This window comes from Barbus barbus, assembly GCF_936440315.1.
Source record: "Barbus barbus genome assembly, chromosome: 37".
Taxonomy (NCBI): domain Eukaryota; kingdom Metazoa; phylum Chordata; class Actinopteri; order Cypriniformes; family Cyprinidae; genus Barbus; species Barbus barbus.
The window spans coordinates 13,472,955-13,537,801 of NC_136715.1; the positions used below are offsets into that span (position 1 = coordinate 13,472,955).

At 37.7% G+C, this 64,847-nt stretch overlaps 2 protein-coding genes across 2 annotated transcripts; both read left to right on the top strand.

The window, feature by feature from the left end:
• Positions 1 to 363: 363 nt before the first annotated feature.
• LOC306856881 (phosphatidylinositol 4-phosphate 3-kinase C2 domain-containing subunit beta-like) lies at positions 364 to 43,506 on the top strand. The gene is made up of 33 exons (XM_079396418.1): positions 364 to 606; positions 7,571 to 8,418; positions 8,614 to 8,714; positions 8,889 to 9,049; positions 11,463 to 11,583; positions 13,102 to 13,213; positions 13,842 to 13,921; positions 14,025 to 14,088; positions 14,679 to 14,825; positions 15,165 to 15,198; positions 16,024 to 16,219; positions 19,142 to 19,264; positions 19,727 to 19,894; positions 22,262 to 22,373; positions 26,293 to 26,435; positions 31,608 to 31,796; positions 32,640 to 32,733; positions 32,896 to 32,990; positions 33,816 to 33,996; positions 35,379 to 35,486; positions 35,588 to 35,680; positions 35,771 to 35,900; positions 36,094 to 36,230; positions 36,482 to 36,651; positions 36,862 to 37,018; positions 37,187 to 37,296; positions 37,519 to 37,720; positions 37,805 to 37,929; positions 38,530 to 38,647; positions 39,572 to 39,668; positions 40,354 to 40,460; positions 40,554 to 40,682; positions 41,395 to 43,506. Exons 2-33 carry the CDS (start codon positions 7,657 to 7,659, stop codon positions 41,599 to 41,601), a joined length of 4,773 nt encoding a protein of 1,590 aa, XP_079252544.1. The 5' UTR covers positions 364 to 606; positions 7,571 to 7,656; the 3' UTR covers positions 41,602 to 43,506.
• Positions 43,507 to 46,344: 2,838 nt separating this feature from the next.
• On the top strand, positions 46,345 to 52,251 carry LOC306856806 (protein phosphatase 1 regulatory subunit 15B-like). The gene is made up of 4 exons (XM_079396286.1): positions 46,345 to 46,637; positions 46,744 to 46,862; positions 47,195 to 48,893; positions 50,904 to 52,251. The coding sequence occupies exons 3-4, from the start codon at positions 47,199 to 47,201 to the stop codon at positions 51,093 to 51,095; spliced, it is 1,887 nt and encodes a 628-aa protein (XP_079252412.1). The 5' UTR covers positions 46,345 to 46,637; positions 46,744 to 46,862; positions 47,195 to 47,198; the 3' UTR covers positions 51,096 to 52,251.
• The last annotated feature ends 12,596 nt before the right edge of the window (positions 52,252 to 64,847 follow it).

Consider the following 64,847-nt stretch of genomic DNA (forward strand, 5'->3'; position numbering starts at 1 on the left):
GACAAGTCTGTTTTGTGTTTTAACCTAATTTCCCCTTGGTACTAGACACTTGTTTATTCCCCATTTTGTTTATGCATGCTTGAAGTAGGCCTCATATTGTGCATCCATATATGTAGCTTTACGTAAGACTACATTTTATGGCAACACATTGAAGTTGGTATATTTGTATTATAGAATATATATATATATATATAGTCATGTCCTCTTTTTCGAGTATTGTTACAACTTTGAAAGGAAACGTTCTTACGTTCCACTGCAGTGGTTGATGTCAGGCGTCATTATGGGATGCAGTTACCAGTAGTTTCCAGTAGAGTCTGCTATTGTTCCTCTCAACCCAAATCCTCTGTCTACACATTCTCCAATGAGAATTGTCTGAGCTTTGAAGCCGAAATCCACAGCGCAAGTCGCCAATCAAACAACCCGGTCAGATAAACAGAAGAGAGAGAGAGAGGGAGGAAAGAGCGATTTGGCCCTGATCAATTCACGATCTTCTGCTAGTAGACACCGGAAACGGCTGCCTGAACACCATCTATCAAAGAGCAACGATTGAGCCTGAGAATAAACGAAAAGGACTATGACACAGGCGCTCAAGAGGCCGTGCACACGGTATGTGATGTGCTCTTTCCTTCACTATAACAGAGAGCGCTGAGAACGCTTCGTATTTATTATACGACCAGCTGTTTTTGCGCAGTGACTGTAAATTTTCTTCAAATCTTTGTGTTGGATCGCGCTTCTCCCGAGCCGAGAACGAAACACTCTAGCGCTGCTCTAAATCTAACATTTAATAGGTGACTGTTCCATTCAGAGGCGTTCGACCGCCACGGTTTTGCTCATATTATCGCCTGTTTCTATTTCAAAACGACTGGCTATATACCGACTTGACAAGTTTGGGCTCTTGAACTCAAACAGATCTGTATTTAAAAGAGACGTTTGTATGATAGGACACTTTGATCCATAGATGGATGAAATGTGTATCAAAACGTTACACGTTACGGAAATGTTGTGTAGTTTGGTAAGATTATTATTTTATTGTTCATTTTGTTATATTTAAAAACAGATTTTTAATAGTTTTAATTGTTTATTTTTTAATTATTTAAAATAATTTATAAACTATAATAATTGAAATTGCTGTAAAAACAAAAGCATGATCATGCATGTTTTTAATTGAATGGAATTTTTTAAAATTAATGATATTGCATGTTATATTTATTTTTTATATGATTTTTAAAAAATATGTATTAAATAGATTTTTAATATTATTTCTTATTAATATATATATATGTTTATAATTCTTTTAAACTCGAAAACCCAAGATAAATAAAAGTTACAATAAATTAAATGACAGTTCTGCTAAATCAGAAAACTAAAACGTCTTAATACATTTTTCATTACTTATAGTTTTAAGAAAATTCATATAGGCTACCATTTAATAACAATCCTTGAGAAAAAAAACCCCCCCTCAGATCTTCCCAAAAGAACCATGTGTTTTTACACTCAAAACAAATGAAGCAGACCTTTTTTGATAATGCATACAGTCAGCATGACAAGCTGCATGATGATGCATCTCCTCAAGCTTCAATTTATTTTAAAGTAAAATATTGGCATTAATTATAGTGACTCACAAGGAGGTTTATGCAACTCAAAGCACAGGAAAGAGAGAAGTTTAAGACTGCCATACAGTGTTTAGATGCACAGAAGTGCATATTTATGACACAATAACCACAAGTTGGGTTTAGACTGCAAACCTTTTTCAAGATTCTGCTTGTTTCTGAGTCACCATGACGCTGGGCCGAACAAGAGCTAAACTAATGTTTAGTAGTGCTTTGTGTAGTGCACAAAAATGCTATTCATCTTTGATTAAAACCTTGTTTTCTTCCAGGTTTATTTCCTTGTTTGTTCAATGCATGATCCCAGTTTTATATTTCAGTCTGCAATCTTTATTTCAGCATGACAGTCTGGAATTAGTCACAGACATTTACCTGTTTCAGGTCTTTCAGTGTGCAAAATATCACGTATTGTATTTCTGAAACCATCCATGCAGCTATGACCTGTCAGACAGGGTAAAAACAACAACAATTAATGCTTTATCAGCACCAAAATCTCCTCAAACCACGTAGAAGTGTGGTGTCTGAACTCTAAAGACATTCTTGGCCATGCACCTTCTTCACAACAGATCAGAGGTGCCATGCGTTTGGTTGAGTCAAACCACTATCAAACTCTCTGTTTCAGTTTTTCTAAATTGAAAGTCTGGTGCTGCTAACAGTTAGTTTTTACTTTTTTGAAGTTTGTTTTGTGTTTGTCAAATGTCAATGCTGATTTTCTTCTGGCTTTCCAACTGGATGCCACAGAGGCTGAATGTGGGCCTGCTCACCACCATCTGCCTGTCAGATCACAGTAGAGAGTCGGCTAGTCTAGAGGTCTTTGAACCGATATTAGGGTGGGAACGCCACAGGAAGAGAGGCTTATTGATGATGGAAGACCTCAGCATACGGTGCACAAGCCCTGATCAGCTGGAACTAGCATAAGCGATCACCCTGGGCATGGAGGGAGCTGTGTGATATTTGTTGTTGGGTGGGTGTGTTGGGGGAGGGGTGTGTATGGGGGACAGGGATGACAGCGGTCTCTTTGTCTTTGGCTCTCCAAGCCGTGTGAATGTGTCTTGAGTCGGCTCTGCCTCACGTGACACGGCTGCCCTCACTCCTCCCTGTCCTTTGTTCGGCCAATCTGGGAGCCACCCATGATTGAATGGGATTATATCCCAGCAGGGGATTGATTCCGGGGGCCTGTATCTGGCTGGCCTGGGGTCCCCGTGGAACAATGCAGATCCACCCTCCTTGCCACCCCTCCTGTCTTACTGCACCCCTCCGGCCAAAGCTCAGTCATGAGACTCTGCGTAGGAAGCCTACGGGAGGCTGCTGCTCTTGGGAATGGAGGACAGCCCCAGAAAGGCCGTCTAGGAGGAGATGCATTTATATTTGTACAGTCCATCTGTTGGTGCCTGAGAACGCAGTTTACAAACACATCTGGTTTTTCGGAAGTGCTTTTGTACAAGATTGTTTATGTGCGTAACTGTCCTGGAGCTGACTCTTTACACCATGTCCTAAGAAGCCGTGTTTGTCTAGTTAATCTCAAGTTTTGTTCTGAACATTCACATTCGCAACAAATGTTGAGCAGTAGGCCATTTCATTGGTTACTTAGTTAGTATTTCAGTCAACTAAAAAGACTATAATTGACTAGTTAAGGGTTGCTTGAACTACTAGTTGACAAATTAGCCTTAAAGAAGCCCCTTATAATTTGGCTGAACTCCTATGACGCATAAATTGCGCATATATTTTCGTTAAAAAAACTGAATTCAGGGACACAGCAAGATGTACTTAATATGCCGCAGAGATACAAAAAGTGTTCTCATAGCTTCATAAAATTAAGGTTGAACCACTGATCTCACATGGACTACTTTAATGATGGCCTAACTACCTTTCTGGGCCTTGAATGTGACAGTTGCTTTGTTGTCGATGTAGGATCAGAAAGCTCTCGGATTTCATCAAAAATATCTTAATTTGTGTTCTGAAGATGACTGAAGGTCATACAGTTTTGGAACGTCATGAGGGTGCGTAGTCTAATTAATGACAGAATTTTAAGTTTTGGGTGAACTATCCTTTTAATATATATATATATATATATATATATATATATATATATATATATATATATATATATATATATATATATATATATATATATATATATATATATATATATATATATAATAAAACAAATAAATTCTGACAGGCTGTGATTGTGAGGAATCAAACAGCATTTCACTTTTAGTGTGGAAAGGCCGATGACTTCCTGGAAACACATCACATCGCACCTGTTTTGAAAACTGTAATGTGCTGAGTCCTTTCTGTTTACACTGATCTCCATATGTACACATGTTCAGCCAGGCAGAAACTAAACAAGTGACTGGATGAGTTGCTGATGGAAGGCTTAAAACACGTTGCTGCTTCCATTTCCTCTGTTGATCTGGAAAACACATTTTGTTTATTTCACCTTATTTATTCAGATGAAGATCACCAGAGATGACCAGAGGCATGTGGGTTTTTGCATTTTTGGGATGCAAAATGGGGTCAAAACGTGGAGCAATGGAAGGGTCCAGGAATGTCTGTCAAACAGATGCTCTTCTGCTTCCTCTTCAGTCTTTTGTTCTGGTGCCAGTCTTTTGGGGTAGGCTGTGAGAATTTCCTACAGTTGTGTTTGTGGGCGGAGAAACAGAGCCCCTGCCACTGTTGTCACATTACGAAGGAAACAAAGGGTCACAAGTGGTCATGAACTTAAAGTATAGTTCATCCAAAAATGAAAATGATCATTTACTACCTTTTTTGTCATTCCAAACCCATACAACTTGCACAATTGTTTTTTTGTTTTGTTTTTCTTGGAAGACAAAAGAAGTCCAGTTTTGTTGTTTTGGACCCCAATGCCTTTTATAATATGGATAAAAATCGTAAACAACATTATTCAAAATATCTTTCGTGTTCTGCCAAAGAAAGTCATAATGACAGAAGTTTCATTTTGTGTAAACTGTCATTTTAAACGTCTTAGTTGAGCAACGGTCCACATAAATTTACACAGTGGTTTACTTTCATCCACTTTGGGGTCTAGGACCACTCTGCAGTTTATTCAAGTTGTATCTATTATCATTCTAGCAGAAAACTGTCGTTTGACCTTAGACCTTCCCTGCTGAACCTATTTACCATTGTGCAGGACTAGATGACCGTTAAGCCCAGTGATTGTGCCTCTATATGGGGTGGCAGCTGTGTCATGGCACATGTTATGAGGCTGATCGAACACTAAACCCATTTGAGCAGCACTCAGCAGGTCTTCAGGTCGATTTCAATTCGAAGCTTAGCATCTGTCCAGCTGTGACTCCACAGGAATAGCCTCTTAATACGGCACATCAGTCTCCTTGCAGAAGAGAGAACAGCCCCCCACCCACTGCAGAGGAACTGTTGTGCTGCAGAGGAATCTGCGTTGCACTGATGACTGTGCTGAAAAGAAATATCAGCTTGGCTCTGTCTTTTGCTGAGCAAGCAAAGACAATAAGACCCAGATGATCAGAGGCAAAGACAATCAAATTCAGAGTCACACATGTGGTGCTTTGATCCATATATAGTTCAAGAACTTCATTAGTTAAATGTTTTTTATGTAATTAGCCATTTGTAGATTCTAGAGCAGTGGTCTCTGCAGGCCCACAGCTCTGCAGAGTTTAGCTCCAACCAGTTCCAAATCATACCTGCTTGGAAGTTTCTAGTAATCCTGAAGACCTTGATTAGCTGGATCAGCTGGGTTGGAGCTAAACCGTACAGAGCTGTGGCCCTCCAGGAACTGAGTTTGAGACCAATGTACTAGAGGTACTTGCTATATCTGTACCACCTTATTGGCTGATATTGAAATTTTGTAAAAAAAAAAATTGGTATTTTGGGCAAGAGAGATAAAATGTTTAATTTTTCATGCTCGGTTGATTTTAAATTTACATTACCTTTACAGTCTAACACTCACTTCGTTTTTTTTTTTTATCTTTAAAAACACACAATTTAAAAAAAATACTGTTAAATGTAATATTTAGTAAATTCATACTGTACATTATCAAGTTATGTTTAAATGAAAGTTTTTAATGATTGTTTTTTCAGTTTTTTTTAGTCCCCCCCCCCCCCCCTCCCTTTATTTAGACAAAATAGTAGTCTTATGCATATATTTAATATTGGTGCCTCCTTAAATGACACCTGGGCCCGTATTCATGAAAAATCTTAGTGCTAAGAGTTGCTCCTAGTATCAAAATTCTAAGAAAATTCTTAGAAATGTGTTTCCTCTTAAAATTAAAGAAGAGATCATAGTAAAGAAAAAAGTAATTCAGAAAGCATCTTAACCTTTAAAAGAGGTCTTAAGGTCCAAAATTGTTAGAGTACAGACGAGGACTTTTAAGAGGCTTAAGAGTTTCTTTAGCAGCGGAGAAAATGGACGAAACATGAAGAGGGAGAAGAAATGAGTTGCACACAATGCATGACAGTGAGTTAATAAGACGCTACACATTAGCTCGTGCAGGGATCATGTTTGTGACCGATCTTATTAGAGACACGCTAACAACTCCTACACCATGCTGAAATGCCATAGCACCAGAAATGGACGTAATCACTACATTAACATATTTGGCAACTGGAAAAATTCAACTATGCAGCCGTGATTTGGGTCTGTTACAGCACTTATTAGGCTATGTCTCTGTTCATTTCCTATAAAATACATTAAGTATGACAGCATGATAAATAAAGAATATATATACATATACATATAATGTGTGTGTGTGTGTGAAAGAGAGAGAGAGTGAGAATGAGTACGGTAAAACAGGAAAAATTACGCCTGTAATTTCAAAGTGTAGGCTTGTAATACTCTTAAAAGCGCTCTTTTATTTCCTTCTTGACAACTAACCAATCACAGTCTTCAAAAGAATGTGTCATAGCTAGCAACGGGGTCAGCCCCGCCTCCTCACTAAGATAAAAGTTTTTGTCTTTTCCTCTCTCGAGTTGCTCTCAGATTGGTCCTGAATCACTTTTAAGCTAAGACTCCTAGTTAGAAATGTTTAAGCTAAATTAGGATCTCTCTAAAAGGATTCTTAGAATCTTTAGGAATACGGGCCCTGAAGTCATTCTTCTTGTTGAGGAGAGGTTTGTTGTAGTGACAGATATGGCCTATAGGTTTAACTGTTTGCCCAATATGTGTTGGAAGTGGGACTTGTACCCAAATTCCCCAAGTTTTTTTTTTTTTTTCTTTTTCCAGGATTCATTTTTTTCCGCTTTAATTTTTCGAGACTCCTGTTTAATGGCTTAATTACGTTCTGTTTTATTGTTACCAAATTCTGTTTAAGCAAGTCTAACTATTTGAATGCATAAAAACAACCTAATCTATTAAAATGTATTTTTACAATATTCCAGTCAAACGTGTTTTTTTTGTTTGTTTGTTTTTTTAATTCTGTATTGTGTATTTAAATTTTTCTGGTTATCAAATGAAGGCATAAACCATTAATTTAATTGCTTTTAATCAAATGAAAGTTAAACAAATTCTATTTTTGGCAATCAAAGGGGGTTTACTATTAAAATTAAAACATGAAATAAATAGTGTTGATATTCCTTAAAAGTTTTAATAATTGTATTATTATTATTATTAGTAGTAGTAGTAGTAGTAGTAGTATTACTACATCTACACAATAGTAAGGTAAGATTTCTGACACAATTTCTTCAAGTTAAACTGAACTTTTGTTTGGACGGGTTGCCATTAGGACCTTTAAGTTTCAGTGTGTATATGGTGTGACAATAGTTTTACTCAAATGAAATGGTAAAATTCTCATGAAGTGTCCTTTTTGCAGCTTGACGGCATGTTTATGTAGTTGCTAGCTTTTTGTGATGCACTTCAACATCTCTGTGGAAGGTTGATGACTTATTTTTTATACTGGCTTCAGATGTTGCAATCTCTATTAGTGGTAATAACATGTGTTTTTTCTTTTACTCTTATCTCCTAACAGAGCCTAATGAACCGATTGTGCAACTCGTAGTGCCATCCAGCGCCTTTCTGCGTTCCTTCTGTGCACTGCAGCACCCCTACAGGAACATGTCTGCGGCGCAGACTCAGAATGACCGGGAGCAGCGTTGGGGTTGTCTGGAATCGCTTGGCCTCAGCCAGAGGGATCTGGTCCTAGCGGAGGCCCTGCAGATGGAGTATGACGCCCTTGCCCGCCACCGACAGGACAAGGGACCAGCAAATACACTACCTCCTGAAACCAGCAAGTCATCACCCGCGAGGAGCGAGCCCTCCATGCCAAGACGTGTTCCCAGTCCTCCTTGGAGTAATTTGCAGCAGGGGGTTTCTGGATCTGACCCCATGCTCAACCACGTTCAACCCGGAGTGTCGAACTTATCGCGATCCAGTGGCGAGTCTCACGGATTTAGTAAGGAGCCTCGTTACATCCTGGACGAGTGGGAAAGTGATTTCGAAGGAACAGCGCAGGTGTCAAAAGGGCTGCCATCTCTAGATGAGCCTCCGCCACCAGTACCGCCCAGAAATCCCATCCCCCAGAACGATCCATTCATTGTACATCGAAGCTCAGCTCCACGGGATGTCAACTTGTTCACTCCTGAGGTGGACCAGCCCAAGCTTTCCTTTGGAGACACTCTGAACTATGATAACCTCAATGACTCCCTGAGCAAGCTAAATGAGGATTGGCTGTCACCTAGTAGAAGCCGGGGAGTAAATGGGGACAAATCAGGGAAGGCAGTAGCTCGCAGTAACACCCTTCCTCCTCAGATTCCTCCTCGCACCTATCTTCCAGTGCAGAAGAGTACTAGAAGCCAACGCAGAGTATCAGTTGATCCAGTAAGCATTCAGACTATCCTTTTCTATAATTTAGTTAATATTAATTATTTGATTTGCATTTGATTTGCCCTTTTAAAATACTTGTCTACATAAACTGTGTGTGTGTGTGTGTATATATGTTTATCACAATTATATTATATGTTTATCACAATTTATAACTGTCAGATAAAGGAATATTTATTAAAAATCATTTAGGTATGTCTGGGGTCCAGGCCAAATGGCTTTGGTTATGAGCTCTTTCAGGTGTCTGAAGAGAGAGATGAAGAAGTGGCGGCCTTCTGTCATACACTTGATTTGTGAGTTATTACATTTTGTATTTTCATTCATAGTGTCCATTTAAAAACATTTTGTATAATACAATAATTAAAAAAAATCTTGTTTATTATATAAAAGTGTATATAATAATTACATTTATTATTAGGACCATTCATTCTAATTTATTTATTTACATCCTTTACTGTTCTCACCAGGCTACGATCGGCGTACCCATGCAATGACTACTCAAAAAATGCAGGCTTTGTTTGGAGTCCGTGTGTGGCACAAGATGAACTGCAGCAGGGCCTGGGGGTCAGCATAAAGGTCACAGTTTCTAGTGACCACTTCAGAGAACCACTCACATTCTCTTGTGATGGTAAGAACTGAAGTGCTTTCAATTATTTATAATCGAACAATACAGATCATTTAAATATTCTGTATCAGCTCTCATGAGCTTGGTTATAACTGTGGAGTTGTATTTCTGTTCCACATCCTGAATGTTTTGAACGGGGCCATAGGATCTCATTGGAAAGGCTGGAGAGGCTCTAGACCCTGAGTTCTCGTAATAGCATTACACTGAATGGGCGTTCTGCCAGCCATCTGTTTTGTGTACTCAATTAAAAGAGGCAGCTTTTCATTCACCCGCCTTGGAGGAACGCACACAAACCCCCTCATACACACGCACACACACACAGAGAGAGAGAGACAGATATGGCCTCATGTGGTGTGATTAGAGAGAGGCCCAAGAAATATGTCGCAAACATGTTTTCACTCTCAATTATTCACTGCACTTGTTCTTCTTTTGTTTTTCCTGCTCTGGCATGATTTGCCTGACAGATGCTCTTTATCATGGCAGCCTGCCAGTGTATGATAAACGTGGACTGTGGCTTTCTTTTTGTGTCATGAGCAGCTGTGAAATCTGCTAAATGTTTGTTAAAATGATGGAGGTCAACCCAAAATAGTTCATGGGGCATGGAAAAATAGTTGGGTATGTACAGCACTGCTTGAGGGTTGGGTAGTGATACATTTACTCCGTCTGCCCAGTCAGACAATTGATGAATGTCCATTCAATAAATATCTTTCATGCTGTACGTTATAATATTGTGGTTCCTAAATTCACTTTTTTTTTTAATTTTGTTTAATAAGTTTTCTAATTTATTTAGGCAAAGTCAGTTAGAACAGTAGTTGTCACTTGTCACATATTTTATTAAAATTATTCTAAAATCACTTTATTACTAAAATAATTTGGCTTCAATTTTTAATTATTGACCAGAATCAAAAAAGTCAAATAATAATTAAAATTATTAAAATCTCAAAATCAAAAATGTATTAATCGAATTAATACAGCAAAACTGTACAATTTTTACACACTTCAGTGGAAATCAAATGGCCTACAGATAGTTGTCTCTACATAGCAAACTGGAATTAAGTATTTAATATAAAAAGAATTATCATCACTAGTATCAGTAAGAAATGGCCCATTTTATCAATGGAAATAGTGCATTGCAAAACAAATGTGGGTAACAAGTGTCTTGTTTCTCTCTTTCCATGTAGCAATTTTTGCCCTCTCTGCTGCCTCTGGTTGGCATTCGTTTATCTGGGTCCATTCACATAAAAAAAAAAAATTAAGAGCCTAGCCTCAAGACTCATGTTCCAGCAGAGCTGCCCAGAAACTGAGAAACTACGGAGAAACAGAAGTGTGTGAAAAAGGGAGCGAGAGGGCAAGAGAGACAGGGGTGTTTTCTCCAAAATGTGCTCGCACTGTGACCGCAGTGCAGTACAGTACATGTGCCCAGTTAGGGTGTAATTTGTGGGAAGGGTGGATTAACCTTTTTCTGATTCATCCCTACCTCTGCTCGTTTGTTTCATATCCTCCCAGTGAAGTGACGAACATTGTTCAGGAACAAGGGAAAATTCCCATCTCCTTGCTGCTTTGTCTGTTGTCCACCTAATGTATTCAGATCAGTAGGCGCTAATTTACTGTATCGGGAGCATCTGGCAAAGTGTCCATTTTCAGGAAGGGATACACAGACATGCCACTAATTGATGACCTCTTATTAGATAAACCCTTTGAAACACACTGGGCCGTTCTGTTTCTTTGTATGCTCATTTCTCATTGTTAGCATGTAATTAAACTGGCATTTGTTTTGTGTAGCAGTGTTTGGGGAAGTTACTTTAAAACTGAAGATTCTCAAGTTTCAAGCTACCCAAGATCAGATAAAGGAGATAAACAGTCAAGCTAACCCTGTAAAAAAACAGTTAGCTACTATACCAGTTTTCAGCTAAAGTAGCTAACCTTTTATACACGTGAACTGATGAATTTACCACCAAATACAACTAATCCAAATATCCTATATATATATATATATATATATATATATATATATATATATATATATATATATATATATATATATATATATACGGATTTAAAAAAAATGCCAGCAACATTTAACTAGATATTTTGCTACAACAAAGTAAATTACACAAGGATACAAATTAATCAGTGAATAATTTTTAACTGGTTCATTTAACTGAATCATTCAAACAAAAGATAATAGTAAGAAATGTTTCTTGAGCACTAAATCAGCGTCTTATGAAGGATCATGTGACACTAAAAAATATTATTGCCTCCATTCACTTAGTTATAAATGTGATCATAAAGTCAACATATCATTTTATCACATCTACTTGCGGGAAAAGTGTAGTTAGTTGGTTGTTTCTCAACACACAAGTAAAGTTACATAATGTAGTTGTTATATTGTAATATTGTTGTCCTCTTCCCTCAGGATCGTCAACCATAGACCTGCTGATTTATCAGACACTCTGCTACGCCCATGATGACCTGGATATGATTGACGTGGATGACTACCTGATGAAAATCTGCGGCCAGGCAGAGTTCCTCAAAAAGTAAGAACTAAGGATTCACCAAAAGCGACTTGACTGTTTTTTGCTTGCTATCTAAATGCATAGAACTTTCATAAGCTTACATTAGAAGTTACATAATTAGCCAAGTCTGAGCTTTTATAGGCTAAATCAACTTTCTCCACAGAAACATGATTAGCCTGTTGTGGCAGTTGTTTATAAGCTTCTTCCTGTAATGCTGACAACAGGATTATGGGGACATCTGCATTTGTCTTCCAGTGGCTTCATGTCTACCTCACATTGGCTCAGCATATGAGTGTGGGTTTGGTGGAGTGGTGTTACGGCCAAAAACAGTCCCCTGTTGCTGCAGTGTGCAGCGTGTTGCTAAAAAGTTCCCATCCAATAGCATAATGAACTACACGTTACAAGGACGTCCATTGTAAAGCCATTTGAGTTGTGGGTGGAAATGGGGTGATTCCAAGGTGAACCGAAGAGCTGTGGTTGTTGTTGGTGGTCTGAACAGCTCCTCGTCATATAACTGTGGCCCTTCAATTGTGGTTGCATAAAAACAAGCTGTGCTTATGTCTGTGGACTACTTTAACCACATTGGGTTTCCCTATGACACGACCACCATTTTGAGGCAAACTTAACTAATCACTCAAACGTGTGCTCTTCCTGTTTTTCTTTTTTTTTTTTTTTTAAAGGCCACTTGTTGTTTTTGATGAGACAGTCGGTTGTGTTATTTTTCTTAAAGGGCAAAGCTGACAGAACTGAGGCTGAGTTTATCTGTGTGAAGAGAACCGCAGGTGTTGTTCTGTTGAAAGTGTGTTGGTTGTTTTTGCTGTGGGTGCAGCTGTGTGCTTTTCCTGATAACCATGTGCTTGTGCAGGGCCGTGAAAAGGAGAGACATTGTGTGTATGACTGTAAAATACATAAGCATCAGTTTTCAGAACAATAACATACTCCTAGAGACTTTTTCTGGGTGCTGTGACAATGAAACAATAGACCACAATGCCAATGGTACAGTTGAAAACATGCTTGAGTATGAAGCTAGTGGAATAATTTCAGTTTCTGTACAATTGTCGCAGTGCATTTGGGGGAATGGTTTGTGGGCTTTAAATTGTGTTAAATTTAAACAAATTTAAGTTTAATTGATTCTTTGTGGTTTTGTCTTGTTTTAGACTTTTAGTTTGTGCTCTGTGTTCCCCTTGTTATCTCCTAATTGTTTTCACCTGTTTCTTGTTAGTCTATTACCCTCTGTGTGTTTAAGCCCTTGTTTCAAGTTTTCTTTGTCAGTTTTTGTCCATTGTTGGATGTCATTCGAGTGCCTAGTTTGAGTATTTTATTTTATTTATAAGTCATCTGCAATGGAAGACTGCTGTGCTTCTAAGTTTTCTTATGTTACAGCATCCTTGATGAAAAAGTATTAATTTATTTCCTAAATATTTATGTATAAATAAATACAAATCTTATTGAACTTTTCAACAGTAGTCTATATGTATATAAATAAATTATGAAACAGTATATCTAAAGTTTGCTTTTGCCTCTTTTCCTTCTGCTAAGCAACCAGACTCTGGCGAGCTTCGAGTACATCCAGCAGTGTCTGAAGTTTGACTGGGACATTCGACTCAGTCTTACCAAACGGAGTTCAGTCAACATGGAGCTCGCCCGAACGGTAAGACCAAAGCTGACAGCAGATGGATTAGTGACTCAACAATGTTTTCCTCTTACTGAACAGCTGAAACTCCAGGAAACACCTGTAGGAAACATTTTTAGACTTCTACAACAACAAAACCTTGAGTTACCTCTTTGAATTAATGTAATCAAAATGAATGTCAGTCATTTTAAAAATGCAGTCCACATTGCACTAGGTGTTCATCAAACTCATTTGGAAATGTCAAAAACCATTCATTTTTAATCTCACAGCTTCATTTAGATTACAATGCATGTAATATGTTTGGTATGTGACCATACCACGAGGTAATAAACAATGCAGTATTTTGAAGAATGCTGGTAACCAATGCTGGGTCCCTTTGACGTCCATAGTATGAACAAAAATTACTGTGGAAGTCTGCAGGACCTATAACTGTTTGTTATTTTAAGTATCATATTTTGTGTTCCACAGAAGAAGAAAAAGTGCATACAGGTTTGGAATGCCATCACATTAAGTTTGGGTGAACTATGGCTTTAGAGTTTCTTCCTGGAACCATAGACTCCAATAGGGAACCGTTTGAGAACTTGTTAGTGTAGATGCTAAAGGTGTTTTAATTTTTAAATTTTGCATTATGCTGTTGTTGTTGCAGACAGAGGACGATGATACTCAATCCACCATGAACCACAGTATTCTACTGCAAGAAAGGCCAATCAAACAGACTGTGACCAGGTGAGAGCGACGAAGAGAAGGTCAAGAAGTTTAGGCTGTAATATGCTAGAGAGATTCTAACATTCACATTGTTTGACGGCACTTACTCTTGTTTGTGTGACAGGGAGGCACTGACTCTTCTCCTGGATACCTTTCAAAATGAGGCTGAGTCTTTCCTTTTATCGGAGGTAACCTTGATACAGACATTGCTTATCTGAAAATTCTTTGATAATGTGTTCAATTGGGTGTGATATGCTCAATCCAAATCATGGTTGTTATAGTTAACCAAAACCATTAAAAAATGGTTCCATTATTTGAAAAAAAAAAAAAGACTTTTTCAGATAATTGCAATACAACATCTAAGTTTTTAGTTTAACTACTACAAAATGACTATAACTGAAATAAAAATTATATAGACATAAAAAACGAATAAATGACAAACACAATAAAAAAAAACTAATTCAAAATACTAAAACTATAATAGTATCTCCAGTGATTCTAATATAACACTGATTCAAATTGGAAACAAATATTTGCAAGTTTCCTGACCACTCCCGCTGTCTGCCATTGGTCAGGAAATTAGCTCATGACATTGGTTGAGTCATTGTTGCTGGTCAGAAAATTAAACCACGTTTTGATCGTAATTAAAATACTTTTAATTACAGAAAATTAATCATTCAATGGTTTACTTGTAATGTCTTTGCATATTAAGCTAGGCTAGCATTAATGTAAAAAAAAAAAAAACCTTTTGAACAATCTTTTTTTTTTTTTTTTGCAGGTTGAGTTGCCATTGCATGTGGAGCGGTTAGTGCAGTCTGTGAAGGCCTTGTGTACTTCTCTAGCAGCTGTTGAAACACCTGACATCACTGCTGCCTTAAACCAGCTGCCAGCTTGCCCATGCAGACTACAGCCTAAAGTGCAGAAGGTGGTACCTTTTGAACACTTACTTAGTCACAAACATTACATGGGAAATGTTTTAGAAATCTGATGTACATACTGCTGTGTTGACTTCTCTCGTGTGAGCACAGACACCGTGCTGCAAATGTGCAGCTTTTGCTGCTTTTAGTTCCTCTTATCAGTAGACAGACAATTATCTGCTTTGCTTAGACCACTAAACTTTGAAACTGCAAGAAATATCTGATAGAAACGCCCATGGATGTATGTTTTTTGGTTTTACTAGTTTCATTTTCACTTTAGACATAGTTTAGCGTGACTCTCTCTCTGATATGCATGCTTAAGTGTATGTTTCTGTGTTCATTTATAGGATGTCAGTGTCTTGGCGAAGAGAGAAAACAGAGGTACGGTGCTTCTGGTCATACTACTCTCTTTGATTTTTGTGTCAAACCGAAGCATATACTATCAGTGAAACATTTAGCCCTTATAAACTTAACCTTTTATATATAAATTTTTGGTCACTACGTAATTCTCAAAAATCATAGCTTCCTTCACATAAATTCCATTTGTTATTTTATAGTTTTGATGACTATACTTCCAAGCTGTTCATAGTTTTGGTGACTTTTTTTTTTTTTTTTAAGTTTAAATTAGTTTTGTATTTAAGTTTTAAATCCCAAGAAGATTTGGCTACTTTTCAAATGCCCTTTATAAATATAGTTGATATTTCCATCCTTGTTCTAGACTCAGACTTAATTTTAATCTGTGAAAATCCATCTTAAACGTATTAAATTTTAAACTATCTAGTTAAAGATGTAAGTCAGTCAACTCAAGTGTGTCCAAACTTGACTGGTAGTGTTTGACTCTTCCTGGGGTAAGACGGTTGAGGATATGTGTTCAAGTGTGTCTTGTTTGTTGGAAGACACACTTGAACATATATCCTGCTACGAGGAAGTCTGTGATCTCAGATAGGCATAAACGGGAAGGATGCAGCCTTGTGTAGGACACTTGCAGCAACTAATGTCCTTCTGTCTGCTTTATCATGTGAATTCGTACTGCTGCTCCATCCGGTATTCTGTGAACATAAAATGTATAAGATAAAAAAAGGTTAATGTTAGGGATAATATACAGAATCTAGTATTTCAGAGAGTGTTGTAATCATTGGTAATTCTTGGCATCAGAATTTGTATGTAAAAAAAAGCTGATTTTTTTTTTTTTTTTTTTTCTTACAGTGGCAATTGGGGAGAAGTTAACTGCAGCCATCTTGGATCTTCTGGAGCTGTACTGCAGCACTTTCAATGCTAATTTCCACACCATGCCACACAGCAGCAGATCCACAGCCCCCATACAGGAAGCTGGCATGGTCACCAATGTGCTTTCCTTTAGCGTTTACGCAGCTCATCGCATCCCTATCACATGGGCTGCCAGGTAGCGCTATATTTCTTGTTTTGGTTTCATCGCCTTGTGAAATCAATTTCAATTTTCAATCAAATTCAATCAATTTTTAAAGAAATTAATGATTTTTGTTCAGCAAGGGTGTGATCAAAAGTGAGACATCATTTTACTAAATTCTGTTTCAAATAAATGCTGTTCTTTTTAACTTTCTAATCATAAAAAAAAAGTTTCCACAAAAATATGGAGTAATGGTTGCTGGAAACTTAGCTTTGCCATCCCAGTATTAAATTACATTTTAAAATAACTTTCATTTGAATACCTTTTAAGTTAATAATATTTCAGAATATATAAGTTTTTACTATATTTTTGATCAAATAAATGCAGCCTTGGTGGGTATAAAAGATGTTCAAATACATTTTGACGACCCCAAACTTTTGAACGGTAGTGTTTGCTGTAATACTTCATTGTTTGTTGTCAGCTGTGCATTGTTCATGTAGCACAAATTAAGGGTGTTGCTAAAAACAATGGAACATGGAAGAATATTACTACAACTCATTGTCTACTGTCAATCTTTATACAATTGCCTTTGTAGAAAAACAAATATGAAAGTGGGTTGTTTTGACAGTTTGAACGAGTTCAGATTTGCACTCGTAAGCGTTCTTGTTTGTTTTGCAAACGCAAACATGTTTGCAATCCGGGATGACAGGTTTTAAACAAGACTTTTCCTTGATATCATATTACATGCTGTTTACTGCAAACCAAAAAAATGAAAGTAAAAAAAAATTCCAAAAATGAAGGCAAACAAAACAGATTCAGAGGTGCCACAATATGTGTTAATCAGAAAAATTATTCTTGATTTGCTTTGGGGTAGCCCTTATTTGTATTTGTTCAGGAAGTGCTGCTTTCCCAGCAGATAGCGTACCAGATTGCATGCTCCATCTGTTGATCACTTACGTGATCTCATTTGCTCAGGATAAGAAAAACTACTAAATAACATTAATGTAGATCAAAAAAACCTGACTGTTGCATTTTTAGATGGAATTCTGTGGAAATGATACAGGAAAAGTTGACTATTGTGGAAGAAGTGCTGCAGCTGTACACCAGCTGTCCACATTGCTGATCCCCTTTGGTAATCCAGCAGGATTATTTGGCGTTACAATCTACAGAGAGGACTCTTGAGAATGACATTTTCTCTTTTTTCACTCTTCTTTACCCTCTGTCCTAAGCCAGAACTGTGGCGACTGCTCCCACCAGCATGGAGACAGATGCTGGCCAACCCTAAATGTCACTACACCTCGCCCAGTCGTTAAGTGATAAAATAATACAGCCCCTTCCCCTCCCCCACACAGCACAGGGATGGTCTCTCCCACCCACTGACCTGAACTAGTGCTCTTTGTCTCCCTCTGAAACTGATGCTGATTGTGGAACAAGCCATCACAAAGAAACATGTATGGGAACTCAGCATAACCTTTGACCTCTGGAGGCCAGGCGGAGGGCAGGCTGGGCACCAGGCACCTGTGCAGTGGTGACGTAGGGTTGACATTCTCTTGCATCCCATCTGCTTTAGGCAGTTAGTCAATCAGATGGGCTGATCTAGGATCAGTGTGAAAAGGCGATTTTAAACATGAATATGGTTAAATGATTTTTAGTTAGTAACATTAGTATTTAAATCACGTGTTTCTCTTTACTCTATGGTATTCCATTTTGCTTGGGAATATTTTTCTTTCTATTTAAATTGGCCTTGGGAGAATTCATTTCCCATTTAGAAGTCTCTATACGTGCTTGAATTGAAGTTGAATGATGTGGGAGAACATTGGATAAAGTTGGGATTAGGAGAGAGAAGTTAGGAGAATGTGGCAGGGTTTCCAGAGCCATTAAACTAGTTAGTGAACCCAAAATATAAAAGCATGTCTGTTTAGTAAAAACTTGATTGTAAAGCACTTTATGTATGTTCTGCAACTTTATGTATGCCCCCCCCCCCCCCCCCCCCCCCATTCTAAATAACGAAGTGATATTATTGTCTATATATTGTCTGTCATTGTGATTTTAATCTTCCTTCCTCCTCCAGAGCAGAATTGTGACACGGCCGTTCAGACTGAAGTCGCATTGCAAAACATCGGATATGTATGCGATTTAGGACCACATATAAAAGTGGCCTGGACCTGATTTGATCGGATTTGTGCTGTTCAAACTGTCATAAGAAAATCAGATATGGGTCACATTTGGGCAAAAAAGTCGGATTTGGGCCACTTTAGCCTGCTGTATGAACTAAGCTTAAATATAATGCGAACATGAACTTTTTTTTTTTAATGCTGCCCTCCTAAATCATGCACACTATTCGCATTTTCTCAGTCAGTTCTTTAAGATGATTCACTTGAAATTTAAAAGAATAAGTTAACCCAAAAATGAATGTACTGTCATTTATTCACTGAATGACCTTCTGTAAAACACTAATGGAAAATTTTGTGGGAAAAAAGTGCTTGTCCGTGCAATTACCGTTAAAGGGAACTGGAGCTTTTAAGCTTCAAAAAAGATGCAAAATCACCATCATAGCATCTTAAACCTAGTCTATATGATTTGTGAGCTATATTACTCTATCTAATTGAGTCAGTTTTCATTGAAAATCTTGACAATGCAGCATTCACTGGAGGTCTTTGGAGTAGTGATGTCTGATTTGTGAATTGGTAAACCTTTTGAGTCAAATCATCTTGAAGAATCAGTTTGTTCAGTGCGTAAAACTAGACTGAAATAATAATTCCCACATCTGACTCCTCGAGTCTGAGTTTAGCTCAGTTTGGTCACAATGCTTATCAGGTTAGCAGCAGCTCCCTGGAAAGGAAGGTTTTCAGTGATTTAATGTCCCAAATATCTTGGCTTCTGTTAGATGTAACTTGCTGCCATTTGATGAGCTCACCCTCTTTGTCTTTCTCTCTTTTTCACATAACCCATCTACAGTTATGAAAATTTCTTCCTGTCCTGTTCTCTCACCCATGGCGGAGTGGAGCTTTGTGCCCCCCAGCACACCAGTAAACAGTCGGTCAGCAAATATCTCTTCCACCTGGTGGTGTGGGACCAGAGGTTAGCCTGACGCCAATCCACACAGTCCCATAAATACTATCTCTCTGAGGTCTGTCGAAAATAAATGGCCTAGTGTTTGAACACGTTAGATCTAAGCTTGTTTACCAAGTATTTCAGACGTCATATTTGAAAATAGCACATCCAGCTCAGCTTCCTGTGGCTGTTTTTGTACTCTGCCACCTTATTGTAGAGTTTTGCTATTGTTCAGGGATATTTTAGTGGACAGTTTCCTCCATCCTGGTGAATATATTTAGTCTCATGCATGTAGGGGTGAGTTTATACTATTATAACTCCTTCAAGTATAGGTGTCTAAAAATAAAATTTGTTGTTCTTAGTTCTCAACATTCCTGAGAATTCATAGAATTCCTCCAGCATTCTTAGAATTCCAGTTTTATCCTTTTAGGAAGCATTGTCAAAAACTTGTATTATACACATTTTTATTTTGTCTTTTTCAAAATACAGAGTTTGCTTCCCCATCCAGATCAATCAGTTACCGAGGGAGTCACAGCTGACTGTGACGCTATATGCCACCCCTCTACCGCCCCCTGGAGGTGCGGAGGAAAAGAGCAAGCAGAAACGCAGCATTGAGGCTTTGGGTTGGGTCACAATGCCCTTATTCAACTTCAGACAGTAAGAATGGATGTCTTTTTTTTTTTTTTTTTTTTTTTAATTCCTGGCAGACTTTCCCATTTTTTTGTCATTAATGATAATGCCATGAGTGCATATTATACTGGAGGGCATGAAAACAGGCTCTTTAAGCACTAGAGTTCTGCCGATACTCACCTCCTACAGCAAACAGTTGTGGTGTTCAGAACAGGCTGACGTCTGCTAGTCTAGCGCGGCCTACAAACGCTACAAACACGCAAACTAGCGCAATTTTTTTTAAGTGTACACCAGTTCCTAAGCAGAAGTGGCAAATTGAAAAGCTGACTGTTATATCTAAAGCTGTGTAAATATAGAAGTCAAATGAATTTGAAGACACACTGAACAAACATTTCATAGTCAAATGCACATCTAAGTCCAGCTAAATATATGTAATATGTCATGAAACTTTTCGTCCTTTTGACTTCCATCTTCATGGAAGTTTGATCGGTCAAAAAAAACCCAAGATTACATACATAATTGGTTTTGCATCATTCTTAGGAAGGCTGACATGTTTGCTTTAAAGTTTATTTACAGGATCCATAAAAAAATGACTAGCAAAAATATAGTGCTGTCAAATGATTTATCACGATTAATCGCACCCAAAATAAAAGTTTTTGTGTACATAAAGTATGTGTACTGTGTATATTTATGTGTATATAAATACACACATACAGTATATTTGAAAATATTTACATATATTTATATTATATACATTTTATGAATATAATATATATTTAATATATAAACATAACATATTTTCCCTTAAATATAATACAAGGATGTGTCTATATATATGGCTGGGCAATTAATTTTCCCATGGGGCCACATGAGAAACTTGGGCGGTTGCAGAGAGCCTGACCAATACACTTAACTCAGTTCTGCCCAATATATTTTTATGAAAAAAAACTGTAAATGGAACATTACAATCATCAATGAAAATGTGGAGCTCACAATTATGCCACTAGCTAACAAACATTCATAAAAACAGTTTTGAAAGTGTCCTTTTTTATTTTTTTTTTGCAGTGTTTCAAAAACTACCATCACAACTTTGAACAAAAAATCAAGTATTTCAAAGATTATGGATTCGCAGTCAAAACCTGAAACATACATTCTCATAAAATGTATTCATTACCAATAGCTATACTGAACCATATCTTTATATTTTTCATGCTTTACGGATGTAAAAAAAAAAAAAAAAAGACCCGAGATTTTGGGAGACAACGTATTTTGTAGACTTTCTGTGATTTACAATGCACAGCCCAGAAGCAACAATAGCCGGTCTGCAGGATGGAAAGGGTTGGCTATTCACACCATAAAATATAGCATACATACTCTATTTACTTTTTTATTAAATGAGTTTTTGGTTACGGACGGACAGCTCTCTGTTATAGACGTGACATTTCTGAAAGCGGAATTTATCCGACAATGGAAACGCGTAGCTAAAATGCTTTAAAAACTTTAACAGAGACGTCTAGCTGGTATTTAAAAGGGCTGCCCCAACAACTTAACTAGTTGTTCATTTAAGTCATTAACTAATCGCAAAGTTATATAATAGCTAATAATCCAATGAGCTTCAATATATTCCGCGCTCAAGTACACGTATAACGTTTGCCACCAAGCACAGGCAAAAGTCGCCTAATAATTATGAATGTGTTGGGGAAAAAGGAGATATTTAATTATTTATTAATTCTGGACGTTCCTTTTAGAGAGAAATGCAACCTTCATACAGATTACAACAATCAGGAAATATTTGTTTTTAATTGGTTCGTTTAAAGGTAGACATTTTAAACTTTCTATAGATATAGCCTATTTCACATGTCTGTGAGGCAGCTGTACGCTGAGTTTCGGTTCTTTTTCTGACGCGCTTCAGAGATGGCAGAAAGCGCGTCCTGCTTTCATTATTTTACAAAAGCAACGCTTTGTTGTTTTTATGAGTTTATAGAAATAAAATCAGTTTAGAAATAAAGTCATTATCAGGAAACAAAGCTGTTGCCTTTGAAAATAAAAGCAGTGCAATTACACCTATTTGCGGTTTGACTTTTAATTCACAAATTACCTCAGGCGGGGCCGTTCAAGGATAGCCAGAGGGCCGGATGCAGCCCGGGGGCCGTGCAATGCCCAGGTCTGGTCTATATTTATATATACATAAATATGCACAGTACACACACATTATGCAAACAAAACCTTAATTTTGGATGCAATTTAATCACAATCGTTTGACAGCGCTACAAAAATATTTACTTTTGCTTGAAAGATAAAGACATAAATATACTGATGTCAAGTATCTAATTGTGCATATTCTGCATAAGCGGATGTTAGGTGTTTTCTGACCCTGTTTTCCCTCTTCCTTAGTGTTCTGACGTGTGGGAGGAAGCTTCTGGGTCTCTGGCCTTCAACCCCCGGCAGTGGAAACGCTCGCTCCAGTACGCCCAACTTCAGCCAACCAGACAGCGTCATCCTTCAGGTTCGGCCTTTTTCTCAATCCAAAGTGTTATCATATAGTAAACTGTCTTCCGCTTGTCCTACTTTCTACTGCATTACTCTTAACTCTGACGCACTCATGTTCTCTTGAAAAGTCTTTTATGCATATACACCCAGTAAAGTTAACTATTGAGAAAATTTGCATAGCTAACAGGTTTAAGGTGTTTAAGCAGCATATTTTTGAAGGCATGTCTAGTTAGATTATTTGTAAAAGAGTATAATGGAGGTGTAATGGAACTTTTATCCTTGGCTCATAACTTCAGGAGTAATGGGGTCAGGCCAGTGTGCAAATGGAAATGTAGGAAGGAACTGTCCCGCTACTTGCAAAATGTCCTAAAAGTAGGTCAGGTTGCTCTGCAGAGAGAGAGAGAGACAGATAGATGCAGAATTTTCACTTTCATATGCATCTAAACAGCCCCAGACAAAATAAGCATAGGAAATATTTTGACAACACAAAACTACATTTTATTCTGATTTTGACATCAGCCCATCTGTATAAGATAATAACTAGTAACATAGTACTTGTTTTGAATCAGACATGACACTTTTTCACTTAAGTTAGTTTTTTTTTTTTCTTTTGACAAATTCATTAAAAAGCACCTTCCATTTTTTTTAAGTGTTTTAAAAGTCTCATGCTTATGAAGGCTGCATTTGTTTAAGAATATAGTAAAACAATACTACCACAAATTAATCAGCTGTTTTCTGTTTTGGTATATTTTATTACCATTCAGAAGTATAGGGGATGTTTATAAATATATTATATTCTTATTACTCCATACATAACCTTTTTATTTCTGGCTTCGTAGGATCACAGAATTTGTTTCTCCACTATGAATAAATCACCATCAGTATCCATGAGTTTTATCACTGAGGTGCCATGTAAATATACTTTTACAGATGTCCCCTTGAGAAATGTTTACCGATTAGGGCTGTACTCAGACAATCATCGCAAACACCTGAGATGTCACCCCGGATCTTGTGCATGCTGAGTCACCACTTCCTCCACATGCAATAATATCCTCTCTTAACACATTCAGACGTGACATTTCACCGCCGGTCTCTGTAAACAGCCTCCCCGTTGGTATTGTTATGAAATTGTGTGGTGAATCGTGTGTGCATGGTTTTCTCTTCACTCGGATGGGCCTCTGTGAAATTCCCACCCTCCGTACAGGCCTTCTACTATACAATCCCCTTTCGTTTTTCTGCCATCTCTGTGTGCCAAACAAGCCCATAGTAATGCCAATAGGGCTCTTTTGTGCCCGAATGGCATGGCTTTGTCTAAGGGCAGTGGGCTGTGCAGTTTAAACTGGGAGCGAAGCCTGGTCCTGTGCCTATTCAGTATGTTCTGCCTGTGATTTAAGTGCCGGGGTTATTCAGTGTGAGGTGGCAGATTTCCCTCAGTCAGTCCATGCAATCTGCCGGTGAAGCCAAGATGCATCTGGGGCTAATGACACACCTGGGGCTCATTAAATCTGCCTAATGTGCACTCGCTCCCTTTAGCTTCTCTCCTTCTCTTATCCATTGCTGTTTTTCTCTTTCACTTTCTCTGACCCCATTTTTCACATTCTTTTCCTTTTTGCTTTTCAGTAAGTAAATGTTTTTGATACTTTCATGCTGAACCAAGTCCTACTTCATCAGTAGCTTGCAATAATCAATTGTCAACTGATAAATATTTAAATATTTTAAGTAAATATTTGCTCATAGACAATGTAAAGGGCAGGGTGGAAATTGCAATATATTTTAATATTGTCTGTTGGAATGGTTGATTTTAAGATTTGTCATTTTATGTATTAGTGTTTTTTGTTTTTTGGTCAAAAGACAATATATGAGAAGCCTGGTATTTAAAGTTGATATGTAGACTACCTCCAGTGTTTCTATATTGTAAAAGAAATTACCAGTAATAGATGCGTAAATAAATATTCAGTTTGTTGTTGTAGATCTTTATTTTTAGTGTTTTTAGGATGATTATTTAGTTAAAAAGTAATAAACAATCATTTGTAAATATTAAAATGATTTATTGTGGGCCATTGGTTGAGAACCATTTAATTAGACACAGTAGTATACAATTTCAATATCGGCCATAATTTGTTTATTTTTTACTCAAGCTGAAACAATGCCATTGTCAGATTTTATTGCTTAGTTTGAAGCATGAATTTTTGAAGCAAGTTTTGTGGATTTGTTTCAGAGATTTTGCTTTTGCCTCTTTCTAATGGATAGGATTTGTATTTGCATGTAGATATTTACCGTTTAGATGGCTTATTTAATTTTTCACAAGCATAAAATATACTTCTAATTCATGAACGATTTGCATTGTCTGCCCCAAATACATAGCCCGAGTAGGAAATAGCTGCCCAGCGGTGTAACCAAGATGGCCGCTTGAACTGACTTGCCTTATGGGGGGAACATTTGGTGTAAAGGTCATGAAATGGATGAGGGACTTGTGTGTTCTGCTCTGTTAATGGATGAAGTGGGATGCTGAGAGGCAAATGGCAATAAAGACTGGACTGATTTCAGCCCAGGCTGACAGAAGTGTGAAAACGGACCCAGATGTCCCTATCATGAGCTTTCATTTAAACCTTTTTTTCCATTGTTTTCTTGATTTAAATTTTTATTGTCACTGAGTGCATGTGGTTGTAGTTTCCGTTTGTCTTTTGCTCAATGTATGTTGGCTCTGCTGTTAACATTTAGTGCTGGTGGTATTTAACTTGGCATGTTTAAGGTGAAAGCCTCAGCTGTTCATGGTGCTGTTTTGGCTATCAGCACTTAAACCTCCTAATTTCACTCTTGTGCCATCTTTGCAACCCATGGGCTAGAGTAAATTTGACCTATGATAGCCGTTTGTTTTCTTTATATATTAACCCTCAGTTAAACAGAATATATACCTATTAGGGTTGAGTACTATATTAAATATTCGTGAAATACTTGCATTGATTTTGATTGATTTGAAGTTTGCTAAAAATTAGAATAAACTGTTTAGACCTTTTCATGCTCAAAGCATCCTAGGAGTATGTGACTTTCTTCTTTCAGACGAATCCAATCGGAGTTATATTAAAAATTGTCCTGGCCCCTCCAAACCTTACAATGGGGTAAGCGGGTGCTTTTATTCGACGTGAAATAAAATGCCTGCATCCATTATAAAACGTCCCTCACATGGCTCCGGGGGGTGAATAAAGGCCTCATCTAGTGAATCCGTGTGTTTTTGTAAGATAAATATCCATATTTCAAACGTAATATCCACTTTTCTCACTTCCGCTGACTGTTATACGTGGAAGTCCTTCCGGCGGATGATGTAGGATGTTGGCGTTGCGTGATTAGTGATGAATGCGGAGAGAGAACAGAACAAAACAAAACGCCAGTCACGAATTAGAAACACAAAATGAGGATTAGTAAAGAAAAATGTAGGAGGATTTCGATATAACCCAAAAGGAGACTGGTTTTCCTTTTCTAAAGTAAGGAAACTTTGTTTCCTTTGCTCCTGCGTATCTCCGAGTATCTATATCCTACGTTATCTGCTGGGACGGCTTCCGCGTACGACAATTAACTGAGGTGAGAAGTGTTTATTAGGTTTTCAAATATGGATATTTATCTTACAAAAACGCATGGATTCGCTACTGGAGGCCTTTATTCACCCCGCAGAGCTGTGTGAGGCACATTTTTATCACGGATGTGCACACTTTTTCACGTCTTCTGAACTGTTGACAAAAAACACCCGCTTGACCCAAGGGTAAGGGTTGGAGGGGCCAGGACAATTTTTATCTCAGATTGGATTCGTCCCAAAGAAGAAAGTCATATACACCTAGGATGCTTTGAGGGTGAGTAAAAAAAACAGGCTAATTTTCATTTTTAGGTGAACTATTTAATACAGTGGCTCATTTCCAACAAAACTCTCCTTGTATTTTTAGGTGGACTTTCCCACTTCTTCTTTCGAAGTGCGCTTCAGCACCCCCGCTCCTGCAGAGTTCAGCCCCCAGTACGAGTTCTCCCTTCTGGACCAGCTCAGCCAGAGGCAGCTACATGATGTCTTGCACAAGAAGTCTCTTTTCTGGTGAGTTGGAGGTTTGGTTAATCCTAAAGCAACTGATCCTAAAGTCTTGATCTAACTATTTGTTTTAATGTTTTCAAGATCTTTCCATGAATGGGGGAAAAAAAGGAAATGTTTTCCTTTTCTCTGTCAACATTTAAAATGCTAAATATACCCTGTAATACTTAGCATTGGATGTTTCCTATTAGATTAAGACAATATTGCCTTTTTATTTTTTTATTTTTTTATTTTTTTTTTCCAAATCAATACTGTGCCAGGTTTTTAATCCAGCTGGTTTTGAACCAGGAAACCACTATTGTCCTCATTTTAGAACAACTCAGTCTGTCTGGACTGACACAAAATAGATTGGGCCGACAAAGCTAGATGTGCATTTATTTACACCATGTTAGCTACTCCAGCAAAGTAATATGTAATTAAATAAAATGAAATAAAACAATTAATATTTATTATACATTTAATTTAACTGTTAATTTATTAAAGGGATAGTTCACCCAAAAATGAAAATTCTGTCATTAATTACTCACCCTCATCTTGTTCCAAACCCGGAAGACCTGTGTTCATCCTCAGAACACAAATGAAGATATTTTTGATGAAATCCGAGAACTTTCTGACCCTACATTGACAGCAACACAACTGACACGTTCAAGGCCCACAAAGGTAGTAAGGATATTGTTAAAATAGTCCATGTGACATCAGTGGTTCAGCCTTAATGTTATGAAGCTACAAGAATACGTTTTGTGCACAAAGCCCAAGGTTTCATTGCTTCTCAAGTCTGTGGAAGCTTGGACTGATTCTGAAAGAAGTTTGTAGATCTTCTGATCACTTGCTCAAAACCAGCAACATTTTGGTAGAAAATAAATAGTTGAAAGCTGGTTCTCAGGTTCTTTGAGCCTGTGAGTTAAGATCATTTACATCTTACTTTCTCATTCTAGCTCAGTCATGGAATGCACATAGTGGGCGTTCACACTGTAAGCTGATAAACAGAGAATGCAGTGGGACGATATACAGATGAAGGTTATGAAAACTGCATCTTCTCCAAGACCAGGATTGATTAAGTGTAGCTGCAACCTCAGATAACCAGTTAATGCAAATTCATTCCGCTGTTGTTGCGCATTATTCATATTTCAGTGACACATCGCATGAAATCTCTTTTCCGCTCTCAAATCAGCATGTCTGCATGGGAACAGAGGTTGAAGATCAGACACTTATGAGAGGATGAAGCTGGTGTCAGATCCTTCCTTGTCGCTAAGAGTTTAAACACCCAGCATTACCCACTTCCTTTTGTCCTCTGTGTTACTCTCTGCTTCCCCATCTCATCCCTCCTTTCAAGTTAGAGTGGGAGGAATAGCGACATTTATGCAGAGTTGGAATGGTAGTCTGATGGGAGGGGGAGGAAAACAGGAAATGAGTACATGCACACATTGGTTTTAAACTTTGCACAAATTATATATTTACATTGCCCATATACTGTACTATTGAAAAGTTGAGAAAATTAATACTTTTATGCATTAATAAAAAATAACAGTAAATACATTTTGTTGATGTATATTTCAAATAACGTTTGACATTGAGTTTTTTTGAAAACTTTTATACAGCAATGATGCATTAAATTAATTAAACATGACAGTAAAGAGATTTATAATGCTCCAAAAAAAATTTTTTAAATAAATGCTGTTCTTTTGGACTTTCTATACATCAAAAAATAAACTTCAGTCAATCAATCAACAGTGGTTTCCTCAGAAATGTGAAGCAGCACGACTGCTTTCAACAATGATAATAATGGGATATGATCATGTTTTTACTGTATTTCTGATTACGGAAGTGCAGCCTTGGTTTAAAAACATTGTACAATTTGATCGCATATATCATGTGTAATTTTATAGTATAATGGTTCATATCTATTATTATGATGCTATTTTATTATATTAAATATGATATATAATTATCATCTGTATGTGAAAATCATTTCCTTATTGTGCTTTTATGGATCAGGTCTTTGTTTATTCGATTCCCTATGTTTGAATATGAGGACATTTCTGGTGCTCAGCAGGGCTTGGTACTCTACAGTACTCACTTTGTTACAGTCAACTTCAGAGCGCTGATGTGGATATCCTCCACAGCTGGCTCTGTTCCTCTTCGCTTTCTCTCTCAGCTGTTTTTCTGCTCAGAGCCTTTGGAGCTCTGAAACATTTGCTGCACTGTAAAATCTGGAGCCACACCAGCCTGGAAATATTCAGTCATAAATTGTCTCCAGCTCTGGGATCAAAGGTTGAGCGTTTGAGCTGGGTGTAAACTGTAATCTGGCTTGTGTCAGCAGAGAGTTAATGTTTCTTCTCTTCTTTTGTTGTAAATATATAAACCTTGGTTGGCGTTTAAAGGTAGTTTATCGATTCTAGAAACATTTGTTGGGCTTTTTTTATTTTTTATATATTCTTTTTAAATGTCAGTAACACAAGAAAGTGCTATTGACATTTATACCTCATTGTGCAGCTTTTTTTGAGGGGTGATCTGATTTAAGATTTTTATCTTGTGAACAATAAAACGGGCAAGAAAAAAAATATTCCCACAAATTTACACTACCATTGTCAAATTTGGGGTCAATAAGATTTTTTTCAGTGTTTTTGAAAAATCTTTTTTTTTGTGGAATATTTCATTGTGAGATATTACAATTTTAAATAACTTTTCTATTTTAGTGTACTATTTAGATGTGTATTTCTTTGATTGCAAAGCTGAATGTTAACCCATTACTCTAGTCTTGGTGTCAATCATTCTAATATTTTCAAGATTTTGATAAATAGAACGTTCAAAACAACAGCATTTATTTAAAATATTAATATTTTGTAATCTGAATTTCTTGATTAATTGAGTGTTCTTGCTGAATAAAATATTTTATTATTTTTTAATTCTGACCGCCAAACCCAAGCAACTTCCCAGAACACCCTACAAATTGGATGGTAACATGCTAGAAAAACACCCACAACACCCTCAAATTGGAAAGTTTATCTATCCACAAAAGCTTGTACAAAGCTAGACATTTGTGTTTTTTTTTTTTTTGTTCCTGCAAGAATGCTTATTAAATTTAGTATTAGATCAAGTCCATTAGGTTGTCCTTTTCTATAGCGATTGATTCGCAGAAGGGCCTCTGGGTTGCCTTGGGCAACTGCAGCCAGAAATCAGTATTCTTCCAGCCTCTGGTGAATTGTGGGATATGTAGTCATCTAATGACAGTAGTGATTGCATGTTGCCGTGAAGAGCGTGGGTGGGACTGCTTGAGGCTTTCAGAACCCTTCCCCCAGTATATTGAGCTGTTTGATGACTCTGTATGGTTACGGCCCAGCAGGAGCAGAGGTAATTTGATCTGGGGGTCCTGCCCTACGGCTGTCATCCCTAGAGGGAGAGGCCACTCCCCAACATCAGTTCATAAGCCTGCAGAAAAACACGGTGGTGCTAATGTGTGTCGTCTTTAACAAATGACATCCAACCACATGCTAGGATGAAGGACCCAAACACATCATGAAATGTTTTTAAGCATGGATGGTGTGTGTACAGACTATAGCTAGATGTTGTCGACCCTCTGTTTTCATATATTATTCATGAAAATTCAGTAGTTTAACTTGGCCTTCTGTAGTGTTTACCTCTGGACTCAGTGGGTTTAGTGCATCAGTGTAGAAGAAAACATGCAGCATAAATTACCTAGAGATTGAGTGTGGTTATTTTCCGTCCTTTACTGCAGTGAGAGAGCCCATGCATGTTCCTGGACATATTATGCTGTCTTAATTGCTGTATCAGCATCTTAATTTTGTCAAGATAGAAAATATTTTCTTTATCGGATTGGGTAATCGTGTTTTTGGACAATGATGGAGTGTAGATGACAGATTGCAAACCATGGTTGCTTGTCTGGAAACAACATTAAAGATTTTTATGTTTGCTGTGAGCTGTCATGAGAAATGTCTATAGCTATGTATTCGTTTCCATGAAACTGACCATCAGACAGATAGATGGATGGATGGATGGATGGATGGATGGATAGATAGATAGATATGTATATGAAAAGTGGGGTTTTGGACAAATTTTGAATTTGTGATACTTTTGCACTGATAAGAGACAACACAAACTACGAAAACATATTATTACATAAACAGTTTATACATAGAACAATCTTAATTTTTCGATTAATCAAAATATACACCATTAGCAGCTATTACAGCTCTGCATAATCTGGGCATCCGAGCTGTCAGTTTATGCAAACATTGACTTTGAATTGGCAATCAATTGTTGAAGCTACAGTATTAAGGTGTGCTGACCCAAAAATCTTTGAAAAACCTGGGCCAAGTTTAAACCAGTAACCAGGCATCACAGCTGGCAAAGGGGCATGTCTGACTTTGTTTTATTGCTGGTCTTCAATGATAATGTCAAGTTACTTTAATGTATTTGCAGTGTATTGGAGGGCTGTGTGTGTGTGTGTGTGTGTGTATGTATAAAATTTATTTGACAAGTTTTTATTAAATATATTTTTTTCTTTTAATTGACAAGTTGTCGGTTTGTTTGTGCTGAAATGGAGTAAAAACATGTACAGATCTTCTAAAATACATTTTTGATACATTTTGCAATTTTGTATTATATATTATAACATAATGTGTTAGGCTTTTCAAATGATGGCACTTGGCACGTGCATTTTGTAAAAAGCAAAATAAATATTTAAAATAAAAATATTATAATATTATAAATACTGGTGCATATGTAAAACACTTTTTTTTTTTTTTTTTTTTTTTTTATGAATCATTTTAAATAAACTATTTTGTTTGTGCCGACATGAAGTAAAAACAACACAACTTTTTAAAAAGCTAATTTTGCAATTATGCATTTGTGCATCTCAAAATATAACGCGTTGCACATGCAATAACTTGCCAAATAAAGATACATTTTTTAAATATTTATTTTCCATTTGCATCATGTTGCATGCTCGTGCAAGTGCCATCATTTATTGACGTGAGATATAATAAATACATTTTATATATATTTGTATGTAGAAATGTACATAATACATATACAATGTCTTTATTCTTTCTTTATATAACTGATTTATTATTTAAATATTTATTTTAGAAGTTTGAGAGTGCTGTACACATTTGTTATTTCTTTGTGCTAACTTTTATTGTTGATCCATTCATCTAGGTTGACTCCAGAGGACCGGCGTCTTTTGTGGGAGAAGCGTTATTTCTGCCACGTGGAAGCCAGTCGTCTGCCGCTGGTCCTGGCCAGCGCGCCAAGCTGGGAGTGGGCATGTCTGCCTGACATCTATGCCCTGCTCCGCCAGTGGGGATGCATGAACCACCTGGACACCCTAGGCCTGCTGAACGCCACGTGAGTGTTATGGTAACCATGGCAGCAGCTTGCTCCATTGTTTAGCTGGAGGCTAAGCAGAGCTTGACTGTCCTTCAGCGGTTGGCAGTCAGGCTGATTTGAGTAGACCATGAAGAATTGACCTTTAGATTTTTCCAGAAAAGCACATGTGGAGTGCAGATATCCAATGGCTACTCTCAACATTTACTGACATGATTTTAATGCTTTGTTAGTGTTAAAAATCAAATCAGCTTAACCAAAAATCACCAGCGTGGTCTACTAGCTCTAACAAGTTTGACCAAGATGGGGTAGTCTGCCCTAAAACTGAAAATTGTCTTTTACATCCCCTTACGTCATTCCAGACCTGACTTTATCTTTCTGTGGAACATAAGTTATTCTGATGATTGTTGGTAACTAAACAGTTTCGGTTCCCATTGACTTCCATTGTATTTTTTGCTGATACAATGAAATTCAATGGGAACCGAAACTGTTGCCAACATTATTCCAAATATCATCTTTTAAGTTTAGCAGAAGAAAGTCGGTCATACACGATTAGAACATCATTAGGGTGAGTAAATGACAGAATTTTCAGTTTTTGTTGAACCTGTCCGCTTGACTTTGACCTAACCAGCCGGTAACCCAACTGATCAAGCACCTAAACCAGCTTGAACTGGATAATGACCATAAATGACCAATTCGAAACCATATAAAACCATCAACCGTTTTGAAGAGTCCCATATATTTTTCATATAAAGTTTCTAAATGCATTTTATAGTGCCCACAAGCCAAAAAAGCACCATAAGTCAATTTTCGTTTAAATAAATAAATGTCCATTTTGATTTCATGGTGACTTAAATGTCCCAGGTTTCCAGATCAGGAGTGCAGGCGGACTGCGGTACAATGGATGGACTCAATCTCTGATCCTGAGCTTTTGGATTTCCTTCCTCAGTTAGTGCAGGTAACAAAGACCTTGTATCTCACTTCCTTTCACGCTCTCACTCTATTCCATCCTTTCCCACTGACCTTGATCTATATCCTATCTTTTTTTACCTCCTATCCTTTTTGTTCTCTCACCCATCCCATCCAACAAACTGCTCTCTAACACTTTCTCTTTGCGCAGGCGCTGAAGTACGAGTGTTATCTCGACAGTCACCTGGTGCGTTTTCTGCTGAGGAGGGCCATCGGTGATGTGCGCATTGCTCACTACCTCTTCTGGTATGTCCTCTACACTCTGATTATACTTAAAAACCCAGTGCCCTTATATAGAGCGCCCGTACTGAGAAATCAGGTCATGCTGGTTTGTGCTCTCACATTCAACATGTCTATATAAACTGACGAGATCTGATTCCTTATAGTTAATGAGATGAACCTGTCAGCACCATGAATGCATGATAATTTTTATACACATTTTATGCACATGTAGATTCACATACTGATTGATAGGAGTGTCTATGAAATCAGCTTACAGCTCCACCTGCTGTATAGAGGAGGTCATTTGCTTTCTTGGGCCATTCATAACCTTCATGAATACTATTGTATTTTACTTTGGCTAAAATTTAAAAAGAAAACTACATTTATTAAGAATATTTATTATTAAAAATTACATTAGGATTTTGCATTGTGACATTCTATTCAGAACAATTGAGCCAATTTTTCTCTTATTACTGTAACATTATAAAAATGTATATTAATCTTCCTAATTTTTAAAGAATTTATATATCATGGTAGCATATGTTGTACTGCCTTTTACTAAAAATGCAATAATTTTTAATTAATTGTTTATTAAATTTAAACATCTTACTAAGAAAGGAAATAATACTGTAAAAAGTAATGAGAATCAACATTTAAAAATGAGACAGGTAATACTAGATGAATCACAGTTATAAGAAATGTGCTTAATTGCTTGAAAAATGTCACAATGTGAAACATTCTAAAGCTTCTTAATAGCAGATTACATGTTCCCTATTCGAAATAAGCAATCTCACTGTAAATGTGATAAAAGTCATAGATCTTAATGTTCGTTTGTCTGTCTCATTGTAGGTTACTGAAAGATACTCTTCAGGACTCTCAGTTTAGCGTGAGGTATCAGTATCTGCTGGCGGCTCTTCTCTGCTGCTCTGGTCGTGGTTTGAGGGAGGAGTTTGATAGGCAATGCTGGCTGGTCAACGTTCTGGCTAAAGTGGCCCAGCGAGTTAGAGACTCTTCGCCTTCATCCAGACAGGTCAGCTTCACAATTCCTCCTTTACACCTGCATTGTTATTTTAGTATTATTTATATACACACATGGTCAGAATTTTGGTACCCTTAGCAAATATGATCATAGAAGGCTGTGGAAATAAATCTGCATTGTTAATCCTTTTGATCTATTTAAAAAATTCACAAAAATCTAACCTTTCATTGGAGAATAAGAATTTAAAATGGTGAAATATCATGAAATGTATTTCTCTAATACACATTGGTCACAATTAACGGCTTTTATTCAATACTTTTTGAAACCTTCATTTGCTAAAATAGCATAGGAGTTTTCTCCTATAATGCCTGATGAGTTTGGAGAACACCTGACGAGATCAGAGACCATTCCTTCATCCAGAATCACTCCAGACCCTTTAGATTCACAGCTCCATGTTGGTGCTTCTCCTCTTCAGTTCACCTCACTCATTTTCTACAGGGTTCAGGTCAGAGGACTGGAATGGCCATAGCAGAAGCTTGGTTTTGTGTTCAGTAACCCATTTTTTCATAATCACACTGATTTTCTCAAAATTGTGAATATGAATGAGAATATATTTCAGAGATATTTTACTCATAAGAATTTCTAGGGGTACCAGTAATTGTCCAACATGCATTATACATACATATAATCTATATAATATTATAATTTTTTTTTTTTTTTTTTTTTTTTTTTTTAAATAAAAGATCAAAAGGATTAACAATGCACATTTATTTTCACAGCCTTCTTTGAGCATATTTACTAAGGGTACCATTGTAGTGTTTTTTTTTTTTTTATTATTATATATTTTATTTATTATTTTCGGTTTTCTTTTTCATTTTAGTTTAAATGTCATTGTGCTTTTGCCTTTTTTTTTTTTCTTTTTTTTTCAATTTTAGTACTTATTTAATTGCGTTAGTTGTCAGAAACATTTATAATTTCTTTTTTTTAATTAACTGAAATATTTTTAATACATTTGTTTAGATTTGTTTACTTAACAGTAACAACAGTTATCTATTTCAGAAGGTCCAATCAAGTGAACACTGCAAAAATTGTAGGACTTCATAAGATCTCCACTTAATATCCGATCACAGGAAAAGTATTTTAAAATGCATGTGGTAAAGAGTAAAAGATGTCTCCTGTGATCATGTGACTACATTTAAATAGAGTGTTGGGGGTTTTCTGATGAGGAGAATTACCTTCAAAAACAATTTGCTAAAAAGAGCTGGCTTCTAAATTTCTTATTCTGTTGATGGCTGTAATGCTCCTCCTATTTTTAGCTTGAAAGAACAGGTCTGTGCCAAAGACTGATTGTTGATCCCTAAGGCGCATTTTAATGTTCTCCAGACTGCCTGGTCAGCAAATTTATTGTGGTTTGTCTTTTGTCTGATGTTCAGGCTTTTCTCCGGGAGGGACTGGAGGAGGTCAAACAGTTCTTCTCTATAAACAGCACCTGTCGACTTCCCCTGAACCCGGGCCTGTTCGTCAAGGGCATCAACATACAGGTACAGATTTCGTCTTTCAATATCAAGCATGTGGATGTCATTGTATTTTTCTTGTTGACACATCAGAAGCAAAATACATCTCCCATTCTGTCTTCATGTAGTCTTGCTCCTACTTCAACTCTAATGCGGTGCCCCTCAAGCTCTCATTCCAGAACCAGGATCCTTTAGGAGACAACATCAACGTCATCTTTAAGGTAACACCTTCTCGTGTTTTTGTACATTATGGATCAGTGGTTCTGCATTGAAACAGTTTTTCAGATGTTGGCGTGGGTTTTCTCATTCAGTCTGGAGATGACCTGCGTCAGGACATGCTGACGCTGCAGATCATTCGGATCATGAATAAGATCTGGATCCAAGAGGGACTTGATATGAGGATGGTGATCTTCCGTTGCTTCTCTACTGGACGAGGCAGAGGTAAACACCCATCCTCCAAATGTTAACTACAGCATTTGCCATCCTAGAATTCATTTTTATAATCATTTCCTAGTTTATATGTATATGCTCCACTCTGTAGACCATATCTTGATTGAGATTTAATTGTACACAATGTGAATTTCTAAGAATGTGAATGGAAGTCATTTTATAAAACCTCTTTGCCCTTGTCTAGGCATGGTAGAGATGATTCCCAATGCAGAAACCCTGAGGAAGATCCAAGTTGAGCATGGAGTGACTGGTTCCTTCAAAGACCGGCCTTTGGCAGACTGGTTGCAGAAACACAACCCCACTGAGGATGAGTATGAAAAGGTAAAGCTATGCTCTGAAGTAGCATCACACTTCATTTGCATTTACTAAACCATTATGTACGTGCAAACTGTCTTTTGCCATAACACGTCAAAATGATCCATGCCTGCTTAAGTTGCATTGGATTGCATCATGTTCATTTTGCATGTCCTAATGATATGAAAATTAGTTTTCGTATTTGGTGATTTATAGCTTTGCTGACTAAAAGAGGTTAGATATAAACTAATTTTGTTAATTTTGTTGTTTTTTCACAGGCAGTGGAAAACTTCATCTATTCGTGCGCTGGTTGTTGTGTGGCCACATACATTCTAGGAATCTGCGACCGCCACAATGACAACATCATGTTGAAGACCAGCGGACACATGTTCCACATTGACTTCGGCAAGTTCCTGGGGCACGCACAAATGTTTGGCAACATCAAACGGTAGGACCACAAAAAGAACATGAAAAATAATTCCTCTGCCCTAGATTCTGATCATTGTAACTGTTGTTTCTCAGAACAATGTAGACAGTCTACAACAACCTGCTTCATATTGCTTCTCTACAAAGGACCAGAAGAATGTTTTTGAGCTAAACCAGATCTGGGGTGTTGATAGTCAATGTTAACACAGATTTTAATCTTTTGTTTTTATAGGGACCGGGCTCCTTTTGTGTTTACGTCTGACATGGCGTATGTCATCAATGGAGGTGACAAGCCATCCAGCCGTTTCCATGACTTTGTAGACTTGTGTTGTGAGGCCTACAATCTGATTAGGAAACATGCACATTTATTTCTCAACCTGCTTGGCCTGGTGAGTTCCCATACTTTTCTTAGTTTGTACTTTTAGTGTGTATCCACAGAGTTGAGGTTAAGTAATGTTCTATGGCTTGCGTTATTGTTTGCCTATTATTTGAATGCTTATTTGAATTGCATTGTGTCTTTCTGCTCTGACAATGTAACCTTGTGTGTTTGTGTGCAGATGCTCTCCAGTGGGATACCAGAGTTGTCTGATGTGGATGATCTGAAATATGTTTATGATGCTCTGAGGCCACATGAATCAGAAGCAGATGCCACTATGCACTTCACCAGGTGGGAACTAAGAGACTTTGTCCCATTTGCTCTTGATGTCTGTCTTTTTAAAGAAACCATAGAGTGTTGCCTTTGGTGCCAGTAAGCAAGCACCTAACAACCAGCAGGAACACCTTTGCAACCAATCAAAACATCCTAGCAATTATAGCTGTCAACAGTTATTAATGTCCTTCAAATCCATCTGTCTTTTGGTCGTCATCTTAATCTTCTCCCCTGCTCTAGGCTCATCGAATCCAGTCTTGGTAGTGTGGCTACTAAGCTCAACTTCTTCATCCATAACCTGGCCCAAATGAAGTTTGCATCCTCTGAGGAGCGTCCCGTTCTGTCATTTGCTCCACGCGTCTACACTCTAAAGAGTGATGGAGTTATTCGCAGCCTGTTTGTTTGCAGACACATCAAAACCTATACTCCAAGCAAAGGCTATGTAAGTCTGCTGCATTAAAAGTGCATTTTAGCCCAAATCCATTTATGTGCATCTCAGTGTTGATGTATTTTTCCTTTCATGCAGTCTTATGTTGTGAAAGTGGAGCGGGATAGTCAACAGGGGTCAACTTTAGTCCAAAGGACTTTTGAGGAGTTCCATGAACTTCACAGTAAACTGCAGCTCATCTTCCCTTCCTCAAAACTACCCAGGTACAGTGTTGAAACTGACAGAATTGTGAATTACATCAAATCAAAAGCTCACTGAACACACCTTGCCTTGGCCTTAAAGGGATAGTTCGCCCAAAAATGAAAATTCTGTCATTTACTCACCCTCAAGCTGTTCCAAATCTGTATGAGTTTCTTTGTTCTGTTGAACACACAAGAAGATATTTTGATGGATGTGGATTACCAAACACTGTTGCTGTTCCCCTTTGATTTCCATAGTATTCATACAGGTTTGGCACAACTTGGTCATGACGACCATTTTTATTTTGGGGTTAACTATCCTTTTAAATTATTTTTTTTAATAAAAAAACAACAACTCCTAACTGTAGTGGAAACTACTGTAGGTTTCTGTTATCAGTGGCTATATTTAGTCTAAAAGATGGGTAATGAAAGCTGGTCATTGTTCATTTCTTCCCAGTACTGTTTGTATCAATGTATTAAACAATGGTAATATTCAACCAGCCAATTATTGCAAAATAAACCCCTTTAGGGTCATGTAGTAATGGCTGAGTGGCAATACATAAGCCACGTGTATCAGTGCGCTTCATATAATTACACACCGCTCTTAATGTAATGTTCCCACAGCTTTCCCAGTCGCTTTGTGATTGGCCGGTCTCGAGGTGAGGCCTTGGCAGACAGAAGAAAAGAGGAGCTAAATGGATATGTTTGGCACTTGATCCATGTTGCTCAAGAGGTGGCACAGGTAACATTTGACCCCCGCTTACATCATTGGTCTTTACACATAATTCTTGCTCTCATAATCCATGTACATTAAGGTTCAAACGTTTGGGGTTGGTAGGATTGACAAAACGTATTTCATGTTCATTAAGCATTTATTTGATAAAAATACAGTAAAAACTGTAATCTTAAATAACTTAATTGTAATATTTTAAAACGTAGTTTATTCATATGATGGCAAAGCTGAAGTTTCAGCAGCCATTACTTCAATCTTCAGTGTCACATGATCCTAATTAATTCTAATATGCTGATTCGCTGCTTAAGAAACATTTATTGTTATTATCTCTGTTGAAAACAGTTGTGCTGTGTAATATCTTTGTGGAAATATAACTTATTTATTTATTTTCTGATTTAATAGAAAGTTTTAAAACAACCACATTTATTTGAAACGTAACTTATTTTTATTTTTTTTTTGCATCCTTGAAGAATAAAAGTATTACTTTCTTATCTATCTTACCCCAAGCTTTACAACAGTAGTGAAATTGAAAATAAAAGTTAACTTTTATATTGTGAAGTGCAAGCTTTTATTCACTAACCACACCACCATCCTTTTATTTTCTGAATAATTATAATAGTCAATGGAATTTGTACAGCTTGCAGTAATTAATGTGAGTGGTTTCACTTTGACTGGCATGCTTCTTGGAAATTGTCCATGTTCTGTGAAAAGGGACACATGTTGACTGTACTGATATAGGCCTGTGGGTGGACTCTTATTTAAGCAGACCTGGCACTACCAGCTGCCAAACGGTGAACACTTTCACTTTCTCTGCTCTGTGCTGTACATTTTAAGACTGCCACCATATCGCATGGCATCCATACTATTACTGTGACTGTACACCTGCTTATTTTACTGCCTGTTTATGAGCTAACGTTACCTCTCCTTTTTCAGTGTGATCTGATCTACACCTTCTTTCACCCTCTACCAAGAGATGAACGGGCAGGAAGTGTAGGAACTGCTGTTAATGCTCTCCATAATAAACCAGCAGGTATGCTGCTTTTCCTTATGTCTTATACACGCCCACATACACTTATGAATCATTCACCTTACACATGCTTGCATATGTGATGGATTCAGAGGTCATGCAGTTCAGCCTGTCATTACAGTAAATCAGCATGAGTTAGTGTGAAAAATTGTTTATGGGCCAATCAGCAGCAGTCCATGTGACCTTGTCTGTGACTAAGTGATACACCCATTACTTGGTCAGTGTTTTATCTAACTACTAGTGCAATGTGCAATACATTTTTAATTTTGTAAACGGCATGTTCTCTTTAAAATTTCACTGTTTTCTCACATAGTATAAATGGGAGTGTATATATGTAAATATACTGTATAGCTGCCTTTATAATTTTGGAAGGTAGTCCCTCGCAAGTGGATCATGTTACTTGGTCTAAGGTATCAAACATTTTGTAAACGCATCCATAGTACACTCCCTGAGAGTTTATCACAACTAGTTACATATTAAATGTCATCATGAGTAAAAGGTGCTTTGTGGCAGCTGTTGCGGTCACGTTATCTGATTTGTGATAAAGGTCTCTGTTCAACAGGTTCATTTCCTGTCAGTCTGAGCTCTGGAAATCCAATTAGTTGATTTACCTGACTCTCCTTTAGTGTACCTTGCAAGTCAGATACACACACACTTGTCCACACTAAATCCAGTTCCTCTTCTCCAGATGTGTCCTGGGCTCCTGTGCCCGGTACAGTGGCAGGTGAAGTGAAGCTCTCAATTCTGTACAAGAGTGACAAGCTTTTCATTATGGTGATGCATATAAGAGGTTTGGTAAGTGTTTGACGTTACTCATATGCATATGCTCGTAATGCACATGAAAAAGGTGAGTTGGCACTCACAAATGTGTTATGGATGTTTCTTCAGCAACCCTTGCAGGATGGAACAGATCCTGATCCGTACGTCAAATTGTACCTCCTCCCAGACCCTCAGAAAACTAGTAAGAGGAAGACCAAGGCAGCCCGGCGAACATGCAACCCCACTTACAATGAGATGGTGAGATAACAACACTTTTAGACAGCACTGTTTTTTTTTAACAGTTGGGTTTAACTCCAAAAGTTAAAATATTTTCATAGGGAAATTTTTTTTTTTTTTTTTTTTTTTTTTGTCATTCGCAATGCTTCATGGGATTGTAGTTCTATCCCTCAGAGCTGTTAAAGGATTACTTCACTTCCAGAATAAAAATGTCATCCAAGATGTTCATGTCTGTCTTTCTTCAGTCAAAAAGAAATAAAGGTTTTTCATCAGACATTGTTGTTTTACGTTTTTTTTTGTAAAGAGTGTTTGACTTTCTTTGCATGTTTGCTTTGTAAGCACTAGGTCGTTGCTTCCGCCTGCGTCACACGTTACCTTTCCAATGCAACTGCATAATGTGTGAGATCAAGCTAGTGCAAGACAAGCATTTGTGGTTAACAAGTATATAAATGTTCCTTTTTTTCTAATAAGACCCTGATTTCTTGGCTGGGATCGTGATCAGCCCTTTGAAACTGCATTGAAACTGCAATTTAGACCTTCAACCCATTGGCCACCATTGAAGTCCAAGAAAAATTGAATGTTTTCCTCGAAGACCTTAATTTATTTTTGAATGAAGAAAGACACTCTAACAAAGACTTTAAAATTCCTATGGGGAAAAAAGCAGGGCAGGCATGTTGTGCTTTATTTTAATGATGATTCTTGACTGACATCAATTTGTCTTTTCTTTTGGCAGCTGGTGTATAACAAGATTCCACATGGTGATTTGCAGCAGAGAACCATTCACCTGCGGGTACTGAGCGAGGGTGCATTCTGGGAGAACACCCTGCTGGGTGAAACCATCATCCAACTGAAGGACCTCACCCCGGGCCATCGCTGGGTTGGCTGGCACCAGCTTGGCGCTAGAGGATCTGACAAACCCCTAACACTTGTGTGGAAGTGATGGATTTTACTTGTGTCCTTCGGTTTGCATGTGTTTGTGTCTGTCTTTGCTTATGGGTCGGGAGTTGGAGATGCCCAGCTGCTCAGAAGGCTGTTTCCCCCAGTGGGGGTTTGTGTTTGCTGATTCTCCTACCCAGGAGACATGTAGACTCGGTGATGGAGTGTCATCACTTGATACTATTCTGGTGGGGTACCGTGCACCACATGAACCAGATTCCAGATTTATAAAAATGTTTCTTGGTGGACAAGAACCATTTGGTGACACAAGGATTGGCAGAAAGAATATTTAAAGATGAGATGACTTCCATGCGCCATATTTTTGGGGGGATTTCTAGAAAATTGCTGTCCATGAAACTACTAGGCCCCATGTGGTCTTGAGAATGCTAATGGAAATTTAAGTTATTTTCTTTTTAAGATGTTTCTCTATTGCGGCTCAATTTTGAGCTATGTTGTGTCTTGTGACATTAGTTATGTCTCTTTGTATCAGATTTTGCAGAGATTTACCTAGGAATTAGTAGCGAGGGCCGCTTTTGTACTGTAAAGTTGGGTAATTTCACATTGGCTGTGGCATTTACCTGATTATGAATAAGGGATGAACACTTGATAGTCTCTGGCTCTGGAATTAACTTGCTGCATATAACCACTGCAGGAAATGACAAACAGAACAGAGTGAATGTAGGTTTTTGATTATGTAAAATAGGTGGGTGCATAAAAACAAAACCATGAGTTGCATGTACAGTATATTGAACAAGAGAGGCAAACCATGAGGAATATGAATTTCTTTGCGTAAGCATCATTTGTTTCTTTCCAAAATGATGGCACACAGTTTTTTGTTTTTTATGCAGGAAAGGCTTTTGAAGGGACTTAACTCACAAGGAAAACCTAACTCACAAGGAAATTTCTGTTTGAAAATAGTTGATTTGCATGCTGTGAAATTTGCTAGTGGATAAATATTGCATTTTTGCATTTGTTTGTCAAGTACATTAACCTCACATTTTTCCAAGTTTTATTGGTTAACTTTTTTACAGGGGGAACTAAATTAAAGCTTTAGACTGTAGTTCTGTCAGTATTTCCATTCCTCATTGGTATCTAAAGCTGCATGTAAATGAAATGCTAAATCTACCACAGTAGCTTGTTTTTTCAATTAGTGCTTAAAGATTTTGCATTCCGATTTTCTTTACTTTGCACTCAGTTTGATTTTGAGAAGAACAACCTTATAGTTCACAGAAAGGGGAAATTAAGTAATTGGAAGTTACCTTAAATTATTTCTCAACTTATTTCCATATACAGTACGTGTCCAATTTAACCATGTGGCATTGATGTTTGTGTGTTAAAAAAAAACTATGAAGAAAACTGAACCTTTCCATTCTTACCTGAATTTATGTCTTTAAATCAGTAACCTACAAGTTGAAAATGCAACCCTGTATGTCGAGGTGCTCTAACAATCCAGTAGCCTTAAGCAAACTTGGGTATGATTATCCAGGTCAAAGAAGTCCCTGTTCTTTAGCTTTTTCTAACCAGACAAACCAGCTCCATTTCAGATATGAAGTACATTTTCTAAAGTATTGATCTTTCTTTCAAATGACGTGTGTGTGTGTGTGTGTGTTGTATGCCCCCCCAAATGGCACTGCTGTGTGATGTTTAACCATGGGAAATAATTGCATGCCAACCCATAATGGAAAGCTGTGTTTCATAAAATCTTTTTGTTGTGTATGTGCAGAAGAGTTTGGATTTAAAGGTGTAGAGTTTATATAACATCAATGGGGTTGGCATTTGTGATTTATGGATTGTAAATGGGCTTTATCCTATCGTATTCATTTTTAGACAAAAGGTTTAATGTGATTCTTCTAATTTCAAACCATGTTTTTAAACTTTATTTGCACTTAATAAATGCACAGGGAAACTGACTTGGCACTGAGTTGTTTTTACCTTGCTACCAGTTTTCCTTTGGACCACAAACCTCTACAATGATCAATGGCAAATGATGAAAACACTACTTTTGTATATGCGTTAACCCTGTTTCCATGTTTTATATGTATTGTTGGAAACTTTTCCTTCGTCAAAGCAGAGACCAGGAGACTTTGTGATAAATTACTCTTTATTGAGAACTCGCTGTAGTCATCCAAGTCTAACTATGGCAGTAGACATTGTAATTTATATACATTTCAAGGGGGAGGGATTTACATAGAGGTGGATACACTCGGAACAAAGCATGTAAATGAAGTATACAGGTTTAGGAACCCGCCCCAGACTCTAGAGTGTTACCAGTCCTAATCCATTCAGCATAACTATTCAAATGTATAAATGCTAATCCAATCATCCTAACTATTCAACGACTGGGGCTGGGGCTCGTGCTTCAAGAGCCATTAAGGACAAAAGGTGAGAGTCTCCGTAATATGACTCATTTAACTTACAATGGAGAAAACAGGTCTGGCAGGAATCTCTTGCTGGAAACTAGGTAATCAAAATTTATACCTCAAATGCTAAAATCAGTCTACTAAACTTTCTCATTTTATATACTATTGTATTGGAACCTAAATTAAACATTTAATAAATTTGTAATACAACAGTATTTATGTGTAAATCTCAGTTGTGCATGACTGACCTCAACAATCCGCTTTACTGAGACACCAGTGACTTTATCCCATATGCTGTTTTGGCTGTCATCACACTGAGGTAAGAATTACATCAGACGGGTTTATCATAAAGGCTTTAATTGCCTGTCTGAACAGTCCATGTTCTTTCTCATTATTCATTGTTCTGATACTCCTCTAGAGAATCAAGATGACACAAATGTCTCATTTGTTCATGTTAATGTATCAAATTAAAACATTCCACTGAGACTGTTTAATCAGGACAGCATTTGAATAAAATTCAGCTCTTTTTCAAGCAAAACTGATTGGGAAATGAATGAATAGAGCACAGGGCCTGTATTGACAAAACATATCTCATAGCTCGCCGATTTAGGAGAAAATCTTAAAAATAATGGGCAAGTCAGTCCTATTTAGGACTCCTAAAAGAGTATTTCACAAAGAGCTTTGGCATTAAAACTAGCTCCTAAATTTGTGAAACGTTAGGAGTAGTGCAGAGGACATAAGTCACTAAGACCAAGCCATAAACTATCCTAAAATGGCTGTTTCCGGCAATCTGCCTCGGAACGTAAACATTTTGACGATCATGAGCTTCTAAAAAAGATATTACCTTTGGTTATGGAGGTTATCCCAACTCCAAATTTTCCTTTGATCCTTGTTTTCATTAACCATTTGTGGAAGACGTAACCGCTGTTCTTGCATCCAGTTATTTTACGTTTGCATGGCTTACTGTCAACCATGATCTGCTCTTAATTAAAAGTCTATACCTGCTAATTGTTTACGAGAAGCATAGCCTACATGTTAGAGGCTGACAATTAACTGAAAATGTTTAATTAGTGACACTTTGCCTGCATTTTATAATCTGTATTTGAATGTGGCAATTAACATTTCTAATATATGGCAACATAATATTGCAATCTACAATATTTCTATGAATAAATCTCTGACAGGGACCCCTCCCCGATCAGCCAATCATTGCGTGCATCGTAAGCATGCTGACATCATCCATAGCAATGAGGTCAACCCTAACTCAATTCCTGGAGGGCCACAGCTCTTCACAGTTTTGCTCCAACCCTAAACACACTGGATCCAGCTAATCATTAGCCCTGCGTCCCAATGTGCATAATATCCACACTATCTGCCCTAAATAGTATTGAAAATTACAAATATCACACAGAATTTTGGATGGATAGTGTGCACATTGGGACGCAGACTAGGTGTGTTTGACTTGAAGCGGCGCTGCGCAGAAAAATCAGTGTATGACATCAAAGTACTGTGAGAGCGCTAAGAGACCAGATGGATGCTTATGCTTTCTAATTGCTCTTGCGGTACTTTGATGTCATACACTGATCATTCTTGCAGTGCCCCTTCAAGTCGAACACACCTAAAGTCTTCAGGATTATTAGAAACTTCCAAACAGGTGTGATTTGGAGCTGGTTGGAGCTAAACTCTGCAGATTTGCAGCCAGGAATTGAGTTTTAGACCAGACCTGTTTTAAAGGCTTGTTTTTTTATATTATTTTCTAAATATAATATTGCTTATTTAAACACTGGCTTCTATGCAGCTATTGATGTTTAGTGAAAACCACAATGGAAAAGAAAGGGGAAAAAATATGCTTTTCCATATAGCATGCACAGTCAATTCTTCATAAAGCATTACTACTGTGCCTTAGGGATTCTGCACAGGCAGTTTCTCCTAAAAAGGCTTTGCACCAAGGCACAAATAGATCTGTCAAATTCATGCTGAAAATCTCACTGGATTTAGACTAGATTAGTCAAAACGACTAGAAGAACGCTCAAACAGATTTAGAAGATCCTGACGGATTTATGTATGTATTGCCTGGACCCGTGGTTCTCAAACCTCTCCATGAAGTACCCCAACACTGCACATTTCTCCCTAAATCTGACACACCCTCTTTAGGTCTTGCAGTCTCCACTAATGAGCTGATGAGTTGAATCAGGTGTAATAGATGAGGGAGACGTATAAAATGTGCAGGGCTGCGGGTACTCCAGGACAGGTTCGAGAGCCACAACATTGCGTGCCATGCACAGAACATCTTATATAACCAAGTTCCACGTGAGATCAGAATTTTACCACGGTCCCCTAGAAAGCACTAGCGCTACTGAAATTTAGAGACGCTCCCTTACAGCTTTTCTGATGAAATCTCTCCGCTTTAGCTCCGCGGCTAGCGAACGGAAAGGCGACGTCAACGAGTCTGAATACCAAGTATTTCTTTTTAAAACGATTTAAAAGTGAAGTAAATCTAAGGAGACTACTTTGACTCGATTTTGATGGTACAGCCGTTTTTTCTCTAAGAACTTAACAGTATTTTCTTCTGAAAACGCGGCAGCTGGGCTCGATTGAGGTGACAGCAGACAGACAGTTGAACCGACGCTCGTTTCCCTTCAGACGTCAAAATGGCTTTTGTTTCAAGCTTTCATTTGGAGTATAACAGCCTTTCTTGCACTTACACCACCTCAAAATGCCTTTCCATTCCTTCTGCTGTTTCTACGACCCCTTCAAACCGACATAAGTTGTGTTATTTTCCTCAGGACGGCACAGTTGGCGTTAATACTGCGGTCAATATGGACGCTGAAGCTATTCGCGCGAGCCGACTCGGACTCAACACAGCCTAAACGACATGGACATTTACCCCGGAGAATATTTATCTGTAAGTTACTCATGGATGGTATTAAGGGCGGAAAGGAATGAGAAACGGAGTGCTTTACTTTTTTCGTAGCTAACATTTAGCCATACATTAAAGCTTGGTACTAAGTTAGCTGCTTTAGCCAACTAAGGCCACATTTAGGTTGTATTAAAAACGGTTATGCATTAGTAACATTTAGAGACTTTGAAAGCTAACATTCTAAACTCGAATGAAGTCTAAACAGCGCTTTTAAGGAGCGGCCACTTATAAAGGAAGTACCTGAAGTTAATAGTTAGCTTGTGCCGTTTTTCGTTTCGTTTGTGTAAGTTAGTTCAACGCATTTCATATTTTTTCAGAAGTATGAGCACACATGGACACTTTTCTCAAGTGGACACGCGGTCGGCGCGTGACAGCTCGTGGATAAGCGTCTTCTCTTTAGTTTCAAGGCCTGCGTGGTCTCTCCTGCAGAGGTATTTCCCCGGAAGAACGCAAACAGCATTTGAAATGAAGTCAAGTCTAGATATGGGAAACTCTCTGGCCCCTCTGAAAGTGGCATACTTCCAGTGCCAGCATGAAAATGCGCCTGGCGCGTCCTCTGGAGACCCAGGGACTCTTTCCTGGTTCACACACGATTCGTTGAGTGAACTGGGCATTCAGAGCACTTCCCAGAAAGATATTAATCTTCAAAAGCAAGCGTCGGTCGGATACCTCAGATCAGCGAGAAACTTAATCACCCAGGTGTTACAGAACACACAGGAAAAAAGGCGCGCGAAACCGGAAAACGGATGCGATTTGAGCGCGGATACGCTGTCCGTGCGAACCCCAAACCGCTGGCAGTGGGGCGGATTTTTGGAGGCCGATGACAGACCTCCGAACTGGCTGCTAAACGTAGCACAAAGCAGAAAAGAGACTGACACGAGCTGGCAGCATTGTGGAGAACATCACAGTATCGGCTATTGTCAAAGCGATGATGGGCGGTCAGTGCAGAACGAAAGCGCTGGACCCTTGTGCTCTAAAGAGGTAACCCACAATGCAATCCTGCCCAAAGCAGAATCCCTCCCAAACTCATACCAGCTTCCACTAGATGTTGAGCAGCAACTACTAGTTTGTAGTAGAGCCTACAATGAGGTGGCAATTCTGACTCCAGACCAAGATAATGGCTACTCCAGCTTGGAGGAAGAACACCCCAATAATAAGCTTCACATGAGGCTGCTTTCCCAGGAACAGGAGGTGTTGGAAACAGCCAGCCCCGTTGCCTCCGAGGACGTCTCATCTCAGTTCAATAGTGAACATGTCACTACTGAGGTAGAAATTAAGGAAAGAGAGGACGAGGACTCTGAAAAGAAAGCAGAAACAGTTCCAGCTGCTGAAAACGTGCCCTTTTTAGCTGCTCCTCAATGTCAAAACAAGGTCATCGCCTACATCATGGGCAGCCCTTGCAGTGGCGAATCCGAATCGGAGGATGATGGCGATTGGGACAGTAATGACGATGATGGCTTTGACAGCGAAGGCTCATCCCACTTGTCAGATTCCGAAGACCTAGATGACAGCGACGATGAATCTGAAGAAGATTCAGATGGAGAGGAGGCTGACTCTGAGACTGAGAGGCTGTGGAATTCTCTGTGCCAAAACGGAGATCCTTATGACCCGAGGAACTTCACAGCTACCATAAGGACAGCCTCCAAGCCAAGCCCTGCGACTACAGACTCCTCCGTCTCAGAGTCTCCGCCAGCGCATATGTCCTCCCGGCTTTCACCTCCTCCATCGTCACCCTCACTCTCAGAGAATGAGTCCAGTGAGGATGCCTGTGAGATGGACGAGGAAGAGAATCGGCGATTGTGGAACTCTTTCAGCTGCTCAGCAGATCCTTACAGTCTCCTCAACTTCCAGGCCCCCGTACAGACTCAGAAAACCACCAAAGGGTGCCGGATGGAGAAAATGCCTGGAACGCCACGCTACAAGAGAGAGGAGGCTGAGGAGAGGCTGGACAGTGGATTCTCAGAGATTTCCACTGTGCCATGCTCAAGCAGTGCCATGGTTGTTCAGCTGAAGAAGGTTTGTATAACATTGACACTAATTAATGCATTAACGCATTCTAGTCTGAAACTACTTATACAATTATCTTTCTGAATGTTTTGTTTGTTTATAAGGTGTGACATAGTGAGGTGGACTTAAAAGCGCCTGGAATGGCTGAATGAATCAGATGGAGACAGTTACTTCTCCTTTGACTCCTGCAGTTGTTATTAGTCTAGCTATACACTAAGTCCAGTTTTTTTTGCAGTTTTGTCCACTTTGTTTAAAATTCTGGTCAAGTTCATTTTTAAGGGACCGGGCAAGCAATTTCCTTGGAAAGTCCATTTTAAACAGCCAACATGCTCTTTTTAATATCTAACGTAGTTGTTCTAGATAAGATTTATTGAACCCTTGGAGGAAATTGAGGTGTTTGCAGCAGTGACACAAAGGACGAAATTTAATAGTAGGTATAAGAAAATGGTAACACTTGAAAATAAGTTTAATTGGGTAACATGAACTAAACTTTTATTGATCCATGTTAATGTTAGCCCAGGGGTCAGTAAGAATTTTCTGGGTTTTTTTCTTTATTTTTAAAATAAATTGATACTTTTATAAAACAAGGATGCATTACATTGATCGTGTCAGTAAAGACATTTTATAATGTTACAAAAGATTTCTATATCAAATGCTGTTCTTTTGAACCTTCTGCTCAGAGTCCTGAAAAAAATCTATCATAGTTTCTACAAAATATTAAGTAACCAAGCACCAAATCTGCGTATTACAATGATTTCAGAAGGATCATGTGATACTGAAGACTAGAGTAATGACTGCTGATAATTTAGCTTTGACATCATAAGAATAAATTAGATCATGAAATATATTAAAATAGGAAACATTTATTTTAAAAAGCAATAGTATAATATTTTTTGATTAAATAAATGCAGCCTGGATGAACATGAACACATCCCAAACTTTTGAATGATACTTAACTGTACATAATTCATTTTTAAAATTTTTATTTAGTCAGCATGAAATAGTGAATAATAATATACATATTAATAAATTAACATTAATCTAGATTAATATATTTTGTAAGAATTGTTGCCAATTGTTATTTCTTGACACCTGTTGCATTAACTAATGTATATAAATTGCACCTAATTATAGTGTTGCCAAACAAGTTGCGTAAAATAAGACTAAAGTAAGAGAATACAGAATAAGTTGTGCCTTTTGTGTAATTGTAGTAATGGTTAATGGCCTTAGGTCTTCAACAGTCCAACAATGTATTTTATATGAATGATGATAATCTTTTATTCTATGCGATGACTGGTAGCAACAGTTAATCTTCTTTCTCAGTGCCATTCTGCCTTATTTCCATTGTTTGACAATATGGCAGTATAGGCCAGCTTGAGAAAATGATGTAAAACCATGCAATATCATTTTCTACTTGTTTTTTTTTTCTCTCTCTTCCTTCCCTGCCTGTGATGATCTGATGCAATGGTTCCATTTTGCTGTCTCTAGGGAGACGGAGTTCGTGCTCTGCCCATTACTCATTATCACTTTATAGCATGCTGCATTTCATGACTCTGGCATCACACTATCCAGAGTCATTAGATTTGGTCTGAGGTGATGGCACTCCCAACCGCTCAGATTCCTTTTGAGTAATCATATACTCACTCACACATTAAACATCAACAGTTTAGAGAAAATCACGTTACTTAGCAACGGTGAAAGCATGAGTCTGAAAAGGGAGGAGAAATAAGATCATTGGGTATTAATTTAGCTGTGAATCCATTGTAAAGCAAGGATAAGGTTGCCTGCCATGTTAATTTGTAGTTCTGAAGTTGAAAGGGCCTTTTTGCTTTAAGAATTTTTGCTTTATTTTATTTTATTAGGTACTGTCACTCCTTTTACTCACATTGCTTTTAAGAATGCCAGGTTTTAATAATGCAGAATGCACTGCTCATATAATAACATGTTTATGTATAATATATAATAACTTCATATGTAACTTTTTTTTTTTTTTTTTTTTTTTTTAATTTCCTTTCACAGGTGACTTTTGTAGAAGAGGTTGAGGAGTTCTATGCCAGCAGCGATGAGGACCGTCATGGACCCTGGGAGGAAATCGCCCGGGACCGCTGTCGTTTTCAGCGCCGTGTTCAGGAAGTTGAAGAGACTATCAGCTACTGCCTTTCTCCAACTTTCCGTCTGGACATTTTTCAAAGACTACACCGTACTAGCTAATTAAAAGCCTTGTTTGTTGTTTGACAGCAAGTGTAAACAATGAATAAGAAATAATATATATCAATAGTGTAATTCAGGGCATCAGCAGGCCCTTCAATGTTCAAAGGGCTCACAAGTCACAAATCCAAGGAACTCTGTAGTTCCTGCCAGGGAAGGTCACCTCACTTGAGTCTGCTGAATTGTTTTGTGCTGTGTGTCGTGTGGATTCTGGAAATGTGCATTTTGTTTTGGTTTTCTTTGCCACAAGTCACACTGTCCTTTTTACCCCTTAATACAACAGTTTCATTTTAAGGAGAAAAACAAAGAGGACCTACATGCCATGTCCTTTTAATTGCAGGATTCCCACTCATGCCTATTGGAGGATCGATTTAGTGATTTATATTATTCTTTTTAGTGATGCACGAACAGTCCACTTACTTCACCCCGTGAAGCATCATTAATATTCATGAATTAATTCATCTTTTTCGTAGAACTGAATTAGTGTGAAAGTATTTTGGAGGGGGCATGAAGTGTTAGCTTTCCAATCCCTGTTGTTTTCAACTCGCAGGCCTTCATCTAAACCCCTCGAGTTGTAACCTCAAAGCCAAAGATAACATACTTCTGCTCTGCAAAGGATAATTAAGCCAGGCCTCAGTATTTGATGCCACTGGGGCGCACCGGGTGAACGATTCCCCAGAGTAATCACAATCATTACCCACATTAAACCTGGTGGTATTTTGCCAGAGCTGAGCAATGCTTATATCAGTGTCTGTTCCTGTGTTAGAGTGAAGATATATGAGCGTGGGCCTTAGTGCAATGTATTTGCATGATCCTAAATGGAAAATGTTCTTTTCCCTATCACTATATATTGGACACAACCATAGGTGGAAATCGGTAGCGGGGTTTTTCTCTGTGCTTTGGACTGTGGCAGTTGTGACAAACAGTAAAATCTTGACTATAAAGGTGAAATGCAGGGACAAAATGCATGTTTTTGATTTGAACTATAATATGCTTGATGTTGAAGCATAAAGGTAATTTGTTAATCAGTATAATTAACATAAAAGCATTTTATTTTTGTAATACATTTTACCAGTTAAGCATCTGAAATGGGATTTGTGACAAAACAGACTAGTCCTAATTTAATTAAAATTCAATAAATAGTAATGCAGGAAAATTGACTGTTGTGTACTTCTTAATTTTTTCTAGAGTATGTTTTATGTATTTACTTGCTCTAACCTCCTGAGACCCTCCCTGCGTCCTCATATGAGGACATTATATTTTAGTGAATGTCTCTACTACACATGCCACAGTTTTAGGTCTGGATGTCCTGTACAGAGCACATTCAGGGCTTTTCAGAGATACTGAATGTTTGGATGTTTCACCATGATTACTCCCTCTCCTTGGTCTTCAAAAATGTCTGATATTAATTTAGTGACACTCTTGTGGAAATGCAACATTTTGTAATTATCGTTTAAATCTCATTTTTAAACTGTCATAAATCAACTTTTCAGGAAAATGTTATGGGGTTTCAAATCAAAATATGACTTTCTGTTACAAAACAGGGCGTTGATTTCATACATTTCCGGGACTAAAATCATGTTTATTACACATTTTGGGAGACAACAAATGAATAGGGAAAGAAATTATATTTCAATACTGTATGAAATATATATTATGAAAATCTAGTCAATTATTACTCCCATTATTAAACTTCTTTTTTCATTGCATGTTGCCCCAAAAACACAGTAATAGGCAAATTAGATTTAGTTTACAAATACCTTGTATATAATGCGAAAACCCGTTTATAGCCATTTTACAGTTTTAAAAATTGAGTCCCGATAGCATAACTTAATGAAATATCACATTTTTTATTATTTTTTTATGCTCGGGTTTCCCGGGTCTCAGGAGGCTAAACTGTATCCATTGGCATGACCTATTTTAAAATAGTATAATATTTATCAAGATATGAGGATATTATAGAGAGCGAGAGGGGGCATTGACCTTCCATTTCCTGTGTAATGCATGAAGAGTCATTTAAATTCGACTCAAATAAGCCATTGTTTATTCTTTATTTGATTTTATACGAAACTTTTATACGAACAAATTTTTATTTTTGTGCAACCATGTGACAAATTAGCACACTACTGTTTAAAGCATACGAATAATGTCTACTGTCTACGTTTTATGTACGAAATATAGAAAGCAGTATATAGTGTACAGTGTTCATAAGTAATACAGTAGGCTACTTTCAGCATTATTTGACAACTGACTGGTTTCTCGGTTGAACAGCTTGGTGTGATGTCTTCTCAATCTTGTCAGGATTGCCTCAAGATAAGTTATTCATAATCACTTTTGCATTTTAAACTCAAACCTATATCATTTTCTGCTTTTCCTATATGTGTGATATTTCAGTGAGGGAAACAGTGATGGATTTGGTGTATTGATTCGGCCATGGTGTGTATCCATTTAAAAATACTGTAAATGACGGACGACAAAGGATAAGCCAAACTGAAATGTCCTTGATGGCTTTTTTCCCATTGATAAGACGTCTTCATACATTCAGAAACGCTATAAAACACTGAATGTGGCAATAATCCAAATATTTTGTATAGCATGCACCTAAGTTTAAATGTATCTGTTATATTCATCTGCTTTAAATGGACCAAACAGGTTCCTTGTTCAAATAGGAGCATTTTCCCCTCCAATTCATATTTAGAACAGCGATACTAAAGGTCAGTATTTACATTTTGAACATCTGCTTATATTTTATCGAGCTATGTATTTTTCCGTGACTGTTTTAGTCACTGAATATTTAGAGAGAAGGTCAGGAAAGTATGCACCTTCCTTATTTAGAATAAATAAACATCAGGCTAAGATATGATAAATATTTTTATGTTCACTTTTGATAACAGCCAGTGTGTATTGTGTCATTATGGAGCGCAGTATACAATTTGAGTTTGTACACTAGAGGGTGCTGTATACATGAGCGATGAAAGTGGTTTCTTAAAAACAAGATGTGACAAAGGACCACATTTATAGTAGACTATTTTTATACAAGTAGTTGTTGCTGTTTTTGATTGTTTATCAACCACTTTACTTAAACACCAAATTCCTACTGGAATAAGACAAAAAAAACGTCATAGACTCCTCCAGAATCACACTTGCTTTAAGTGCTTAGGCCTCTCTGGCTTGCAAGAAGCAACATTATGGTAATAGCAGTAATCTTCTGTATTGATAGAGGCATGTGTACATATGAAAAGCTATCTGATGTGTGTTTATAGGCACAACTCTGCATTGTATCTGCTACAGTTGTGAGTTTGTGGAATGTGAGGTATTAGACTAGATTAAAAGGGGAAAGGGAAGTGGTGTGTGGCCAAGTATGGTGACCCATACTCGGAATTTGTGCTCTGCATTTAACCCATCCAAGTGTACACACAGTATTGAACATACACCCGGAGCAGTGGGCAGCCAATGCTGTGGCACCTTGGGAGCAGTTGGGGGTTCAGTGCCTTGCTCAAGGGTCTCACCTCAGTCGTGGTATTGAGGGTGGAGAGAGTGTTGGTTATTCACTCCCCCACCTACAATCCCTGCCAGCAGGGACGTGCACAGGAGGGTTGCTCAGGTTGCCCTGGCAACTGCCCATATGCCCTTTTCGACTCACGTTGCCTTTCCGAGGAAAAAAACAACAACATCGTACAATGGATGCAGATTTTCACGTAGGCCTAGATTAATAATAATAATTTAAAAAAAAAATCGAAAAGCCTCATTCACTTCTTTTCGGGCACCGAAAGTGAAAGTCAGTAGGGGAAGGGCAAACTCTGTTTACGTGGCTGCTGCAGCGCTGCACGTGACGGGCACCTGAGCTGAGCCTGCATGAGCGGGCGCGAGATTGTCGCGGTTGTCGGGTGAGGCGTCTCATATGGAGCGATTTTTGTGCCGATATTTATCAAACAAATCCAGTGTTTTGCAAATAAACACAATCTGCTTTGCAAAGAAAAACTCAACTTTCAAACAAACGCAAAGTGATTTTCAAATACAAAACTCTATTTGAGAGAAAATGCAGAGGTGTGGACAAATATATGTATTGTGTGTTACAACTTTGAGACTCATTTGCCTTTTTATGAGGAAACTTGGCTTGATTTTCTCACAAATGCGACAGGCTGATTTTCTCACACGTGTGCGGGCAGATTTTCTCAAATTCTCACATGTGCAATTGAGCAAATTTCTTTTCCAAAACAGCAGATGGCGCTGTCGGTCAATTTATGCTAATCTCCCGAGACCTGAAACACCTCTTTACCTTTTCAGACCAATATGAGTGGGGAACAGGTGAGTTTCTGTCTTACTAGATCTATAATTAACCATTTAGATATAGATTTTCACAAAGTGATCCTACTACAGTGTCAGTGAAATTCACAACAAGTGCTGTAAAGTTGTTAACATGATTGATTAGTTCAAAAATCAGAGGTGAGGAGGCACATAGGGCAGGTAGGCCTAAGTGATGATCACCAAATATGAGATGAGAGGACCATGCTAGAAAGTATAGGGTTAAAGAGCTGCATGCTAAATAATTGTAATCTAAAAAAACAATGGCTATTTTAGAGGTCATTTCAAAGATCTTGCCTGAGCAGAACATAATGACTTGATAGGATATTGATAGGGATATTGATGTAGGGATTTTCATGACTCAAGTCATGTTTTTCTGTGTTATTATGAGTAGTAGTTAAGGTGATTGAGTGCTGTATTTCAGTGTTTTACCTCTTTGTGTATATATATTTTAATAAAGACCCTGTTATTCTCAGTCCTTCATATAGCCCGTGAGTTGTTTTTTTTTTTGGGGGGGGGGTGCCCTTTTTTCAGGCCAGAGCAACTGCCCCTCAAAATTCCTGTGCACGTCCCTGCCTGCCAGACCCGAGACTCAAACCCACGACCTTCAGGTTACAAGTCCAACTCTCTATCCATTAGGCCACATTCAGCAGCTGAAATATGAGCACCATCACCTGCCACTGACTCTTAGCACACTGTGCTCAAGAAACAGTTCTTATAGATGTAATGGATGGATAGATAGATAGATAGATAGATAGATAGATAGATAGATAGATAGATAGATGGATAGATGGATAGATGGATGGATGGATGGATGGATGGATGGATGGATGGATAGATCTATGTTCACCCAGGCTGAAGAACTGTTTCTATTTTAAAATATAATCTATTCCTGTGATGTCAAAGCAGAATTTTCAGCAGCTATACTTCAGTTTGTAGTGTCATGTGATCCTTCAGAAATCCTTTTAATATGCTGATTTGGTGCTTACGAAACAGTATATTAAAACAGTTGTGCTGCTCACTTGTTTATTTTATTTATTTTTGTAACATTGATGCATTTTTTAAAGATTCTTCGATGAATGGAAAGCCTTTGTTGAAAACAACTGCAGTTATTTGAAAAATCTTTGTTTGAGTGTGTGTTATTTTTAAGATAATTATTCTGTATATTTTATGAAGTCATAGTAATTGAAAGGCTACATAAAATGTTTCTAACTTGTTAATCACTACAAAACCATTAAGAAAACTACCAAAGGCAAAAATTAATCAAATATATGTATGTATGTACAGTATATATGTGTCTGTGTGCTTGCATGTAGCTAGCTCAGTTTATAAAGGGTTAATCCATGGCTCTAAACCGGAAACACGCATGTCATTGGTGGGCTTCTTGCCTGGGGGTGGGCTATGAGAGATTACAGTTTCATTTCTCCCTCTTTCTTGAATTAAATGGAAAAAACAGCAGCTGTGATGGTGCCACCCACCGCTCCGTTCCACACTGTACCCATCAACATTATGGTCCCCCATCCAGCTCTCCCTCTCTCTCTCCCCCTTCCCTTCCTTCATTTTCCAACCAGAGATGACTGACAACTCAGAGTGAGTCATGTGACACTTAAATACCCAGGGATTTTCAGTGAGCATGCTCCATAGTGTCCCTCCTCCCCTCCTGCCTCCATTTCTCCAGTGTGCTTGTCACTCCCTCCTTTATCCATCCTTTCCTGAAAGGGGGATGCTGTTATTGTAGCATCTCGCCGTGACTGCCTGCACCAGCTAGTCTTGTTGCTGTTGTCAGTAGCGTTGTGTATAAAAGGACGTTAATTTATTCATTTTTTTCTTTGCTTACAAGTGACTCATTATTTTGTATTTTTTTATTATTATATTTATATTTTATTTTGTGGACATATTAAGAATATCCAAACAAGCTTGTATTGGTAAGTCCTGATATTTGTGTATGTGGGATTTTTTTCATGTTTTTAAATTCTTTTTTAAATTCTATTAAAAAAATGTACCAATTTTACGACCGTTTTGACGTAACATTTGTTTGACATTTTTTGGAGTGTGTTCACACACTTATGATTAATTGATATGAGAAGCTTTTAAGTGAATATTTTATAGCATGAACAAAAAAACGTGGACAGAACATCCTGTACAACATGCTGAACATTTTGATCTGGTTGGTCCTCATCGGGCACATGCATTATTTTTGGGGTGTTGTCCGTGATTACAGATGCTGGGGTCCCACCAGATGGGCTTCGAGCCTGTTTGTCCCCCCCAGAGTGCCGCAACCTGTCTGTCTTTCATTCTCTTTTGCCTCTGTACGTCTCTTTTTGCTACTCTGTCAATGCTGGGTTTGTTCTAATCAAGTGCCGTCCCGCATGCAGAGTATCCCAGCAAATCTGAGAGAGAGAGAGAGCGAGCTTTGCCAAGCCAGAGCTTTTTGGATGAACCGCACTTAGACTGAGAGGATAAACTCAATTGACTTCAACAGGCATCTTGTTTAGCGCCTTGTTGTGTAATGGATTTCTCCCGGTGGGGGGTGTGCAGTCTTGATTCGGATAAATGTTGCTCGTCTCTAAAGGACTGATTTTCATATGAAGCACTAATCGAATACAAAGTCGTGTTTGGTACCTAAAACCATCTGAATACAAATAATTGGAGTTTCCTTAGATTAAATGGTATTTAAATGGATGTGTGACATGCTTTAATGAGGGCGAGTGTTTATGTAAGCTTTTGCCGAAAAGGGATGAATGCGGTGTTTTGCCCCTAAAAAAGACGCATCTGTTCTGGAAGCACACTAGCTCTCTGTCCCAGTGTATCTGTTTATGTTGCCACTCTCTCTGTTCTGTTTATCTGCCGTGTGATTGGTTTGTGCAAAGGAAATGCATTTTTGTCTCTGCTTCTCATTGGTTGGAGCATGTAGGATCTATGTTGATGGCTGGTAAAGCTGGTTGTGGTTTGTGTGAAGCCTGCTCTGTCATAAAGGAGGGAAATGTGTGCGTACATGTGCATCTCTGTCTTCCCAGTCTCTCGTATGCATCAGCTTTGCTCTCTGATGCAGTGCTGATACTGTGAGCGAATACTGAGTAGTGATGGAATGCGGTACTTCTAGAACAGGCTGCTGGAGAACCCAGTACTGCACATTTTGAGGCATCCTACAACAGGCATCCTGTTGTCTCAAAAATGAAGATTTAATCATTATCTCAGCCAAACCTGCATGACTTTCTTCATTCTGTGGAAAACTAAACAAAACAAAAAATATATTTTGAAGAATATGCTGGTTGCTTATTTTAATTTAATGAGTGAAGGACTTGGGCTGTCAAGTTCTAAAATGACTCTATATGACTCATGTTCTGTGTTCCAAGTATATTCCAAAAGCCATATTCGTTATTCGCTGAAACTCTTGGGCATCCGTTTTGATACATGGTTTATTTTTTATTTTTCAGTCTATGTGACTTAACTAAGCAAAATAAAAGTCCTTGAAAAATGAAAAAAAAAGGAGAAATGATGGCAAAATAAAACTCTAAGAAAGCAAGATGCAAATTTTAAAATAGCTGTGTGTATAGTAGCTATATAAGTCAGCTGTTTAACTGTTCAGCTGAATAAACATATGGATTTTTCTTTTTTCATTTATTTCTTTTCTGCACTGATTTAAAGGGAAAGACTTCTGTAAAACAGAAACTTTGTAAATGTCAAGCTTTTTCAAGCAAAACATCTCACAAAATAAGTGTGCTAGAATAAAAAAAGCAATAAATATAAATAGATTTTATTTACTTAGTTCATTTTCTGCAATGATTTAAAAGGGAAAGGTTTTAAATAAAATTGTAAAGCTAAGTTTGACATTCTGTTGGAAGCTGAAATCATTATGAAATCAACCAAAATATTTAACAAGGCCATGTGTCAACCAATTTATTTCCCCCCTAATTGTTTGCAATATGGGCAATGCATATTTTAAAAAGCCAGCGAGATGAGGCACTGAGGGTCCATTACACACTCTTGGTGCTTTTATTTATTTAGTTAGTTAGGAACACCACTGCTCCGGGTGTATGTTCACGGTGTGTGTGTGTTCACTGCTGTGTGTGTGCACGCTGGATGGGTTAAATGCAGAGCACGAATTCCGAGTATGGGTCACCATACTTGGCAGTATGTCACTTCACTTCACTTCACTTCACATTTAATTTGTCATGTTTCCAAACGGGCATTTTTAGAAGAGTACCATACCATTTTCAGCTCGCTGAAACGCTTTGTTGAATCAAAGACTTTGGCCTAAATTATCAATTGAAGAATGTGTTGAGGGGCTCAGATTCATATCATATCATATCATATCTAGGCTCAGTGAATACATTGTATGTTATGTGGATCTTACAGCAGAGAATGTCTTTAGCTGTTGGCTCAATTGTTCTGCCATTTACTTTTTTAGCAGTGTGCCAAATCAATGTCTCAGCACTTAACTAACATACACACCAGCAGATAGCACTAGCACTGTTCTAAACTCATCTAGCACTGTTACTGCGTTCATGTTGCTTCAGTGTTTATAGGGGTGGTGTTATCTTTCAGCACATGCTTCAGCGAATGTAATTAGGCATGGAAAAGTGCTCATCACTTAGCAAGATAGCAAGATTGTCCTTCAGAGTGAATTACTGTGAGCCAGACCATGTAGGAGGAGAGGTGCTGTGCTGGAGAGAGCCCGGCATTAAAGAGTTAATCTGCTCACTCATCACCTTTATTAGGGGGGCTTCCTCATCCCAAAAGGCAACACATTAAATATACAGTAGGCCTACAAGGTATTTGAACACTTATGCCATACTTAATGATGTATGAATATCCTTGGATTAGATGACTGAATATCAGTCTAACTCAGTAAAACTATTACAAATAAAGCTGGAATAAATTAGAAATATAAATGTTTCAAATAGTTTAACTTAAAACATTTTTAAAATAAAAATGAGAAAGTTTCCTCAGGAACTAAATTAAATAAAATAAGTTTAACTTGAAGTACAAAAATAAATCAATTAAAAATAAATAAAACTATACAAAAAATGAAATTGAATAATTCTATTAATTATTTTAAACAAATATTAATGAATAGTATCAGTGTATATAAATAATATTAAAATAACACAGATCCAGCTGCCATTTATTATGAAGAAACGTACTGAAATAAAAGAAGGTTAAGTTAAAGTGCTAAATTTACTACATGTTAAACTGAAATAAAAATAAAATTAATGATAAATCATAATAAAAATGACAAAAGTACAAAACCATTTTTTGTAGACTAATATTAAAATGAAAACTGAAAATACAAAGCTTTTTTTTCTTCTTTTTTTAAATATAAACATAGAAACACACTTTTAGAAATTGGTTGAAAAAATGAATAGAAAAAAAAAATCCAAAAAGTTAATTGCATATGTTACTTTGCAAATGTTATGCAATCAAATCAACTTTTAATTTGTTTAATGCCATTTTCTAAGATGGGAATAGAGGGTCACATTTGAATAAATGGCTGGAAAAAAGGAAAGATGAGGTGAAAGAGTGAGACATGACGGATGGAGATTGATTTGGAATCAGGTGCATTTTTTTCCCCAGGGCTCAATGATTCTTTCAGTGCACCCAGAACCTGTTTACTCTGGATTCGGACACCAACCCATTTATATGTTTATTCTTGCATAGAAATAGGTACTTATGCATATTTTATAAACACAGTGGACATCTGAGCATGGCGGCTCATAGATGAGACAGATTCACTCTGTCTCTGGTCTGTTTAGCACAGGGGACCAGGTGGCCTGCCATGTGCCAAACCCGCAACAGATCGTGCTCAACTGGATCCTAACCCTTTTAACTCCAGTCGCTGTCTACTCCACACCAATAGGAAATGACTGGCACCGTCCAAGGGTGTTAATCCCTATTTGGATCATGCGGTGGTTGTTTCACCTACACTGCGAATCAGCTGACCAACCTTGACCAATCAGTCAGTTGCGGTGCGCATGTGAATCTGAACGACTGACCTCCAGTGACACCCTGAGGTCCACATGAGTATGGCAGTATGGCAATGATAACCCAAGTGGCCTGATGTTCACCTGCTGTGACAAGCTGTTCAACCGGAATGATTGAACTATTCAGCTGGAATTAAACTATTCAACTGAATGATTCTGGAAAAGCAGATAAATATGCGTGTCAGTCTTCAACCAAGAACCTGGTAGAGCTTATCATGCCATTCAGGTCTTTGTGACTTACAGTTGAGGAACACAACAAGTTCTATACACTATTTTTTAGTGTATTATAAAATGTAATTTATTCCTGTGATGGCAAAGCTGAATTTTCAGCATCATTACATGTCACATGATCCTTCAGAAATCATTCTAATATGTTGATTTTGTGCTCAATAAACATTTCTTATCAATGTTATAAACAGTTGTGCTGATTAATATTGTTGTGGAAACTGTGATGCATTTTTTTCAGAATTTTTTGAGTAGAAGCTTCAAAAGAAATGTAAAAAATCAAAAGGAATGCATTTTTTGTAATATTATATAATATTATAATACAATTCCTTTATTGAAATGTTTTTATTTTCTTTGTCACGTTTAGCTTGCTGCTTAGTTGTATGGCACTCTGTTCTGTAGTGAATTGTGAATGAGTGAGCAATGCACAGCATGAGCTTTGCGACAAGCATTAATTGTAATGAAAACAGATGTGCAATAGAACCGATGACACTTTTGTCTTTTCACTTTTGGCATCACAAAGGCTTTTATAAGGCTCTGCAATGAAAGTTCATTGTGTTATTTTTCAGCATCCACGCAGCATAGATGCATGAATAATATGATTTTGACAACAATTTAAGTGACAGCCACATCTATTCCTGTAGCTTCGGTTGCTACATAGTAGTGCATAATATTTGTGCATAAAATCCCATAATGTTTAGTTAAACCCCTACAGTTCAGCTTTTACATGATGAACTTAAACCCACAAGCATGAAATGTACAGCTTTAACAAGGAATAAGTCATATATATATGAACTCAGATAATTAGGCATAATGTTACAGTATATATATGCTAATGTAATGCTAATCTCTAAAGGATCCCAGGTTCTTTTCTGGGACTCAGCAAGCAATCTATTGGATGGGAGTCCAAGCTCTGCAATCACAGAGGATATAGACCCATTAGGATTTGAATGGCATTACAAATCCTCCTTCCTCTGTAGATTGGTTGAGCATTGTGGGACTAAACCAGACTCCAAGACGCTCTCCGTGTTCTCCCTTAGGACTAATTAAAAAGCTTTTTAGTCTTGATTTCCTCCTAGGTGATGACGCACCATAGCATGTAGCAAAAAATCACTGGTAATTGTGTGACACACTTACTTATAATGTGTTTGAATACTTGTGAGAGTGTGTTTACATAATTAGCTGGAAGTCTCTTGAGTTATGAGGGAAGTGTTCACCTCGACTTTACTGAGATGTCTCATCTCACTCTGCCAGCTCATGATTGCTGAGTCTCTGCATTGGTGGCCTGCGGTAACGCTGTTCACACGCTTCTGGAACATCATATTCTTTCCCTGCTGAAGTGCAGTGACCCCAAAACATTAATGCAGACTTAATTGGACAGGCTGACATTTGCAAGTACAGCACTGTGTTTGGAGGGTCAGTAACTAGAAAATCAGGTCACCTTTGAAGAATCTCAACAACCTCTGAGGCCTTTTAGAAATTTGTTTAAAGGATCAAGCAACAGCCCCTTTTAAGGACAACAGCATATTCTTAAGAGGTTGTAAAAAACTCTAAAGCTGTATATGAAGTATATACAGTATAAGCAGCAAGTTTCTTGCACACTTAATCAGCATATTAGAACGATTTCTGGAGTAGCCTAATGGCTGGAACTTTTGATCAAATTAATACCTAGCTGAGTAGACTTACAAATTTGTTATTAGTTCAAACTTTTGAACTGTCTATATGATGCCAAACGTCATGCTGCACATGCAACTGTAATATCAAATCAAGAATGAAAATAAAAGGATAGCATGGCATGTTTAATGTTTTAATTGTACATAATCACAATCTTTGTTCATTTTGTTAAATGTGTAATAAGAGCCTGATTTCGGTGTTAAGGTCTTCCGGCTAGCCCAAAGGCCCATATTTGTAATTAGTGTTGAATGGTAGGAGGAGTGTGCTGATCTGTTTTGTGTTTTCATGCTTCTTAGATGTACAGCATCATGTAATTCTCTCCGCTTACTGCTTTGTAAATTGATGGTCTGGTCCACTTCAGGCTCCATGAGTGCTTACCATATGTTGTAGGAAGCTTGCTTCATCCCTCCACCACCTTCTGTTGCCGATTCTGTCTGTTGGGTGATTTCCAAAAGAGTGTGAGATCAAGAATATCCCAAAACTGCCAGTCCAGGCCTGGTCTGCCTAGAACTATGACCCAGCGGACCAATTTAAAACCAAATTATATGAAAGATTATTGTTTAATCAACTGTAGTGAGTTCTTACCGAACAAAGACACACTTAAAATTATCTTTAATTTCATTTATCAGGTCATGTTTGAGTGACCTGTTTTTGGGGCACCAAATTATTTCCTGCTGCCATTAGAGTGAATGTAATCTCATTGTTTAATCCTTCCTTGGAACATTTCCTCTGAATTGTTTCTGGCTAAACCTTGACAGAAATCTTAAGGAGGCCAAAACTTAGATTTAACAGCTATGAATGCGTTGCATTTGCTGGCAGGTACCTTTTTTGAAAGCAGATTTGGTCTTAATTAAGATGTACTTACAAATAAATTGCTAAAAAAAAATTTACGTCATTGCAGAAATATTTAGGATTATTGGTCTACATTCAGTCCTGTTCAGAATGTATGAGGAATATCAATACTTACAGAAGTAAACAGTGATGTTAAACTAAATACTGGCTGCAGAACAGAAGTAGGTAGAAACTACAGCATTTGATCACATGACCAAACATGAGTCACTCAAGTTGACGATTGTGCTAATCGATTGTAGTATGTTTGACAACTGATTGTCTTTTGTCAAACATACTTCTGGGCCCCGTTTACCAACAACACACAAAGCTTCTCCAATCCTTTTCATTTAATTTAATCCTAATCCCTATGATCTACAAAGATATAAATCACACCAATGGGAATTATAGTAGAATGACAAGAAAAGACCTCAAATGGTGGCATTAGCCTCTCTAGCATCTTTCATAGTTCTGTGAGTGGACTTTCGCTACAGTCTACTGATTGTTATAAAACCTGCCCAACTGGTTTTTGCGGACTGCATGAACACTAGCCGTCATTTGTTCCATATTTTTCATTGACTCTCATATTTAGACTGTGTTAAGTCAAGATGATTTCCTTTTCTCTCACCCTCTGTCTCTTTCAAATCTGTGTTGTTTTTCTCCATTCACCCAGCCGGCCCACACACTCATGCAGAGACAGATTTTAACTGAATAGACGAGAGATTCAGCACATTCTCTG

Excerpts from the sequence above, each read along its gene's own strand:
- LOC306856806 (XM_079396286.1), top strand. The coding sequence starts at position 47,199 with ATGAGCACACATGGACACTTTTCTCAAGTGGACACGCGGTCGGCGCGT. Across the intron at positions 48,894-50,903 it reads TGGTTGTTCAGCTGAAGAAG|GTGACTTTTGTAGAAGAGGT; the intron begins GTTTGTATAACA and ends TTCCTTTCACAG.
- LOC306856881 (XM_079396418.1), top strand. The coding sequence starts at position 7,657 with ATGTCTGCGGCGCAGACTCAGAATGACCGGGAGCAGCGTTGGGGTTGT. Across the intron at positions 11,584-13,101 it reads CAGGCAGAGTTCCTCAAAAA|CAACCAGACTCTGGCGAGCT; the intron begins GTAAGAACTAAG and ends CCTTCTGCTAAG. Across the intron at positions 37,297-37,518 it reads GCCACTATGCACTTCACCAG|GCTCATCGAATCCAGTCTTG; the intron begins GTGGGAACTAAG and ends CCCCTGCTCTAG.